At 41.9% G+C, this 72,089-nt stretch overlaps 2 protein-coding genes and 1 long non-coding RNA gene across 4 annotated transcripts; 2 read left to right on the top strand and 1 right to left on the bottom strand.

The window, feature by feature from the left end:
• Positions 1 to 9,597: 9,597 nt before the first annotated feature.
• On the top strand, positions 9,598 to 10,594 carry LOC119007689. The gene is made up of 2 exons (XR_005071194.1): positions 9,598 to 9,823; positions 10,236 to 10,594. It is a non-coding gene; the product is annotated as an uncharacterized LOC119007689 (long non-coding RNA).
• A 2,159-nt stretch (positions 10,595 to 12,753) lies between these two features.
• On the top strand, positions 12,754 to 15,639 carry lbx2 (ladybird homeobox 2). The gene is made up of 2 exons (XM_037077299.1): positions 12,754 to 13,850; positions 14,555 to 15,639. The coding sequence occupies exons 1-2, from the start codon at positions 13,526 to 13,528 to the stop codon at positions 15,016 to 15,018; spliced, it is 789 nt and encodes a 262-aa protein (XP_036933194.1). The 5' UTR covers positions 12,754 to 13,525; the 3' UTR covers positions 15,019 to 15,639.
• A 4,823-nt stretch (positions 15,640 to 20,462) lies between these two features.
• Positions 20,463 to 28,450, bottom strand: pcgf1 (polycomb group ring finger 1). 2 transcript variants are annotated; one of them, XM_037078189.1, is made up of 9 exons: positions 28,296 to 28,450; positions 26,496 to 26,601; positions 26,200 to 26,352; positions 25,862 to 25,933; positions 24,983 to 25,088; positions 24,768 to 24,810; positions 22,651 to 22,734; positions 20,912 to 20,992; positions 20,463 to 20,643 (listed from the first exon to the last, which is right to left on the bottom strand). In XM_037078189.1, exons 1-9 carry the CDS (start codon positions 28,380 to 28,382, stop codon positions 20,593 to 20,595), a joined length of 783 nt encoding a protein of 260 aa, XP_036934084.1. In that variant the 5' UTR covers positions 28,383 to 28,450; the 3' UTR covers positions 20,463 to 20,592. The 2 variants fall into 2 exon arrangements, with proteins under 2 accessions (XP_036934084.1, XP_036934083.1); XM_037078188.1 differs by having other exon boundaries at positions 22,651 to 22,737.
• Positions 28,451 to 72,089: the final 43,639 nt, after the last annotated feature.

Genomic DNA, 72,089 nt, shown 5'->3' on the forward strand with positions numbered 1-72,089 from the left:
CGCGGACTGTCCATCATCTGGAGGCAAAAATGGGACACAAATTTGACCAATGTTTTTTTCTCCTTATTGTTTTCAAAGTCACTGAGGGCAAGGTAGCTTTGAGTTTCTGCCTCTACAAATAATTCTTCGGCCATGTTCACACCCGACACTGAAACATATCTGAGGTGATCTGATCCCGACGAACTGCCCGTGATACAGCTAACTGTCACCAATATCAAGGATCCAGGACGTAAACACGCAAAATGACACTTTAGTACAAAGTGGGCCATGAGCACAATATTTTAATTAAAGATATAGAGTCCTTACACATTTTGAAGTTCCTATAAAGTGGAATGATTTGGCTCGAGCCGTCCTCCGACTCCACCCAGACGGGCAGCTCCCAGTGAACACCGTGCTGCAGGGGTGACTTAGCAAAGGGAACTGCTTTCTAGCTAACAGCAGCTACATTTAGCCTGAATGAGTAACAGTAATCTGTGAGGACTGGTCCCCAGAAACACTCCAATCTGGTGGCTTCCTTTATTCTTATTCCTCGGTGGCATCATCCTAAAAATCATGAGTGTTTGAAAGAAAGAAAGAAAGAAAGAGGTAGAACTGAAGGCAGGATCGATTTTGTTCATGTGTTTACAGGCCAGTCTAGTCCAGTGTTCATGCATGTGATGTCAGCAGCAACATGGAAAGTATAATAACATGAATAGAAAGAAACAGAGGAAATGGAGAAATGTATTAAAACGTCTCGGCTGCAGGAAATAAAATCACAGAGGAAGTGACTGGGTGTGAGTGGGAGGGAGACTACAGTTTGTGTTATATGGAGCCGAGAGGAGAGGCAACGTTTGAGTAACGGTGGAAAAATCTTAATGCAGGTCAGTTCATCACACAGCCGACAAATCCACTTAGAATCTTTAAATTGATGGTTAAAATGCCAAAAACTCAGATATCGATTAGTTCATGGTCTGCCTGTTAGTTTTCTTGATGCTGATTTGTAGAATAGAAATAAAACAGACAGAAAAGGTTTGAGACTTCGGGGGACACAGGAGTTTCTCTCCGTGGATTCATTGCTCATGGTTGCGATGGAGTGTGAGCCTATTCTTAAAATTTATGAACTTCTGCGATAAAGTAAGTTATGGACACAAATCAGGCCAAGACCTCGCTTAGTATTTTCTCTCCCCTTGATATTTATGCTTCCCCAACATGTTCTGCCTCTTGTTTTTTCTTTTTTTTCCTGTTTTCCTGTTCATTAAAATATCTCAACCTGAGAAATGAAGGAGGCCAAAATAAAGCCCAGGAGTGCTGGAGTGTTGTCCTGTAGGAGAGGAAAAGGCAAAAAAGTGCCTGATTGTTTAAAGGTCTGTTTCTATCGTCTATCTTTCTTTTAAAGTTTTTCTTGTTTTTGGTTTGTTTTAAGACGTGTAAATGAATCAAAAGATGCAAAAATCAGAATGCAGTTTGCTGAGGTGGAGTTCCCAAAAGCATCACAATTCAACCCAAGTCACCACAACAAATGTTAGCCAGGTACGTTCCTACAAGACCACAGATACTGAAAGTTAAAACTGGACTTTTGTTTCGGTTGAATGTTCTCGTCCTCTCCTGTCGCAGCACTGCGCCTCTGCTCAGGTTTACGCACAGACACCTTGGTTAGTGTTCAGTGAGCATCATTCCTGTTTTGATCACCACAGACAAGGATGGAAAAGATCCAACTTCAGGTGAAACTTACAGCTCTTCGTCACCCTGCTGGAAACTGGGATTAGCTGTTTGGCACAAATATCAACCTTAGCTGCTCACACTTTATCGTGGTGACTGGGGTATTATTACTGCTCCTGTAACCAGCCTGTGCTTGTTGGCTTCACGTGTATCATTACAGCGACGAACACGATGATCCGAGTGTTTCCCAACAGCCTCTGACATCAGCGTGACTCAAAGAGAAGCCATCATCTGGCTGATGGCTCTACCTTTGAACTTTCCACGCATTATTAGTGTTCAAATATTTTAAAAAGAAAGGAATCTCTTCTCAGCAACCTCCATTTAAATCTTCTATGAAAAACAAGTAATAGTGATTTAACAGCTGGCTAAAAACATCCAAATGTGTTCCAGTAAGTGCTGCGCTGCACCTCAGCTGTGATACACTCGCTTTAATAGCTTATATTTCACCTATGTAGACTCATTCATTATTCCATGAAGCGCATCGCTAATGGAGCAAACAGCAGCGTGTTAGCCAATAATTCTTACAGTTTGTTTTCGCCCGCTGAGGTGAGAGGCAGTTTCTGCATCACGACTTCTCATGATTAATCACATAAAAGCACAAATGATTCAAACCTCTGGCAGCCGTGTCGTCCTGTGTGACTGTCTCATCCATCAGGTTGGCCAGGTCGGCAAACCAAATACCAGAAGTTACAACCAGTCGTTTCTACACCTGCTGCTCTCTGCTGGAAGTCTGAGCTCAAATGAACAAATCTTCAGTCTTACTGCTCAACTCAGAAAATATAATCACAACATATATTTAGAGTTGAATCGTAAACGATTTGTGGTGTGCAGAAGTATCAGAAACCCCAGAGTGTGTGTGTGTGTGTGTGTGTGATTTGTGCTAACACTTAGTGGGTGGTGTTTTTTCATGGGGGTGTAACAGTCCCATTGTTTGAGACTTGCTATGTTTTTTGGTTTGGGGCTTACTTTCAAATTTCCTCTGGACTGATTGCAGGTGATTCAGATCACCTGTGTGCAGGTGGGGAAACTGACTCCTGATTGGGGAGTGGAAGCAGCTTTTGGAAGTTCCCCTCTCAACCAATCACAGTGTGAGGACGCTCTTCTGTGAAGGCTTAAAAGAGGTGGGGAGACGGCCCCCAGGGGGCCCTCACCCTCAGTCTGAACCTGTCCTGGACTCACTGAGAACCTCAGCCCCTGAGACTGCCAGCCAGAGACTCTGCTCTGTTTTCTTGGCTGCTCCACGTGGTTCTAGTGTTTGTGTCTGCGTTTGTTCTGGAACCCCTTGAAACCTGAAGCCCCTATAACTATAACTGGGGCTTGTAGGAGCACCTTTCACTCTGATTATACCCTGAAGATGCATTTGATTATTGGTTTATTGTCCAAGTAGCTGACACTGGACCTCCCCTCTAGAGTTCCATGTGTTTTGTTTCTACTGTTCTGTAGGTTGGGCTGGTCTGCAAGCATTTTACTGCCGGTGCTGACACAGTGTGTCTAAATTAACATATGTGGCAGATAAAGGGAATATTTCTATAAGACTGTATGATCATGTACAGAAAGCAGTTGGTACTTTATTCTGACTTTTATTTTTAATTCATGAAAACATGGAGAACATATAAAGGGCACCAGCTGCCTGTTGTGGGATGAGGATGAACAAAGATGAATATAGAATAATTGTAATGTGACTCATGTGCTAACTCGTTTTCTAGCATGGTGTGTGTGTGTGTGTGTGTGTGTGTGTGTGTGTGTGTGTGTGTGTGTGTGTGTGTGTGTGTGTGTGTGTGTGTGTGTGTGTGTGTGTGTGTGTGTGTGTGTGTGTGTGTGTGTGTGTGCCTACTTACTTGTTGTGTCTGACCACTTGTCTCAAGGTCAACAAACTCAACTTCAACAGTTTTGAATGTATTAGTAGTTTAACATCACCTGAGTGTGACGTGTCCATGTGCTTAAACAGTTGATAACATTGTAATGAGATTTTCTTGTGTGTAGTTATGTTATAATGTCTTATGATCTTGTTATTGCCTATATGTATATGCATAATTAATGAATGATTCATTACTTGATCAATACCTTAACACTTTAATATGTCTGTGTCATAGACAACATTTACATATAAATATTAAATGATAGACTGTCAACAGAGTTTAGAGGAAAAAAGAGTGAAAACTTTAAATAGAAGAATAAAATCTGACTTGAGAGGCAGTGAGGTCATCAGAGAGAGAGCAGTGTTATTTGTCTGTGCCTCACTTACAGCGATACGATACATGTGAAGTGAAGTCCAATTTTAAATATGTCAAAAGACGCTTTAAACAAAATCTCACTGCTGAAACACAAATGAGAACAATTCCAACACATTCATCAGTCTCTTGTTCCTGAGCTGCGCGTCGTCCCTCGACTCACTCTGCAGAAGAGAGCTTCACTTCTCCAGACAAGGAAGAACACTCGCCATCGTTCATTTAAATCTTGGAAGTTTCCCACCGCAGCCGTATCCTCTGAATATTGATAAAGCACGCACGCTTTCACCTTCGACCTCAAGTCTAAATGGAAGATAACACAATCACTGCGTCCCCCCGTGGGGATCATTCAGCAACAATCAAGGACAGAAACATGAGGCAATGACCACATCCACATCTAGAATATACCAGAGCAATGACCTCACATCCTGATTCCAGGTCAGATGTGCTTGTATGTATCTGTGTATCTGGATGATACATTTTCCTCTAAAGCTGCACTCTGCTAACAGATCCAGCGCTGCCCTCAGTCACCAGCAGGTTTCCTGATCGTTACCTCGAGTGGTGCTGATGGTGATTTCTGTCTGATAAGTATTTCTGAATCTGACCGAAAAATGAAACAGCATTTATTAAAGGAAAGTTTCACTCAAAAATGAAAATTCAGTCATTATCTACTCGTCCCCATACCAGTGGATCTGTACAGAAGTCTTCACTGCAGCTGCTACATGTGTAGTGTTGACACCTTTTCAAATCGTTGTGGGCTCTCAGGGTCTCTGGAGACTTGGACCCGGCAGGACCAGCTGTTTGGACCATTGTCCTCAGTCCTCGAATGCTACAAAGTTATTTTGCTGTAAAGATAACAGAATTATTTATTTTTTGGGGGGATGAGCTCCTCCCTTAAATGTACAGTACTTGGCATGAATGACCCAGAACACTCTCTGTAAGTGAAGAACTACCTGAACAAAAAAGACACTCGTGTAAAATGACTTCTGGTGTGTTGTTCTGCAGCCGTGTTCAGGAGGAGAGCTCGTCATCTCAAACATACTGCACATGAAAACAAACTCATATTTTATCATGACAACGAATAAATAAGCAGGCTGCTGCATCATATTTAAGTTTCTCCATCACACTTTGTTGTGTTTGGAATACTCCAAAAATTAAATTGTTTCTCTGAGTGGCATCAGAATATTAATGTCATTTTAAGTGACCCAATGAACGCGTCACATCAGACTTACTTTTTTTCTGAGTTTGTCTCTTTTGTTGAAATGTTGAACTTTCTAAAACATGTCGCCCAACAACACACAATGTAACGTCATCTCATCTCAGCACTGCATATGTACTTAAAGGTTGTCTGACCTTCCCAACACCCGGCTATTACTCTCCTGTGAGTCTCCATCACCTCTGCAGACCTCCGCCCCCCTTTTTTTCCACAGAAATTTTGTAGCATTAATCCCACAGATCAGGTGGGTTTTGTCAACGTGTTAAACTTTAATACTTTGGGTCATTTATCTTTACGGCCAAACTCGGGGTCTGTCAGCAACCAGACGAGCTATTTCCTCATTTGGTTTGGGAGCAAAGTGGCGCAGGAGAGAGCAAACGGGGGGGAGGAGGTGGTGGTGGTGGTGATGGAGTGGAGTGGATTCGGGGGGTGTAGAGGGGGTCGCTGTTCACCACTTAATGAATTCCTGATGTGAAGAAGGAGAGGAAGACTTGGCGGAGGGGTAGAGGGGTGATCTTGGAGGTCGAGGCGCCACACCATGTAAAGAAAACGACGCCCCTCCAGAGAGGTGGCTTCACTTGGTCATTTCTGTTTTTCTTGTTTGGACTAGCTCGTGAGGACGCCCGACGATGTGCCCCTCATTACGTCTGGGACGCTGCATCAGGGACCCGCCGGGCGCCCAAGTGGACAAGGATAGAATTGCAAGTGATTAATTTGTGGAAAGCTCCCCTGGAACGTGGTGTGCTCTCTCAAGCATTTGTCTTCATTTGCCAAGATATGTACAGTGACATGAGAAGAAAGGCCTTCAGAGGCCGTAGTTTTTCTCATGTTAGGAAACAACAGTTGAGGCTTTAGTGAAACATTCTTTATGTTGACTGAGCTTGTCGCTTGTACATTTGCTCGTGTTCACACGCTGCTGAAAAAAACACAATTTTCTGGGCTCATTGAGCAGCTAAAACTGTGGAACTAATGTGTCGTAACGCTGCTTCCAACATTCACTTTTGTTGTCTGCACACAAGTGAGTGAAATGTCAGTGCTGTGTTTCACTGGTGTAATTACAATATGAATACAAGTGTGTCTGTGACTCAGGAGGAATGAGACAAAGGGAGGATGAATTAGAGCCGTTTCCATTGGAGTCAACGTGACTGTATGTGGATCTGATGTTTATACTGATTTTACATCATTATGTGTAAAATCAGTAGTTTTGTTGCTTCTTTCACTCAGTCAACAAAGAAAACCATTTATCTGCAACAATACACAAATGTGTTCGTTAAAGTGCTGCAGCTAACGATTAATTGCATTATCAATTAATCTGCTGATTCTTTTTACCATGAATTGATTCATGATTTAGTCGACACTCAGTGTTATAACCGCTCATCACAGGTTCCCAGAGCCTGAAGTGACATCTTCAAATTGCTTCTTTTTTAGTCAACAGTCCAATATATGACAAAGACGCATCACATTTAATAGACTGGAAACAGAAAAATGTTTTTGACTATTAAAAACACATTTTCCTTACAACAACTCATCAGTCTATCAACTAATAATAGCAGCTCTTAATAACGTGAGTTCCATTTGTTGGAGCTGGAATGGGATGACAACATTTCTACAGATCAGTGGAATAAGATTGTTTTATTTGTTTGACTTTACCTGAACAATAAATACATTAAATACATTACAATAATAGTTTTCAGGCTTTTTTTAGGCCAATTGAACATAAAATTGAATGTTAAACCTAAAGAAGTGTAAAGTGGTGAAATGAAGAAACATTTTAAACATGTGTGGTTTACAGAAACACTGACTCTGCTGACTGGAGGCTGCAGGGAGGCTGACACAAGGGCTGCTCAGTTGGTTGTAATCTGCACGCACACAGCTGGACGCCACTGAACCTGCACTCTGGACCGTTAACACTGCTGTAATGTTAAATGCAAACATTTACAATGTAGAGGTTAGAGACCCAGAAGGTGTGTTGAGAATCAGAGTAGGAATGTAAAATACTTAACCAGCTTTTTCTTCAGTGCCAGTGATCCTGAGGTGACATCACAGCATACTCTGAGTTCTACTCATTGTGTAATGAGAACAAAACAAGCAGCAGCCAGTGAGTCTGTTACTAACAGCGTCAGTGTTTAATGATGTTTAATTGTTTAATGATGACTGTCGGTAGATCAGAGGTCAGTCTCTGCTCTGCACTCCTGCCTGTGGAGCGTTTGTGTTGTGGTTGTTACTGATCACAGAGCAGCTCAGTGGCTGACTCACCTAGAAATAGGTTGTGTGTGTGTGTGTGTGTGTGTGTGTGTGTGGTCAGTGACATGTAGTTCTCAAAAGACAGTAATTGTAATTTGAAAAAGAAATTGCAATTGACCCCAAAGATTGATTATATTATTCATAAATCTGAACTGAAGATCCAGCAGCTGTAAAAGGTTTGTGTACATTGATGAGATCTGAGTGATATCTCAGCGTTATATTCACTTGAGAAACACAGAAAATAATGATTTAATATTTCTAACTATAAGTTGCAGGAGTGCTTATAATTAATAAATAAAGATAAATGTGCAAGTAAAAACACAATTGACTCCATCATCATGTCAACCAGCATCCCTCAGCAACAACATTTCTTTTTCAATGCGCTTTAATAAAAATGAGCGAGGGTTCATTTTAGTTGCTCGTCTTGGTCAAGCTGGCTTTGTGCTCACACACTGACGTCAGCATTAGAAGTGTAATGTCTGGTATCAGATTCCAGCTGTTCCTCCAGTCACTGGGCTAATCACACAGTAATGAAGCTAATCAAGAGTCCAACAGAAGAAACATTCAGCCTCAGTGCTGTAATCCTGCTTAAAACTCCACATATCCTTCTTTCTGATCTTAAATAGGCCCTGGTGGCCCATTAGAGAGCAACGAGGACGACCACAGTGCACTCCCTGGAGAGGGAGTGTGTGTGTGTGTGTGTGTGTGTGTGTGTGTGTGTGTGTGTGTGTGTGTGTGTGTGTGTGTGTGTGTGTGTGTGTGTGTGTGTGTGTGTGTGTGTGTGTGTGTGTGTGTGTGTGTGTGTGTGTGTGTGTGTGTGTGTGTGTGTGTGTGTGTGGGTGGGTGTGGGTGTGTGTGTGTATGTGTATGTATGTGTGTGTGTGTGTGTGTATGTGTGGGTGTGTGTGTGTGTGTGGGTGTGTGTGGGTGTGGGTGTGTGTGTGTGTGTGTGTGTATGTGTATGTGTATGTGTGTGTGTGTGTGTGTGTGTGTGGGTGTGGGTGTGGGTGTGGGTGTGGGTGTGGGTGTGTGTGTGTGTCTGTGTGTGTGTGTTCCATAGTGTTCAGAGGTGTTGGTGTTTGTTTAGGAATCCCTGCAGCTCAGTACGAGTCAGCCGGAGGAGCAGTGTGTTCAATGGGGAAACAACAGTTTATTGACTTCATCCATGTGTGATGGGAACAGCTGTGTGACGCTCGCAGGCCGGGATCTCTCATATGTTGCAGTTGGGAAATAAAAATCTAACATTAACTTTGGAGAGGAGAACGACAATGCATTTTCTGAAGAGCACTTCCTGAGGGCGCTAACTAACTAACCCTCGGTCATGCTGCCAGCTAACCAACGACACACATTTACCACTACAGAGACACAAACGCTGGTTAAAGGCTCGCTAGTGAATTGTCAACTAATGATCAAACCTACAGAGTGAAATATTTTTCAGTGAAGAGAAAATGAAGACATGTCAAATACAAATGTCACAAATGTAAGGTAACTAAAAATATAATATAAAATAAAATATAAAATAATATATGTGCAAACGTGTCAGTGGAGCTGAGAAAGGCTACTGCCAATTTTAAAACTGATGATTTCTTTGAAATCTTTCTTTCTGTGGTTTGATCCAAACTGCTGCATCACCAGGTGATTCTAATCCACTGTCAGCATTTACTGTTGCATTGTGGGAGAGTTCTGTCCACCAACACTGCCTTCAGAAATCCAGAGATTTAAGTATCAAGAGAATATTTGAAGTGCTCTGCAGAAGTGTTCAGATATACAATATATAGAATGAGGGTGAGATACATGTTACACTGTCAAGTAGAGCCGAAGCGATCAATAGTAATAGTAATCAATATTCAGTCAACATATTATTTTGCAACAATTTTTAGAAACAAATCTTTGTTTAAGGTTCTCCAGCCAGAAATGTTCAAAACTCTGTTTCATCGTCTCAGCTGTGATGACTCATCGTCCTGTCGCCTGACACTCAGCTGGACATCTTTATCTTTATTCATATGTATTATTATTATTATTATTATTATTATTATTATTATTATTGATTTAATAAAACACCGTCAGCTCCAAATTTAGAGGGGAAATAGATCAATTCATCAAGAAAAACGGGAATCCCGCACATGAAGACCAAAGTGTGTCAGTTAGTGAAACAAACGCACGCGGAGGATACAGGATGTAATGGAACTCCTTGGTTGGAGACTGATGGCCAATGAGAGCTGAGGACGTCATTTTCGTCGCGTCCAAACAGAGTGAAGCTGCTGAAGATGAGCACCTGTGCGTCTCAGCTTCAAACCCGTAAGGGTGCGTTCGAGGACGGCGTGAGAAGATCGAAATCAAGACGCCAGTAAGAACTCTGACGCGTTAGTCATTTGTGATATTGGCCTGATAATAAAAGCAGAGAAGCACAAAACACTCCGGAGACGGAGGCAGGCAGGTGGGATGCGTCGGAGGACGCACACATTACGATGATTTATGTCCTGATATGACGTCAGATAAATCCTCTCTGATCCAGCCTGCGTGCTCCCATATTTATTTTTCATAGTGTTATTTTTATTTTAAAGCATTCGCCTTAACTTCCTCATGAAAATAACATTATTTAAATTGTCAATCTGAAATTCTGCACATTTTCATTAGAAGCTACTCGTTCAGTTTAACATCAGTGAAGTGAACAGAGGCGCGGAGCCTCGTCACCTGGATCAGGCCTCAGTCGGCCGCTCGGTGTGTTTTCCAGTGGAAACAGCTCCGGTTGAGAATGGAAACAAACACACCCACTGCGCCCTGGGCAGCCTTCTCCTGTATCATGTTATAGTGAGAGGCGTTTACAGCTGTTTTGTTTCATAATACAGGACGACACGCAGCGCTGAGAGCTGCCTGTTCCCGGCAGCAGCAGCAGCAGCAGCAGCGGGGACAGAGACGCAGCCTGGCGGCCTTCACAGACCAGCTGAGTGCTGATCAACACACAGATAAATCCCTTTTCTTTAGGGACACCATAAAATCACCTGAAGGAATGTGAGTGTGAGCGGCGGGTTTACAGTGACCTGACTTCTGTCTCCAGTGGAACGAGTGTTTGGGAAACATAATTATTCCTGGCCCTGTGCGTGAACTCGGAGGCTTTTAATGCATTTTTATTTATTCATTTTTTACCGTCAGAACGAACTGTGATATATTTGTTAAAATTCCTGTAATAAATCTTTGCATGAAATAATTACCAGCTGCTTCTTTCTCTCGAGGAAAATGTATTATGATTTTATTTCTGAGATAATTTATTGAAAAACTGTGAAAAAAGCTGTGAAAAAGCGCTGCGCTGCAGATTTCGATTGAATTGCTTTCAGGTATTTGTGCTTTTATTTTGTAATTAACTTCCTTCAACTAACTGCCTTCGGGGAAAAAAAAAAAGCATCAGAAGAAAAAGTCAGCTGAGGCTGAACAGGACGAGGCTGCGCGGCTCGCTGCAGTAACGCGTCACCGCGCTGTAACTAATTACATTTCAGGATCATTACTGCAGTTGTTGCACGTGTCTTCACCTGGAGCTCAATCGGAGCGATTTGAATGAATTCGGTGATTAATGACTCAGTGTGACCTTCAGCGGCCGCTCCGCTTCTCGTCTCCGCTGCTTTGATCGAGCAGTTTGTTAAAAGGTTGAGCTGGTGAAACACTCCTCATAGAGAGAGACGTGGGTAATATCCCGTTACCGTGGCTTCATGTAACGCAGAGTAACGAGGACTGAGAGGAGGCGAGAGCGAAGCGAGTCATCCAATTAAATCCCTCACGAGCTGATGATTGATGGTGTCAGCTGCTCCGCTTCTGATTAACGTTTCAGTTAAGAAAAAAAAGAAACTTTGTGAGCGTCACTTCAGACCTCACAGCCCACTGGAGCGCAGTGTCCGGAGGGCGTTGGGTTAATAACGCACAGCAGCCCGGCCCGGACGGTCCGCAGTGCCGGGACACTTTCATTGTTCTGGATGTCAGATGTGTTCTGATGAGAGTTCACAGTGAAATAAAAATCTCCTCTCACGGGCCTGCAAGGACAGAATCATCTAAATCCAGCTGAAGCATCAGAGATGATTTCTTCTGATTAAACATCGAGTCAAACGAAAATAAAATCTAACATCATGGCGGCTGTTTCTGTAAAATATGACTTTTTATTTGTGTGAATTTTTTTTTTTTTTATCATTTTAAAAATGATTTGGAAAAAAAATGAAGTTTCAAATGTGCAAAAAAAAACAAACTTATGAATTGGAGTGTAAAAGATAAAAGCTGCACTTTGATCCAAACCACGCGTGTTTCTGCAGAAACAGAATATTCCTCCGCAGACTGCTGCTCGTTATGGGGAAATATATATTCAAAGGCTGGACCTCCGAGGCGGCTAATAGAATGTCCTGCTGGTTTATAACTCTGTCCCTACACCAGCGTCACCATATGCTCCTGCTGGCACAGGACTCTCCGCAGCGGCAGGCTTCATCCAAACGGGGCCGAATAATGTGATTGTGTTTAAGAAAATACTAGAAGGTCTCCAGCGTTTGATTCGTTCAGCCTCTGGCCGGTGTCAACAGCTGGCACATTTATTATAATCCGACAGAATGTGGCCAATTTAAATCCCCGTTTACCATCAAAGGAAGATTGTGTTCCATTTCATGAAAATGTCTTTGAGCTGATTCTTATTTTCATCTATTTATATTTACATTTTCAAATCTATATTTCGTTCATGCCTGCAGGTTACATACAATCTCTAAAATGCATTACAACGAATAAAACAAAAAGCAAACGCTGAAATAAAGCTGGGAGTGTTTCCTCGGAGCAGACGTACCTGCCGCTCCTCGGCGTGCAGCTCGTCCCCGTGTCGTCTCTCTTCACATCCCGAAGCCGCATCAGGACAGCTGCCGTACTCCGTCCTCAGACTCTGAGCCGCGGCAAGGCGTTTATTTTCCACATGTTCCACGCTAGCGCATTAAATGACAATGACACAGTGCAGGTTTTACCTGCAGGGTCACACTGAAGCACGAGTGATACACCACGGGGGGAAAAGATGAGACGCACGAACAAAAAATGAAGCAGCAGCAGAAAGAATTTAAACCGTCAGATGAAACGAGTGTGTCTTCTTTTTGTGTTTTAAAAGACATACACAATATATAAGACTGTGTGGCTTCAGCCATTTTATAACTCCCAGCTGACTGAAGTGATATAAAAATAAATATGAAAGTTTGTATTTTGACTTGAGATGAGATTGTCATAAAGAAGAAACAAACATCGAAGAAAACCGAATCCATCACCTGTCCTGCTCAACAGTGGCGTTACCTGAACAGCTTCTGCTCACCTGCAGGCAAATCATTTTAATAGGCTTCAAATCATCAGCTCCGTAAATGTGCTCATTGTGGTTATTTTCAGCCAAGGTCCCGTTCAACATAGTGACTAATGCGCACATTACGCATAACGCACAATGCGTAATTACGCACGAAAAATGACAAAATGAATATCACGGCTGGAGACCATTGTTGGCTCGCTGTTCCTCCAAACTTTTCCATAATGCAAAGAAGCTGGTGACTGTTTTTTTTTTAATTTGTTTTTTTTTTTTTTTTAATGGCCACTAACTCTCCCTTTCTAGAGGAACACACCAGCAGAGGGAAACAGATGCATAAACATTTCAGGGCATCTTTCTTCCTCGGCAGCAACAGACTCCTCCTATTCCCACGTCCAATTAGTTATTATGGTCCGGCCCTTTAAGACGCAGCAGCGGGTCAGCAAGTAGTGTAGTGTTTCTCTAATTGAACTTCGCCCAATCAACAATAGCTCGTTAGCAGTCGCTTTGTGTTTCTTACTGCTTGAGACTGAGACTGCTTTTTCCCCTTGCTGGGATTCACCCCCCTCTAGTCTGTTACTGCATAAAGATCTACATGGAGCTTGGCAGAGGAACTGCGACTCTGTGAGGGGAATACAGTCCGGCTGCCTTTACAACTACGCCCGAAGCATGGTTATTTTGGAGCAAAGCTCTCCTGCGAGCTAAGTTGCTGCATTCAGCTTTGAGCGTCAAAATATAGAGGGGCTCTACGAAAACGCCGAAACGCTTGTGGACGCTTGAAAACCGCCTTTTGAATGATATAACTAACTTTTCAGGAAACAGCGTTTCTTCGGGACTGCGATGACCTCCAGTAAAGACATGAAGGCAGGTTCTGTGTTACAGTCCGGCGCTGACGAGAGGAGACGGGCTCCCCTGGACCAGCTGCCGCCGCCGGCCAACTCCAACAAGCCTTTAACGCCGTTCAGCATTGAGGATATCCTTAACAAACCCTCCGTAAAGAAGTCGGTGGCCGCTATCTGTCCGCCGAGAGTGTTGGAGAAAGTGACGGGCTCCAACTCTGCGAGGAACGGGATCACCACTCCCTCGTCGCCGCTGTGCGCGCTGGAGGAGCTGGCCAGCAAAACGTTCAAGGGTCTAGAAGTGAGCGTTATCCAGGCAGCGGAAGGTAAAGACACGCCGTGTTAATGCGAAATATTACATTCAGGACGGATTAAACTCCTTTAAGGCTGTTTCTGAAGGGGAGCAGGCTCCATAATCAGCAGCCACCGCAGAGAATCGTGCTCGCGGCGCTTGTTTTGAGTCTATATGTGGAAATTCTCGACAGATGTGAAGGAGTGCGTACATATAAGAAAACAACAGGGAAATGTCACATTTCCGCAGTTTCAGAGGCATGCATGTAATCTGTGAAGTGCTTCAACTGGCTAATAAATTGTTCTGTGTGCTGTTAAGAAGTCAATCAGCCATCATGGCCTCCTCCATGCAGCGCTGTTGGATAGAAAATGACAGATCAACTGTAATGACAGACTGAAAATGTACATTTCTGCAAAACAGTGAAAACAGAACGTGAAATATTTGGTGAAATTCTTGTTTTTAAATATTGTGAGGAATTCTGGATTTTGGGGATGAATTGTGTTTTCTTTTTCATTGGACATTATTTTTACAGCATGTTGACAGCATTTTAAAATGATCAGCTCCGCGTGTCCAGAGAGAGAGTGAGGCAGACTGAGCATGTAGTAGACCCGGACCGGCCCGGCCCGGCCCGGACCGGCCCGGACCGTCAGCTCTGCCCTCTGAGCTGCTCCAGGTTGAGAGAAAATGACCCTCACGTTGTTTCATTCCTCCTCTCTGTGTTCTTCTCTCACCTCCAAGGTCACGAGCACGTCAACGCTTTCGGACAGAGGCAGGCGTCGAAAAAGAGGAGAAAGTCGCGGACGGCCTTCACGAACCACCAGATCTACGAACTGGAGAAGAGGTTTCTGTACCAGAAGTACCTCTCACCGGCCGACCGAGACCAGATCGCGCAGCAGCTGGGGCTCTCCAACGCGCAGGTCATCACCTGGTTCCAGAACCGCAGGGCCAAACTCAAGCGGGACCTGGAGGAGATGAAAGCGGACGTGGAGTCGCTAAAGAAAATCACCCCACAGACGCTGCAGAAGCTCGTCAGCATGGAGAACATTGAGGAGCAGCAGGGCGGAGGCGGCGAGGCCAGGTCGCCCAGTATCTCCCCGACCTCCCAAGGACACCGGGCCTTCCCACAGTCCCCCTCCTCATCCAGAGACCAAACCACGGATGAATTCTCGGAGGACGACGAAGAGATCGAGGTGGACGACTGACAGTCAGGAGAGCTGAGCGGTTTTCGTAAGCGACGACGACGAAAGAATATTAAAAGGGGGCATTTTTTTCTTCTTCCCAAACTTTTGCACGGATATTGACACAAAGGAGAATATTTACATAAAAAAAAAAAAAAAAAAACATTTCAGGAAAGTTCTTCTCTCCTCCTCATTTCTTCTTTTTTTCTCCATTTTAATTTATTAATCGGACTCGTAAAAACTTCCGAGTGTGTCGTTTAAAGGCTCAGCACATCCGAGGCGGATCTGTTCGGCCCACAGGCAGACCGAACTGTTCTGGTGCCGTGAGACTCACAGTTGTGTAAGCATTTTAATTCTGTTCGTTTCCACAGGAGGGATGGAAAGAATGTTTTTTTTCATTTATCCAATTTTTTCCCGATTCTGCCAAATATTTAAGTGAAGCCCATTTTTGTTCAGCGTCTGTGCGCGTCCATCCCTCCTGAGGTCTAAATTAATTTCCCGTGTTGTCCGGACGGAGCAGAGTCTCTGCAGGCATGCAGGCCTGTCGGCGGCCGAGTTCTGTATATAAACCAAACATCATATGCGATAATTTTATTGTAACATTCTATTTAATCAGCATCTATGTAAATAAAGGTTATATGATATTTCAAAAAGCTTTCGGCGGGATTCGATGTGTCATTGTGCATAAAAATTACATTTTAATTACATTTTAGATTTACTAACGGTAAATTACAATTTGACAATATTGTGATCGCAACATAAATATGATTTAAAAGGGCAGTTCCTACCACTTTGACAAGGACACTTAAAGGAATACTTTAATGTGTAAACTGCACCTATAGGAATGCTGAAGGAGAATATGATCAGGACTAATGTGTGGATGTTTCCAGAGGCACTGAGGGAATACATAAGTATCCCCCCTGAATAATTTGCCCTGCTTGGTTAAAAAAATACAAAAAAAAAAAAATCCCCCTTTTGAATATTTGACCCCGCTTTCAGCCTTTAAGTGCCGTGACTTCAATTAGCAGCCGTCCGCAGCCTTTATTCCCATTCTTCCTCCGGCCTTTGAATGCGTCTCGTCACATGAAGGTCCCGGTCCGGCCGCGGTGTTAAAGCTGGCCTCCACCCTGCGCCATATGTTTTCTTCCTCCGTCCATGAACCGTCTTTAACACAACTGGTCGACATGATTGATTAGGTTAACCCGCCTCTGCCTTACATTAAACAGCTTCCACCGAGCCGTGGGCAATAATGGCGCGCATCTGCCACCCCGGACTCGGGTTTGTTTGGAAAGAAGAACAAGAGAAAAGTCTCCATGAATAGCGAATGTGTTCGTGTGAGGCTCCTGATGAGTACAACTCAATGGGAGGCGGTGGAAACGCGACGTGCTGCTGCTGCTGTGTGTGTGTGTGTGTGTGTGTGTGTGTGTGTGTGTGTGTGTGTGTGTGTGTGTGTGTGTGTGTGTGTGTGTGTGTGTATGTGTATGTGTGTGACAGGTCCGCAGTGTGCAGAGATTTATTCTCATTTTATTGCACAAACTTGCAAAAATGTTCCCGCATGACTGAAATATAATTCAGAGACATTTTCTTCTTCCGTCCCAGACTCAAACAAACAAACAGTGTTTATTAATCATGAATTCTTATCACGTCATTAACAGAGCAAGTTTTGCTTATTCGAGGGGGAAAAAATCAAGCAATTAATATTTTCAGCTTCCTGACATCCAGCTGGATTTTTTTTTTTTTTAATAAAACGAAAAAATCCAAACAATTCAAACACTGACTCTTTAAAATGTTAATCACAGCTTATCAAGTATTACATTAGTTGTTTGGAATAAATGCTTTCCATTGCACAAGTCGCTTTACAATATATATATACAGGGTCCATTAAAAACAAAGTGTAAACAAATGAAATCTGGATTTTAAAACAAAACGCTGAGGACAGACAGTGACACTGAAATCTTGTTAGGACGGATTTCTTGTGGCGGGCAGAAGCGCAGCAGGCCGGCGCGCACAATAGAAGTAATCGGCTGGAATCGTGGAGGTTGAAAAGTCAAGTAGGCCTTTTATCACGGAGCCAGTCAGGGGACAGACTGGGCCGACGGATTTTAAACTCATTAAACTGTAACATTATGCCGTCATTTTCCGTCGAGGTACTTGTGTTTTATTGTGTCCGTTTATTTTGAAATCAAAATTTGAGGTAGAGCCTACATAACTGTCTAGGCTATGAAACTGTGATTAATTACCATTTTATATTTCCAGCATTAAGCTGCTGTACACACAGATTCACCCCGTCTCACTCTGAACTGACTTTTGTCTTTAACGAGAGTAGAATTAAATAAGATGTCGCGTTCAGTGACACGTGAATTGTACAGTCGAGCTCAGCTCTTTGTGGCTAGATGCACATTTTTCCAGTGTAAAAAATCAGAAGAATAAGAGTCCAGAGGTGTGAGGAGCGCCAACATGTTGGCCTAAAGGTCACAGCTTTGGGGGATTACTGTTTTTCCAACATAAGAGCACCCGGAGGGACACGCTCAGCTTTATAGTGCGTGTGTGTGTGCGTGTGCGCGCGCGCGTGCTCATCATCTGATGCTGGATCTGGGTCAGTTGTCAGGGTTACTGGTAACATTTGAAACAGATCTACAACCAAAGCAGAAGCTGTTTTGAAGAAGACGACCACTTCTTTGTGGCATCTTTCATAACTCATAGGAAGATCTGGTGAATGACCTGTGCAGTTAAAGCTCCTCTGCCCTCGATGGACACGTGCTCTTCTTTCATATGAAATCCAAACTTTACCTCAAGCTTCTGAGCTTTAAGACACATAAACACCAACCACTGATATTTATCTTTCTACAGTTTTGAAATAAAAAATACCAACTCGTTGTTTTATTTAAACAATGCAAAAAACAAATATCTGTTGAACACATTTACTGATATTTTGTACTTGAAAGCAATTTCTCAAAATTCAAGATGCTGCTTGTGCAACTTAGTAAAGAGCCACTGAAATGTTGTGGCTGCTGCAGCCTGCTACAGACTGAATACACTACACGTCTTGTACATTTTATCAGCTGTGTCGGGTTATCAGAGTCTTTGCTTTCACTCTGGACAAGATCACACACATCAGAGCCTCCTGGATGCCCCTCATGTCTGAAAAGCACCAAGTGTGCCACCTAGTGCTGATCTGGGAGGACTGTCTTCAGTGCCAGCAGCTGTTTACAGACAGAGAGAGAGTCAGTAAAGTTCTGTGAACACAAAGACTCTGAATGGACACGTCTTTGCAATCTTTGTCTTCACAATGCAGCCTGCAGTATTACAACATACCTTTTCATACAGTTTTCTCTGCACACCTCTAAAATGTGCAATAAAATCTGACCAGAGTTAGTGTGTCACATAAACATTTAGAGACGAAGTGGAATGCCAGTTGGCTTCAGATGCTTCTACATCCAGTTGTGCTGCGTGATGGAGCTGCGTTCACTCTGCATTAGGACCAATACAGCTCCTGTGTAAACACTACAGCTCTCCAGAGCGCTCTGAAGTCTAGGTTAGGGCCGTCACAGTATCAGATTTTCACTACACAATTTCATGACCAAAAAAAAAAAATGTACTACAGCAATAATCTCCGTCATGAAATTTAGTGGAGCCGAAGCAGCTGTGCGCTCTACTTTCTTTTGCAAGGATCCCAACTTGATAACATGCAATGATGAATGTGTTAAAGTCCTCAAAGCTCCTGTTAGTAACATATTAATACAGACACATACCAACATGTGAAAGTGTCAGAATTTGATGGGTCGGGAATAAAAAGGAGCTTTAAATCGACTAACAAAGTGATCTGCGCTCAGGTAGCTCATCCATGATGCTTTACTGCTCCAACACACAGCCGGCAGGCCTTTATTACCTTTCGTCCACAGGAAGTCAATCTTTGAACATATGTGTTTTGTTTTTTGTTTTTCTTTTCAGTATTTCACAATACTGAATCACTGGGTTCATTTTGTGGATTTTTTTTGGCTATGCTGGTACAAAAACATCTTTTCAATATCTAAGTAAAAACAGAAGTTTGATTTGAATGAAGACAAACAGAAAACAGAAGAGAACAGAAATCGTCACACGTTTTTTCCCTCTTTGCTTTGAAATGTACCTAAACCATCATAAGTTCAGTTTTTAGAAGTTGCACAATGAATTGAGTCAAGATAAATTTACTCCACTCAGATGTAGAAGGATTAACAATGAAAACATTACAAACAACTCTGCTCCAAAGAAAGCCACGGAAAAATGGAAAAACATGGCACAGCTGGAGAGTTGCTTCCACCAGGCCGAGTCTGTGAGAGAGGACGTCAGCAGGAGATCCGGCTGGTTACCGAGGGAGCAGCCAGTTACATCGTCAAGATAGGAGGCGCAGAAAACTGCCGCTGCAAAGATTCATCAGTCGCAGCTTTATGGCAACGATCACCATCATGTACGCATGTATGTGAATGTATGTAGGAGACTGAAAAAAAGAGGAAGAGAAGTAACTTTTTGAAAATCATACTACGTTTGGTGTGGTCGGATCGTGTGTTACACTGCAGAGAGCCTGTTAGAAGCAGCATCTTTCTGTGGAGGCATTTCTTTGTTTTTGTCCCTCTGGGAACTGTTGCAGACAGATCCAAGAGGAAGACCTGCTGCAGTCTGAAGGAGAACGACAACTTGGGAGGTGATTTATTTTTCAGTTAGACACTAACTCTAAAGTCAAAGCTACGCAGGCGTGGCTTTAAAACGACAATGAGACAGAGTCCATCATTTGTGGTGGGCCTTTTAAAATGACTGTCCACTCACATTCCCAGTGAAGCTCGACACAGACTGAGCTGTTCTGTGAGGAAGATTTGGAGAACATGCAAAGTCCAGAGGCATAAAGCAGATCTCACTTCTGCCTCCAGTCAAAGAAGTACAACCATAAAACACGCACACAAAAAAATAAAATCAAGAACCATGTCAGAGATTTAGTATTGAGTTGTTGTTTAGATGGTAAATACAAAACTGACATCATGTTACAGCATTGCTTGTTTGCTTGATATGATCTTTAAGAAGTGCTGGGTGAAGCTGCCCGACATTACAGACTGCAACAAATGCAACAGTCTCCACTTGGTTGTGAAACGCAGCGGATCGAACTCATGTTGCCTAAAATACCACAGCTCCTCACATTGGCTACTTCGGTTTCTACAACTGACTGGAGGTCAGCTGTGCAAAAGAAAGTTGTTGCATTGTTAACCACACTGCAACAGAATTAAAACCAAATGGGTAGTTATTAAAAACCAAAATATAATAATTCTTTGTAATTCTAATGTAAGACAGCTATGGTATGTAAACTATTCAAAGAATTAAGGGTCCAGTTGTGAGAAATTAAATAACCTTGCAGAGAAAAACAGGTTTGTTATCATGAGACACGTCTCCTCCATCGTCACCTGGCTCACTCACTGCGTGTTTGACAAAGTAACACAAGCTAGTTTCACATTTTAAATTTATTTTCAAAAATACAAAACAAGGAAAATACGTTTATGTACACAAACACTATTAAAATAGAATATGTATAGTACAAAATATGTACAGCTGTCCTCGGGGTGAAAACGAGTCTTATCTGCTCCTCTTGTCCTTGATGGTGTAGTGAAGGACGAGCGGCTGCGCCTGCAGGACAAACCAGCAGAAACGTCATGAGGCTGGAAAACATTCAACATTATATTCATCGATCAACATCGTAAAAACAGATTCCAAAGTTAAAGTTAATTCTGTTTTAGAGATCATAATGACTCAAAGACCACATTGCTATTGAACTGCAGTATTCATTGCTCATGTTCAGTGAACTTTATCCTGATTTCCCCAATAAAAACACAACAGAATGTGTGAAGGACAGCTTGACACTTGTTGGCACTAGTTACCAGTAGTTGTAGCGTACCTTGCCAAACCAGTGCGAGAGCCATAACCGCTTCATGGTCATGTGATCAGGCAGAGACTCGTTATTGAACAACATCTGGACCTATAGGGAGACCACACAAACAGATGTGAAAGAGAGTCTAAAAGGAACAACTGTGATTATTTTCATATGTGAAACCTGTTTGCTGTTAGTGTAAGAAGCAACAATGCAGAAGAAATACCAACTGAAACCACACTTGCAAAATATTTTTTGAGTTTGTGACAGTGACAATGTCATCAAGACAACATATTTAAGTGTGGCTAAATCTGATTTACAGAAAAAGTGGTCAGAGAGACTTCAGCGGGTCTTCTATCTGCAGCTTCCTGGTTCTTTACTGCAGAGGTTTTCGTGACATTTTCAAACAAACAGACAACATATAACATTTATATCATCCGCAAAAGTGCTTCAGAAAAACTAGGACTTGGCAACAAAAATCAAATATCACAATATTTTGACCAAATGCCCCAATATCAATATCATCAATCATTAGTAATGTGTTTACTGTAATCGAGCCTTTAAAACCTGGACAAACCACTTTTAACACATCACGATATCCAGGAAGGCAACACACGCTCTCTCACTATGAAACCTACTTAATATGTTGTCCAGCACTCCTCAAAACAAGGCTAACACAATAAAGTAATATTACCCAGATCTATGTAAGCAGAGTGTACAATCAGCACTTCAACCATGCTCAATTACCAAAAAGTAAGAAGTCCTAAAAGTGTCACCCATTTTTAAAGAGGGGTTAGTGTATCTTGGTGAAAAGAAGAGTGTTTACCAATATGATTGTACCAGAAATTATCTAACCATTCAAAAACCATTTCTGACTACGCACGCCGAGAACGGCTGTGCTTACAATTCTGTTTGAATAGATCGAGAGCCATTTTGTCAGCGAGATGAGAAGTGGCATGCCAGCATGTAGAGAGGGCGTGTACACAACTACTGAACTGCTTTAAGCCAGACATGTCAGACAAAGGACTGCCATTATTGATGAACAGAGTACTTAAATTTACCTTCCAAACACCTATGAATACGCATAGTTTCTTCTCCAGCTCCTCTGTGCCAACAAGGATTATTCTAGCCTAAAGGAAAAGATCTTTTCTGCTTCTTCAATGAGCCACAATATGAATAATCGGATATCAAATCTCCAGGAACGGCTGAAGTTCATTTGGTTTGCTTTAAAACTCCAAAAGACAGAGAGCTGTGTCACTTACTGTCAGGAGAAATGAATAAGTTACTTTGAGAAAAAAAAAAAATCTTAGAAGATGATCCCAAGATAACAGATTTGTTTTGGTTTTATTATTGTTTAAGTGAGAGCACAGCCTTTCTGCTACAAGACAGTCTAAAGAGAAAAGTCAACATTTCACACATGAATGCTTTTTGCTAAATATTACCCAATAAGGCACACATACATGCTAAATAAATAACAAGGGAACCCTGTGAATGAGAAAAGTCTCTTAGTTGCAAAAATAATCACCAACCAAATGCATTATGTGATTATTCAAGTATAATTGTTGTCAATTAAGAATGTGTACGTGTTACGTTCTCTCCATCAGACAGCACAGTCTCAGGGAGACAATGGCTCATGAAGCTCCATGTGCACTTCGCATATTAGTCCTGATTTCCACAGGCCCAATGAATATTGACAAATCTTTAATGCACTGTCATGTACACATAAATGTTTTCCATTATAGACTCAGTGACCATTTCTGACTGACCTGGTGTTTTTCCACGTTTAGCCGATGACAAAGCACTTTCCGTAGGTGTCTCACCTCCGCTCGGACAGAACAACGAACAAACTTCTGCTGCGGATAGACAAAGTCAAACAGAACTTCAGATGAGCAATATGACACGTCGAGAGGGTTATTCCAATAAATCTGGACCAGATTAGACACAATCTGTGTTGGTGTTATGGCTGCAGTGCTGTGGTTCATGATGTTCAGATGTTCTGCTCGAGTATCTATCCTGTAACTGCACCAAGAATACTTTCCACTCATTTTACTTTTGGATTTGTCATTCGCTTGCAGGCATCTACTGCTGTAGAAGTATTTATTGCTCAGAGAGTAGACTAATATTGTTGGTTTATCAAAAGCTTGTCATTTATATGCTTACAGGCTGTTGTCTCAACTGCTGTTTTTCTAATTCTAGCATTCAAATACGGTTTGTACAGTACTGTAATACAGGTCACAAACTGCTACATGCCATTCTGGTGGCATGAACACAGTAAGAGTGGATGGTCAGGGTGCGGCACACTCCTGCTCTGTTAGAATTACAGTGAAGAACAACTCGGTTCTCTGCTGGACATTATATTTCCATCCCAACTGACTTATTGCCTGCTCTCAAGCCACAACACCAACTTCCTCTTTCGATGTAGAGGCAGTGAGACAGTATTTCTTTATAAGCCCTGGCAGAGAATTATTTTAACTGGAAAAGCAGAGAACAGCATGTAACAGGCTGAGTGTCTTATTCAAGTCCAGAATACTGCAAGGACACGTACAAACAGAACCGCCTGGTGGGAACAAGCTTTTTATTTTAATAAGCGTGCTCCTTGCTGCCAGCTAATGTATTTTAGTTAAACTGAGTTGAATAAACAACATTTTAATGCACATAGTGGTCAAAGAGGGCATGAAGGGATGACAAACATGCTAAACACACTGTAGTTATAAGATCACTTCTCTAAAATTCCCAACACACATCCTGTGTACATGTTCAAGTTTGAATCTTTATCTCATATCATAAGACCATATAAGAAGCTCAAAGGAACCAAGTATGTATAGAGAGCAACACAATACGCAATCATGAGTTGAGCACCACACAGTTGTCTGTTAAACAAGGGTGCCCTCTGCTGGCTGACCACGATCATTACAGTTTGTATGATGATATTGGTTGGGTAGTGTGGACATAAGGCAGTACAGTGAAAATGGACACATCAGAGGTTTTAGTTAAGTTCCCCCTGTTGATCTGTGTTCTGTCCAAGCATTATACATTCCCACATGTTGTGAAGAGGATCTAGCCACATGAGGAAAAGCCGCAGTAGTCAGTGAAAAGGAGGCGCTTTTTTTTGGATTAGTGGGTTTGAAATTGGTTTGCCGGCAGGTTTCTCACACGCGTTTAAATTGCCGGGATGTTAATGTGTATCAACAGGCATAAGGAAATACTGGTTGAACATACAGGACAGAACAATAAAGGGGTCATTGTCATGATCAGCTCGTCTCTGATCTTTAAATGGATTTTGAGGTATGCAGAACAGCACTTAACCCCCTCAGTTCTTTTATATAACAATTGGGTTAGTTTGCAACAAATGAAAGAGTTAGTAGAGTTTAGATGATTGGACCGCAGCATTTTAGCTGTCTGGTGCCTTTCATCAACGTTAATTTAAAGGCTACAAGGCATTTGTCAGACAAATACACTGTTGTGTGATGGAGTTAGGGTCACCACAAAGTTAAGATCTCAGCCATTTAGCCCCAAAAGTTGTTGCTGAATCGCTTTTTCAAACCACCATAACATCTCCAATTATAACAAAATTAGCAGTTTGGTTGAGAAATACCGAATGATTATATGCCTCACTGGTGTCCCACTTATCCACACTGTCTCTCTCTGAGTTGGAGGCAGAGATTAATTCGGCTGTTGCTGCCATGTATTTGCTTAGCAGTTAAGGGCAGAAAATTACTTGTTAAGGCTTCAAAAATGTGCCCCTGAATACATGTTTTTCATAGCTATGCAAACCTGTGAGACAAGTTGCTCTGAAAGCATCCATAACACGCCCAACAAACACACAGGCTTTAAACAAAATGGTTGACACGTTGAGGATTATTCATCCTTATATGAGACTTACCTGGAGAGTAAGTTTCGTCTTGTCTTTACCAACAAGTGATGAACTTGAAAGACAAAAGAAAAACAGACAGTAAAACTTAATGTTGGAGTTCAACTTGAAAGTCTGACACATTTTTTTTATTTGTATTCTATTGGTCTTAGGTAATATGGATTGGATGTCATAAGGGATACACACAAAGGCACTGTTAGATGCATCCATCTGTAATAAAAGCTCACCTTAGCCTTTCTAAACACAGTGAAACCTGCTCATCATATCTGTAGAAGTGGGCTTTTGAATGGTCAAAGCTTGTGTAAGGTAAACCTGTAGCGTCGGGTACAGCATCTAGTGAGAAGGAAGAAAATGGTTGAAAATCAAAATTCACATTATTCGATGAGGTTAACTGGCAGGTTGCCAGGTTACACAGTCAGCAGAAACTGTAAATTTAATTGTCCTCAGGTCGTTCAGACAGTGTCAGCTGTATATAGTATACATGACCACAATAATCTGGTAACTGGGAATACTCACTCCATAATAATAATAATAATAATAATAATAATAATAATAATAATAATAATAATAATAATAATAATAATAATAATAATAATAATACTCTGATTTGACCTGTTCACGTGGACTGAAGTAATGCAATCATGGAAAAAATGGATTTATGTGATTCAGTCAATTAGTTGGATTTTTAGGACACAAGCTGAAACTGTTTTTTTAAACATCCTGTCATCATGTCGCCTCCACCGGTCAGGGCGGTCCTTGTGTGGGATTGTGTTTGTACAACATGCAGAAAAATGCTTTCGGTCTTCATGTGATGCATATGAGCAGAAAACACATCTGCAACCGCTCGCGTTCTACAACATCTGGTTTATTTTACATTTTTACAAATGTGCAAATCTAAAAGGATGAAAGAAAAGGGATTAACGGTATACATCCGCAGAGTAAAGCTGAATTTTTCATAATCCAAGAGCAGCTTTTATCCGATAATGTATATCACATTGTGCTGTTTATGTAACCTTTTGAATAAGCTTGTAACTCCATAAATCAGATAATGATCTGTTCATTAAAAATACATCTCATTATACACTGACATTAAATTGAAGACTTACCATCTCCAGCTGGTTGGATGACTCTCTCTAACCCACGTGACTGATAAAATTCCTTTATTCTTTTGTCTTCACCTGTATGAACATGAACATTTGATAAGCTTGACAGATGTAGTTACAATAAAGATGTTTAAATATGCTAAAACAGCTGGTATTGTTAACAACTAACCAGCTGTCTACAGCTGTAAAGTGCAATTTCATTCTGGTAAGACATATTCTATTACGGTATTATTTTGGATTGAGGTGTCAAAATCTAAATTCTGACTGTCATGAGGAGTTTCAGAGGCAGCTGTTTGTATTGTGCTCTCTGAATCTTTGCTACAGAGTGTGATCTTACGTACTTTCTTGTAGTCCAGGCACCAGTTTGTAGACGATGTCCTGCATCACTCGATCTAGTTTGAGGTTGAGTAAAGGCTGTGTTTCATGGATTTTGATGTTGCACATTGGACAATACTTGCTCGTTTGCAGGTATTTCACAATACAACTTTTACAGACTGTAGAGCAGAAAACAAGAAATGCATTTTATTTTCATTCTGATGACTTACTCCAGTTAAACATTAGCAAATTGTAAAGATGTTCATAAGTTAATAGCAGGAGATAAAAAAGAATCATTGTGTCCAGCTGTGTTTAAACTCACAGGTGTGCAAACACTCTGTAATTGTTGTGGCATCTATGAAGTAACCAGCACAAAGGTAGCAGACAATGTGTTCGTTCAGGTCCTTGATCTTCAATTTGACCTCCTCCTTAAAAGGGACAAACAAAAAGGTGTTTTAAAAAATGTTCAAAGTTTCGTTTCAAAGTGTATTCATCCCCCAAACACAGTGAGCACATGAGTTTTCAGCACTAAGAGTTTGAACATAAAATCAAAAATATCCATCCTTCCACTTCCCTGTCGGGATCCTTATTTGTAGATTGTCTTGGTGTGAGTTCTGGAGTTTGGAGGTACAGAGACGGCTGTTTTCAGCTCTCGGTGCTTCAAATGCAAAAAAAGAAACAGCAATGTCTCCTTCAAGAAATCACGACCTGGTTAACTTAACATGATCCACAGACCTTGCAGTGAGCTGCTTCAAGTAGGAACTATTTTGTTTCTACCAACACACACCAGATCACTGTGCATCTACGCAAGGACGAGCGGCTTGTGGGAAATTATAGTTCATGAGGAAACCCTGTATGTGACACTGCTGAACAGGTCTGTGGGTTAACTTGAGTAACCAGGTCATGATTTCTGGACAGAGACTGTTTTTAGGGGGTATTTTGAGAAGACAAGCCAATTCTTTCCAATACATTTGAGAGAAGGTGGAATTTGTGTCGGATATCTCCAAAGATGGTCAACTCAGCCCAAAATCATCCAAAGTAGGACGACAAATATGATACCGAGTATTAGAAATCAGAGGGACAGATGGCCGATATTAGGAAACACTTCTCATTTGCAGTGAAAATTAAAATCTTTTCTGCAACTTTATATATTCTCTCCAGTACATTTATTTAAAAAAAAAACAAAAAAAAAAAACAGTACAACTTTCTCATTTGGATACTTGTCGCTTTGCAGTCGGCTTTTAATGGAGACGTGTTACAAAAAGCTAATTTGTTAATGAGCCACTTTTAACAGCAACCTGACTGACTGAAAACTATCAGCTGGTAGTCGGTCTGATGAACAAACAGAGTCCACATGTGTGAACTCATCAGCTACACTTCTTCCCAACAAGTACACAACTAGTCCCATCACTCTCTGCCAATGCTTTGCTCCAGGGCTGCTGCCTCCCAGCAGGCCAGCTGACCCGGACCTTTGACCTCCGTGTGTATCCAAGGAAGTCGAAGCCTTATAAAAGAAGAGCTTTCCAACCAACAGAACCATCAGCTCAGGACGGTAACAGAGCCGGATGTGTGTGGACTTCCGGTCCGGTTCAAGTGTCTTTATCAGACTGACAAATCGAAACAAACAAGTGTAAGTGCATCAATGAGGTGAGCCCCAGTTCAACAGAACCGACCCACCGAGGGACGGGACACGCGGAGAGAGAAGAGGGACGGGACCCGGGGAGAGAGAAGAGGGACGGGACCCGGGGAGAGAGAAGAGGGACGGGACCCGCGTGGAGCCGCGGCCGTCACTACACTCACGCATCGCTTCAACTACAATTGAACTCCGGGCAGAACTGATGAACACGGCTGTAAACGTGGCCCCAGCGGGTCTGGGTTTGGGTTTGGGTTAGTTTCCGCACGCTGCTCCGCAGAACAACACGGCAGGACTCGATCGTCCGCGCATGCTCAGACGCAGCTTCCCTCGCAGCTCCAGCGTTGCTCTCGCTCGTCTCTCCATCAGCGCCGCCGAGACGACAACGATCTCCCGGCAACGCGTGTGTTTTACCGACCTCTGCCGAGCTCTGACCTCCCGGACGGTTTCGGCCCAGCGCAAGCGAGCTCTAACAACACGGCCACTCACCTCGTTCCTCAGCGGGTCCAGTTTGTAGACGGACTGTAGCTGATTTCGTAGCCGCATCGCTATGGCCATCGGACCTTGCTCCGCCATCTTTGGGAATTATGCTTACTTCCGGGTAAACCGGAAGTGTGACTTTCTGCGCGTTGACGGAGGCGACTGCCAAATATAAAGGAGACAAATAAATAATATAATATAATATAATATAATATAATATAATATAATATAATATAATATAATATAATATAATTATGCAGACAAATCACAAACCACCGCTCCAACAGTAACAGAACAAAAGAAACATGTTCATTCTGATTCTCTGGCTGTGTGCAGTCCTACACATTTACTTGGCTTTATTTTCTAAAAACAAACAGAAAGTGCTGCTCGATGTACATTAAAAAGACAAAACGTGACTTAGGTGTCTCCTAGATTAGGACCTAGCAGAAGTTGCTCATCCAAATGAGGAGCGTTTCCACAGAAAATACATAACAGTGCCATAAATGTGCAAGCTGTACCTGTGTAAATAGACTTTATGTTCAGCTAAAGAGACACATGTAGTATTGGTCAGACAGATTCTACAAAATGAAATACTAACATCAGGGCCGTGGAACACCAGGTCAGCTGTCCCTGGTCCTGGTAGGGCCCATATAGAAATAACGTGCTGGATGAGCCTTTCATCATCTTGCCCTTGATGCTCAGCGTCCAATGTTTCACTTCAAGCATGGGTACTTATTATTAGTACGTGTTGAACACAATGACACAAAGTCTGTATTTTAATCTATGAACCTTTGCCTTCTTGGAAGTATGGCCTATCTAAATGATTTACAGAACTTGTAAATGTAAATAAGATTAATAATAATATTTTCATACTAATGTGTTCAAGCTGCTTGAGAGTGGAGGAGACTTGCATCAATGAAACAAAAGAAAAATAAAGCGAAGAGCACAGACAAGAATGCCAAACTGCATTCAGTAGGTTTTAAAGAAAAATAAAATATAATAAATAAATAAATAATAATAAATATAATAAATCCAATGGCCTGAGATCTTCTCTCTCTCTGTCTCTCTCTCTCTCTGTATATGTGTGTGTGTGTGTGTGTGTGTGTGTGTGTGTGTGTGTATATATATATATATATATATATATATATATATATATATATATATATATAAATACATACATACATACATACATACATACATACATACATACATACATACATACACACACACACACACACACACACACACACACACACACACACACACACACACACACACACACTGCCTGGCCCCAAAAAAAGTCGCCACCTGGATTTAACCAAGCAAATAGATAAGAGCCTCTTATTGGATAATTACTGCATGGGCGATTATGTATCAGCTGGCAAGAGGTTATTTAAACCCAACTTCATCTCCCAGGAAGAGATGTGGTTAGAAAAAAATCCTGATTAATCGTAATTGGCGATCACTTAAACATTTGGTGGAATCAAATGGTAGAAAAACAACAGTAGAACTCAGAGCTATGTTTAATATTGAAAGCAAGAGAATCTCCACATGCACAATGTGAAGGAACTCTAGGGATTGGGACTGAACAGCTGTGTAGCCTTAAGAAAACCACTAATCAGTGAGGCTGCAACAAAGGCTTCAATTTGCTCGGGAGCATGAAGATTAGACTCTGGAGCAAAGGAATGTGGTCTGATGAGTCCAGATTTACCCAGTTCCAGAGTGATGCTGCATCGGGTAATAAGAGAGGCAGATGACGTGACTTACCCATCATGCCTAGCATCTACTGTACCAGCCTGTGGGGGCAGTGCTATGATCTGGGGTGGCTGAAGTTGGTCAGGTCTAACTTCAGCAACATTATGTGCCCAAAGAATCAGTCAGCTGACTACCTGAATATACTGAATGACCAGGTGTTTCCACCAATGGATTTCTTCTTCCCTGATGGCACGGCATATTCCAAGATGACAATGCCAGGATTCATCGGGCTCAAATTGTGACAGAGTGGTTCAGGGAGCATGAAACATCATGTTCACACATGAACTGGCCACCATAGAGTCCAGACCTGCACCCCACTGAAGATCTCTGGGATGTGCTGGAGAAGGCTTTGTGCAGTGGTCCGACTCTCCCATCATCAATACAGGATCTTGGTAAAAAATGAATGCAACAGTAGACCGAAATAAATCTTGTGACATTGCAGAAGCTTATCGAAACAATGCCACAGAGAATGCATGTCATAATCAAAGCTAAAGGCAGTCCAATGAAATATCAGTGTGTGTGTGACCTTTTTGTATATGTATATGTATATGTACAGGAGCCCGCCCCTCAGAGCTTTAAACACATGGAGTTGGATCTTCAGCTTAGCTCTAGTTTTCTCCCTTTTTCATTTTTTGTCTTTATTTTGTCTAGCCATATAAAAACAAGTATTTCCTCTGAGAATCAGAGCAGCTTTAGGAAACAGTCTAGTCTCTCTGTGCAGCCACTTGTTGGTCTCCTCTCTTGGCAATAGAGGGCACCGCAGGCACACACTTCAGAGGGTTGTCTGCAACCGTTGGCATCTGCTGATATTTATTTAGTGGCGTGTTAAGCAGTGTCATTCAGTCATTCATGCACTCAGGGATTTAATGTAGCTGTTGAAAAGAAGATCCCATTGAAATGTATGAATTCACTGTAGCCTAACAACCTCATGCTCAGGGGGCACACATTTGAGTTGTCTTTAGACAGTGTGTGCACAGAAAGTGTCCATGTCTTAAACCAGAGACACCTTGGCATTTTATTTCTATTTTTCATGTTTAATGTTTACTTAATTACTCATGCAAACCCACTTATGACAGGATTGTGTAGGCTGTACAGCTGATTACATTTTTCTATTGATATATTAGAAGCCTGCTGTATGTATTTGACACTGGATTAAAATAATGTTGGCAACAATGTTATACTACTGCTGCTATTCAAACCCCATGCATTACATGGGGGAAGAGTGCTAACGGTACCATACGTAAAGATTAAAAGTGTGCTAGACGACAATCTGCAGCAGCACATGGAACAAGGTGGTTCTTGTAACCTGAATCTTCTGACATCTTGAGATCTACAGTGCACAGAGGGTGGGCAGCTCTCATACGCCTTTCATCTCATTAACATGTATTCAGCAATTTAGGATCAAAAGATAAAAAAGTCCTGAAACAATTATTTTCATAGAAATCTTGCTAAACAGCCACAAAATAAAACTCAACACAATAAATGTTCAGAATATATTAAAGCAAAGGTGCAAAGACACGTGTGTTTTTTGACTTGTGTGGATTTACACAATCCACAATTAGGATTTAGATTAGCAAAATTAGGCTGAAATGTATTTGTTTCTTTAGCGAAACGAAAGAGCTAAGCTAACATTAATTGGTTTTACATTGCTGATCTTGGCTGCGGTAACCCTTTCACTGAAGAGCAGCACTTGTGACTGAAGTGTTTGAACCCCCCGGACCGTTTGGGGGTTGAATGAGTACCTCTCTTCGCTCCCTGAACAACAAGCATCGAGGGGCTCTTGAGAAAAGAACTGAACCACTGGCACGGTGGGCACGGTAGAGGACTGTGGTTGTCCTGGGCAGCTCCCTGACCTATGTTAATATATGTGTGAATATGAGTGTTGAAATGACGGAGTGTGGGCTCAGCAAACATTTCCCCAGATAAGCATGTGGCTTATGTATTTGGAGCAATATGATTTAAATCAACAGTTTGCATTGCATTGTGCTGTATTTCTGGTATTTTTTTAGGCGTTTGCAGCAGTGACATGTCTTATGCTTTTAAACATGTCATACATCTGAGGTTTTTACTCAGACGTGGGCTGGAACCAGTTGGTTTTCCCAAGAATGACTTACAATTATTTAATTATGGGAAGAAATACAAAATTGTAGCTTTGTGGAAAAACTCGTTTTCAAATAGGGAGAAAATGTATTCTGGGTTGTGGCTGAGCTGCATCTGAATTAGTGCCATCTACCCTGTTTCAACAGGCCGTCGTATTGGTATTACATGTGGAGGTCTCCTTGATCCCTCCCAGAGGGCTTCCAACCTGTGGACCACCCAAAAGCTGCTCGTCCTTCATTCATCCTTTTGTAATCTCCCAGTGTAACAGAGTGACTGGCTATTTGCCTTATTCCTATAACTTATGTGTGTCTGTAGCAGCAGAATGACTATTGGCAACCAATGCATTGATAAATTTGGCATGAATGCTTTATTTATAGGTGCCTATCATTAATAATTAAAACTCTCACTGATGCATGATTTATGCATCGATAGATATTGCTTAAAAAGTAAGAACAACTTTGACAACAACCAGATGACCTTGGCTTGACAAGCATCATTAATTCTTGAAACAATTCCCTTTCCCTTTCATCCTTTAGTACGAGAAAGCTTGTAACACCTTGTTGAGATCTACAGATGAAAAGACAAGCACTTGCCAGTGAGGTCCAAATCACATTCAGTAAATGTAAATTAGAAGAATAAAAAAGAAAAGAAAAGGCACAAGCAATATATTTTCATTCTTGGCAGCCGTTTTGAGTTTGAAGAGCTGTTGTGATCAGTCTCGCTTCAGCGAGCCTTCATAGTCGGGCCTTGTGTCCCCTGCTGTCTGCCATTTCCTCTTGCCATGTAACGTCTTATCAGCTGGGCCTGTGAGGTCACTGCTTATCTGATTGACAGGGCTTTGACTCTACGCAATATCCAAATAACCTGAGGGCCTGGAGGCGCAGGAGGATCATAGCGTGGCAAAATCCACCAGTCGGGACAGCGTGCAAGAGCGTGAGTGAAGAGGCAAAAGAGCCGATGAGAAGGGAGAAGATCAAGACCAAACCAAGCCTTTCATTTGTTGTCATTTCTTCATGTCAAAATCAGAGACAATAGAACCCCTATTTTCTGGGAGTGTCTGCAAATCTGCCAGTTATTTCCCATCCTTCATTTTTATTGGAAATGATTAGTTTGTCTGACGGATCAAACACCTGCCAGAACTACAAAGACAGTACTATTATGAAGAATTTGAGGATTAATTTTCATCGAGTCAGAATGACAGAAATAAAAAAAGAGGAATGGATTACAAACTTCTTCTCTGTGTCTGTCCTTCAGCTGGATGTTAATTATCACTCTACATAATAAATCATGCATGAGGAAACTCCCTTAACCATGGCAATCTGAATCAACTGAAAACTCACTGAGCTGATAGAGACCCCGTTTACCTCTGTCCTGAACATCATGTGCCAAAAACAACCTCACAACCACCCAGCTACTAGAATCTACGTTCTGCCATGCCAACATGGAGGCCCCCATGCCTCCTCTCTCTCTCCAGCTCTCAGAGCAATCAGAGCATGCAGGGGTGGACTACAGCTTTTGTTTCTTTTGCTGCAGCAATTGGCCGCCAAGTGGCAAGCTAATGACGAGAGCCCTCTTGGAATGACTCCAGAGCAGTACAGCTTGCACCGCATGATGGGCAAGGGCATAATGAATGATGTAGGGCAAGCCCTTAGGCCTCCCCCTGGCACAAAACCCAAACTTCCCAATATCACAATCTGAACCACTTCAAATGCTTGATAAAATACACGCACAGGAATTTGTCTCAGAGAGAAAATTATGCTAGGAATTGCAGACAGAGTCACAGAATATGCTCTAATAGTAGACTAGAGCCACATGCACAAACATACAGGAAAATATGGAATGGAGGAGATGACTCAAAAGAAAAGATGAACTGGGTCAGAGAAATAAAACCATCTTTCACTTGGATCTGTTGTCACTAGCAATATTCACCCATAACTAAAAAGTGTAGTTGAAAACAATTTTTAGACATAAAAATACACATGTAACAATCAATTAGCAGAAGGAAACGTCACACCAAAATGCAACCAAGGTTTTTTTTTTGTGAATCTATATGAGTCAAACCTTCATGTAAAAGCATAATTACGTTGAAAGAGGCACTTTTAAGATTGACCGTATCTTTGTTTTCGGCTCAAACTCATTTCAATGGGAGTGCTACAGGCACTTTTACAATAGCATCAAAATTTGTATTTTTAATCAATCAATCAATCAATCAATCAATCAATCAATCTTTATTTATAAGGCACTTTTCATACAGAAAGAGTATCTCAGAATGCCTCACAGAAATGAACAAACAGCAGAAAAAGAGAAACAGCAAGATAAAGTCAAGAGAAGAAAATTAAAAGAACCCAACCCTCCTCCCACCCCCTCAGACATGCACAGAGACATACACACTCATACACACACTCACACATATGCACGCAGACACACACACTCATACACACCCATACAGTAGCTGTCACTAAAGAGACATGGCCGGGCAGCGAGACCTGTTGCATGGAGGAAGCTACCTTTGGGGAGCCAACCACAGTGGGAGAGATCCTGATCCAAGGCTGCAGGGAGCACCGCCACAGGGACCACCCCACCCCGGGCAGACAGGAGGCCCCACACCAAGGTGCAGAGCCCTCTGTTCACCCGGGCCGGAGCCGTCCATGGGACAGCTTGTTTAGGCATGTTTGGCACCTCAGTAGGGTAGGGTTCGGTAAAGATCAAGTTTTGGCTTAAAAAAACTGGCTTTTTTGCCACAAAGTTCATCCATCCATCCATCTTCTTCCGCTTATCCAATACCGGGTCGCGGGGGCAGCTGTCTGAGCAGGGACACCCAGACTTCCCTCACCCCAGACACTTCCTCCAGCTCTTCTGGGAGGATCCCAAGGCGTTCCCAGGCCAGCTGGGCGACATAGTCGCTCCAGCGTGTCCTGGGTCTCCTCCCAGCGGGACATGCCAGGAACACCTCCTGAGGAAGGCGTCCTGGGGGCATCCGAAACAGATGCCCGAGCCACCTCAACTGGCTCCTCTCGATGTGGAGGAGCAGCGGCTCTACTCCGAGCTCCTCCCGGGTGACAGAGCTCCTCACCTTATCTCTAAGGGAGCGCCCTGCCACCCTGCGGAGGAAACTCATTTCAGCCGCTTGTATCCGGGATCTTATTCTTTCGGTCATGACCCAAAGTTCATGACCATAGGTGAGGGTAGGAACGTAAATTGACCGGTAAATCAAGAGCTTCGCCTTTCGACTCAGCTCTCTCTTCACCATGACAGACCGGTATAACGACCGCATTACTGCGGCCGCCGCACCGATCCGCCTGTCAATCCCACGCTCCAGCCTTCCCTCACTCGTGAACAAGACCCCAAGATACTTAAACTCCTCCACTTGAGGCTGGAGCTCTCCCCCAACCCGGAGGGGACAAGCCACCTTTTTCCGGTCGAGAACCATGGCCTCGGATTTGGAGGTGCTGATTGTCATCCCAGCCGCTTCACACTCGGCTGCAAACCGCCCCAGGACATGCTGGAGGTCCCAGCTCGAAGGAGCCAACAAGACCACATCATCTGCGAAAAGCAGATATGAATTCCTGTGGCTCCCAAACCAGATCCCCTCCGGCCCGTGGCTGCGCCTAGAAATTCTGTCCATGAAAATAATGAACAGAACCGGTGACAAAGGGCAGCCCTGCCGGAGCCCAACATGCACCGGGAACAGGTCTGACTTACTGCCAGCAATGCGAACCAAGCTCCTGCTCCGCTCGTACAGGGACCGTACGGCCCTTAACAGAGGGCCTCCGACCCCGTACTCCCGGAGCACCTCCCACAGAATGCCACGAGGGACACGGTCGAATGCCTTCTCCAAATCCACAAAACACATGTGGACTGGTTGGGCAAACTCCCATGAACCCTCGAGCACCCTGCGGAGGGTATGGAGCTGGTCCAGTGTTCCGCGGCCCGGACGAAAACCCCATTGTTCCTCCTGGATCCGAGGTTCGACTATCAGCCGAAATCTCCTCTCCAGTGCCCTGGAATAGACTTTCCCAGGGAGGCTGAGGAGTGTGATCCCCGATAGTTGGAGCACACCCTCCGGTCCCCCTTTTTAAATAGGGGGACCACCACCCCGGTCTGCCAGTCCAAAGGCACTGTCCCCGACTGCCATGCAATGTTGCAAAGACGTGTCAACCAAGACAGCCCTACAACATCCAGAGACTTGAGGTACTCAGGGCGGATCTCATCCACCCCCGGTGCTTTGCTACCGAGGAGCTTCCCGACTACCTCGGTGACTTCGGCTTGGGTGATGAATGAGTCAACCTCCGAGTCCCCAGCCTCTGCTTCCTCTATGGAAGACATGTCAGTGGGATTGAGGAGATCCTCGAAGTATTCCTTCCACCGCCCGACAATATCCCCAGTCGAGGTCAACAGCTCCCCACCTCCACTGTAAACAGTGTTGGCGGAGAACTGCTTCCCCCTCCTGAGGCGCCGGATGGTTTGCCAGAATTTCCTCGAGGCTGACCGATAGTCCTCCTCCATGGCCTCTCCGAACTTTTCCCAGACCCGAGTTTTTGCTTCCGCGACTGCCCGTGCTGCCGCTCGCCTGGCCTGCCGGTACCCGTCAGCTGCTTCAGGAGTCCCCCGGGCCAACCAGGCTCAGTAGGACTTCTTCTTCAGCTTGACAGCATCCCTTACTTCCGGAGTCCACCACCGGGTTTGGGGATTGCCGCCACGACAGGCATCGGAGACCCTACGGCCACAGCTCCGAACAGCCGCGTCAACAATAGAGGTGGAGAACATGGTGGGAGTTAAAGACCCCTTTGACAGAGGGTTCTGCCAGACGTTCCCAGCAGACCCTCACAATACGTTTGGGCTTGCCAGGTCTGTCCAGCTTCCTCCCCTGCCAACGGATCCGACTCACCACCAGGTGGTGATCAGTTGACAGCTCAGCCCCTTTCTTCACCCGAGTGTCCAAGACATACGGCCGGAGGCCAGATGACACGACCACAAAGTCGATCACTGACCTTCGGCCTAGGGTGTCCTGGTGCCATGTGCACATATGGACACCCTTATGCTTGAACATGGTGTTTGTTATGGACAAACTGTGACTAGCACAGAAGTCCAGTAACAAAACACCACTCGGGTTCAGATCGGGGAGGCCGTTCCTCCCAATCACACCCCTCCAGGTAACACTGTCGTTGCCCACGGGAGCGTTGAAGTCCCCCAGAAGAATGACGGAGTCCCTGGTTGGAGCACTCTCCAGTACCCCTCCCAGGGACTCCAAGAAGGCTGGGTACTCTGCACTGCTGTTCGGCCCATAAGCCGAAACAACAGTGAGAGACCTATCCCCGACCCGAAGGCGCAGGGAAATGACCCTCTCGTTCACTGGGGTAAACCCCAACACATGGCGGCTGAGCCGAGGAGCTATAAGCAAGCCCACACCAGCTCGCCGCCTCTCGACTATCTCTAGTCGGTACCGCTCAACCTCTCGCACCAGCTCAGGCTCTTTCCCCCCCAGTGAGGTGACATTCCATGTCCCCATGGCTAGAGTCACCATCCGGGGAGTGGGTCGCCGGGGCCCCCACCCACGACCGCCACCCAAATCACACCGCACCCGCCCCTTCTGAACCCTCCTGCGAGTGGTGAGCCCACAGGAGGGCGGGCCCACGTCGCTCCTTCGGGCTGCGCCCGGCCGGGTCCCGTGGGCAAAGACCCGGCCAGCAGGCGCTCGCCTGCGAGCCCCAACCCCAGACCTGGCTCCAGGGTGGGGCCCCGGTAACGCCAATCCGGGCGACGTACGCATCCTCAATCTTAGCTCTGTCATCAGGGGCTTTTGAACCGATCTTAGTCTGACCTGTCACCTAGGACCTGTTTGCCTTGGGAGACCCTACCAGGGGCATTAAGCCCCGGACAACATAGCTCCACAAAGTCTGGTTGCTTAAATTACCCAGTTTTATCAGTTGAAGTGGTCTCGAACAGTGGCCTTTGCCTGGTAGCCGTGTTGTCCAGATGTCACACCACCACCATCTCCTCCTACCAATAAGAAAGTTGGCTCATATGAAGATACCCTGTGTGCACATCACACAGGGTGCTGACATGTTGACTCCGTGTCACAGTGTCCTTAGGGAAGATACTGAATCCCAAATTGCTCCTGGGGGCTCTTCGGTGTGTGAGCACACTTGTGAATGGTCGTTGCTCCTGCTGAGCGGGTGGCACGCAAGGTAGCATCTGCCACATAACAAATATGTCTGTGAACAGGTAAGTGCTGATTTGTCTTGTTTCTTATTAATTATTATTGTTTGAGTTGTCAGTATGACTAAGGAAAGCACTAGCACTACATTTTGAATGTACATGTAGTTTGCAGAAACGTACAATGTTGACATTCTATTCTGGAAGCTGGGCTCGAAAAACTCTGCCACAGTCCAAATTGAGCAAAGAACGTCAAGACAAAACAAACTTCATGATGTCAGCAGAGAGGACAACAGATACAGCAATGCTGAAATGTATTACAACAAAATAAGGCGTTATGAGAGATACCAGCATACACCAACAGACGCCTAGTTTCTGGAGCACTCAGCTGTCCAGCAACATCCCGCATGATGTGACAAAGCAGCATGAAACATGTTCATATCCCTCATCATCAGTACAAAAATGTCCTGGTTTCATTGAAGTCGATTGAATTGTGTGTGTTTATCATTGTGTGTACTATCTGACTGCTGTTAAGGTCTGTGAAACTTTAGAGATACTGTACATTTGATCATTATCAAGACAGCCGTGGCTGTTGCACGCCTTTTTTGCACTAAAGTAAACATGCAAATAATGAAACAGGTCATGCACATGGAGATCTAGCATTTGCTTAGATTTTGCTCTTTTTTTCCAACAAAACCTTGTGCAAACCAAATGCATTTCACTTTTCACGTTTACATTTTCCTGCCTGTGGGAGTCAGGGTGCCTTGAAAACTATAGTCCTCAGTTTAGATAAGCTAGAGACCAAATAATGAAAGACACGGTTGAAAGATGCTGAGATAAGACAAGTTTGCCAACAAGAACAAGTAGGCCTGCCAGTGTCGGAGGCAAAAGAAAGCTCCGTATTAAATCTTATTAATGTGGCACGTGAGCGTTTCACTACTCACGTGTGTGTGCAGCTTCTGTGGAGAGTGTATCAGTGTGTGGCCTGTGCACACAGATGACACACAAACAATGCAGCGATCCTTGATAACTTTCAAGCCTTTGACCCTTTAATGGTAAAATAACAAAGAAACCTTTTTTACACTATTTGATGTAAAATAATAATATATACAAAATAAAAATAAAAATAATAAATGTATACACACACACACGCACACACACACAGTTACACAACAGACAGATAGGATTATTTGTTGCATGTACCCATTCTCTACCCACTTACAACAAGAAGCAAATCATATTATTTATGTGTCAGGTCAGTAACCAGTGATAGATGATGTCAATTTCAATAAACCATCTAATTCTGGTTCTCATACTATAACTGTTCATCTTTCTCGTGACATGACTACAACATTTTTAGAGTTTTCTGAGTCCATTCATGCGAGATTCCTAGTTCATCTTGCCCACACTCATCTCTCTTTGAAATTTAAGACCCACAAAGAGGAGAGACACACTTGCTGCTCTTGTCATCCACTGTATTTGCTCTGTGCAGCTCACTTATCATGCAGCCATCTTATCTTCATGGGCATTTAAGAGAATAAGGGTGAAGGGATAACAAACTCAGCTGAGAGGAAGCCTCGCCTTAAATCCCGAAGGAGGATGCAGGCTAGGCGAGTGCCACTGTTACAGGCTGTCTACGCCATGGTCTTACCGATATGTCGGGTTTTGGTCAGTATTGAACTAAATCTGACATTTACAGTAATTTCCAGATATAGGATACAATATAGGATAACCGTAACCCCTCTGGACAACAAGATAACGAGCCTTGAATTGCCTTAAATGTTGAGTCATATTTTATTTGCTGTTTCAAAATATAATTTGTTTTTTTAATTACTTTTTTTTTGTATTTCTAATTTCAAGGCACAATCATATGCCAAAGTTTGCTGTATCACTTTAAAGTACCCTGTTGTGTTTTTGACCACCAGAGGTGCTATGGAGCAATGTTTTCACAAGTGGGTTTTGGTTTGTATCACATGCATGAAAGCTGGGCATGCAAAAAGCTGGGCATAGGAAGACTTGGTCAAAGAGGGTTAGGAAATTAAAAAGGTTTCAGAATATTAAATAAAAAGGACACCTCAATTACTAATCGCTGAATCCAGTTCATTGGTCGGGGTATTTAACAGATGCTGTGTCCCAAAATATTCAAAATCATGTTATATTTTGATTAAAGTCAGGGGGGAAATTACTGAAAATTGAAATGAACTGGGCAAAATATTGGGTCAATTAGTAAAATGTCTTTTGCAAGTTATTAGCAAGAAAGAATGTCTTTGGCATTTGCCTTTATTAGATAAGAGACAAGACACAAAGGTGGAGTAATTCTCTAGTGGCCTCTAGTGAGTGGCTGTAGTAATAAAGGAGCAAAGGTGAAAGTCTGGGGAAGAAGGATAAAGAGCAACAAGTCAGCATAGGGAGGAGTTCAAGGACGGAGGATGGGATCAAACACACCCAGGACTTTCACTCAGGAGGCCGCTGTTCATGTCCAGTGTCAAACCATAGTCAACTTACTTACGTAGTCAAGCTACGTCACGTAAATAGCATAGGTACAGTTATGTCTCTAACGTATGTTCATAGCATAAGTGACATTTATTTTAACCCAAATCACAATGTTTTCCTAAACCTAACAGATTAGTTTTAATGCCGAAACTTAACAAAACTGTGACTGTGGAACTTAACAAAGTTCGAGTAGTCCTGTAGCTGGTATGCTGCACCAGCCATGTTTTTCTGGGAATGGTGATACGTGTTTTTCTTGGGGTCACTGGCTACTGATTATTTAGTCATTTAAGTACAGTATGTGTTAGCGACAGAAGTAACCAGCTCGTCTTGAAAAAATGCCACCAGGAAATCTCCAAATTTGGAACACTGACATGGAAAAAAGGACACTGCCTTCTGGCTGCAACCAAATCCTCAAGACTAAGGGAAAACATCTGATAAAGAATCTTTATGCCCCCTTAAGCACACAATCAGATATGTATTTACTTATTGCTATAAGTTTTTGATGTCATTAAGAGCACCTCACTGTTGCAATATACAAAGTTGGTGGCACAAATATCGGTATTGGTCCTCTGCAACCAACTGTAACTCGGTCGACTTCCTGCAGTAGGGTGGCCCTGTTACATCAGCTTGCAACATCCAGATAAATGCACATCAAAGCATCACGGTGCTCCAGGATGCCTCTGAGAATGCCGTGAGCTTATGTGTGTGTGTGTGTGTGTGTGTGTGTGTGTGTGTGTGTGTGTGTGTGTATTTGTGTGAGATAATGGAAATCCTTTGATGAACAAGAGTGATTTGGTACAAGCTTTCTGGTGCATTATTTCCCTTCTGGCCTCATGTAAAGAACTTTGATGAGAACCCAATAGAGGAGACCCTTATTGCCTGCACTTACTGTGACAATAACGGAATTGTTTTGGAGTCTTCACCCCCGTCTCATCTTCTTCTCTTCCATCCTCACATGCAGGCAGTCTTTCATCTATCTTTTCTATCTTCTTCCGTAGCATGCGACTGCTGAGCTTGCCAACCCATGCCGCTACCTCTCGGAGGAAGCAGGGCTATCAGTATGAGTCGTCTTGATGATGCTCACTCTCACTGCCATGACACACGGAATGGAAGCTGATGAGTGTTTATACAACATAGTCATAACACAAAGAATACACGCTTCATCGTTACTTATGAGCGAATAGGAAGCACTTACTATACATTTAGATGACGTTAAGCAACATTGAAAATTTGAAACCCCCATAAAACAACATAAATTCAAATTAAGCAGACAAACGGGCATGGGACACTTGTAAGCCTGTCTACAATTTTATTCAAAACCCTGACCCTAAGTGCAAAAGATTTCATTTGTAGAATTTTTTTGTAATCGTCAACTTACATTGTTCCCAAATGTGCCAAACAATGTCAAAATCTCGAGAAATCCACAAGTTTACTCAGGGTAACGGTATATTTGATCGCTTATTGCTACTACTGGGAAAGGGAAACTAGACTGAACTAAAACTATACCTTGTCTGTGAACTTTTGTACCAAGTTCCATCAGATAGATTTCCATCAGCAGTGTATGTTCACTGGGTTAGATTACTTTACCTTAACCCCTTAAAATAACGTAGGCAAACAACGACAAAAAGGAGGTGGTCTGTGTCTGTAGCCAGTTTGAGACTGGGCAGTATGCCGCCAATGTGCCCATCCTTTTGGCGGCTCAGTCCACAGTTTTAGACAGAGGCCGGCAAATTGGGGGTCTGTTTTGGGTTAGGGCTTGGTCCGCCGATTTTCCGCCTCGGAGGGTACACTTATTTCTGCCTCGTCTGCCATCTAACTCTGAGGCGTCAATGTGCTGGAGGTGTCGATGACCTGCACTGTTGTGTGACCCACATTTGGGGAGTTTCAAAACCAGGAAAGAGCTGATCACATCAGTCAGTCCATCACTTCATCCGCAGACATCAAGATGAGCGACTGGACAGCTGCAGAGATCCAGGAGATGCAGCGTCTCCTCGGTCTCTGTAGCTGTTTGGTTGTGTTAGGGTGTTGATGTAGCGGCAAGCTAAGAATGGTCGCTACTTTCAAATTAAAAGCCCCCCACTAAGAACCCAGTTCTAAACTCCAATGGGGTGCAATGTAAAGCTCTTATTTTGAAGACAAATTCATTGTCACTGTTCACAGCCCAACTTGGACCTACCGCCTACCTCAGAGGCAGCTTTTGGAAAAGGAGGAATATTACACCTCCCGTTTTAGAAAGACAGGCCGGCACATTGCCGCCCTAACCTTGCAGCAAATGTGCCGCCTTTTCTATCTAAAAGGGGCTTGTGTTGAAATTTAGGAGTCATGAAATCATGAAATGTCATAACGTACCCTTCCTCTCCAGTTCCAGTTAGCAGTCAACATTACAGAACACATGCAAACAACTGACAAAGTAGGTGATCTCCATGGATCACTGCTGCAGTCAAAGAGAAATCTACCTTTAATCCCAAAAGTTAAAAAGTTATCTCAGAGCCCTCCCCCCACTGGTAAACGGCTCCAGATCAGACCAGAAACTGATCTGACTCTGGGTATCAATTCCTCCTGAAGGTTTAGCTCTGCACTCAGCTCTTGAGCAGCTGCTTGGCTGGCTATGCCCTTCACTCTGCTCGGACTAAACACAAGGTAGAGCTTGGGCAGGCGGTGCTAGTATTTGGTCATAGACCAAAGCACTGCACTTATTGTTATGTGATGGTTGCACAAGATAAAAAGTAAAGTGATCACCAAAGATCAAAAAGATTTTTTCCCAAAGAGCCAAATATGTCAGTCTGATTGTGACATTACAGAGGAGATCAACAATATCAGTATAAGATTAGTCCTTTTTGGACAATTAATGTTTGACTTTTTTTTATTATTGGCAATCCATCAAAAAGTTCTGAAGATATTTCAGTCTGCACTAAAGTGGTTCATCAAGCCATCAAGTGATGGACAGACTAATCAGACAGACTTTTAACTTGTGAAAAGGAGATACATTGTCAATGAACAATATCAATAAGCAGTTGCTATATTTTCATGGCTTGTTGGTGAGTTTAAGACCTGCTGCAAATGCAATATTGAAGATATGTGCTTTTTTCAATAATTGCATGGTTTTGAATGACCTTTGTACCATTTAATACCAACTAACGTGTAATGCCACCTTAGTTCTTGTCCACCTCATCGTGCACAAACCAGAGCTATGTCACTAATTCCTCCTAAAATTAAGAAATTGTTAAAGGCCATACATCATTTTTTTGGCCTTGCCTAAGAAAGCGGTCACGTCGAGTAATTACAGGGAATCAAGGACTAAGTGGTGTAAGATCAAAGCAAGGCATTCTTCTGTAATCCTGGGGTGTTGCAAATCTTTGTAATCTGGTGGCTGGGTTCCACCACTGTTTGACATCTATTTACTGTATAAAAAGGAACGGTACCATCAGTTATGGGTCTGCTAGTGCTATTGTTTACTTTTGCCAAGCCCTGAGTGCTGGTCCGCTTTGTGAAATATAGATCTCCCCTCTCCCCTGTTTGCTTTCTGCACTCGAAGGTGTGCTCTCTTGCTTGCCCTTGGCTTTGGGTTGGGGGTTGTCTGGCTGCTTCCTGGTCTGTGATGTAGGCTGAGAGATTGAGGGGGATAGAATTTTGGCGGCTCTCAGGTTTTGTGTGTTTGTTTAGTGTTGAGATGTGGAAACTGACATGTTCCTGTCTATCAAGTGGCTGTAGTGGCTGCATGCCTGCCTACACGATTTCCATTGTTGCGATGCATATTCACTAAAATACTCAGATTGAGAAACATTTTCTTTGCTTTCTCTTTTTTCTACATTCTAATTTTCAATGCACTGAATGCTGGAATCAGGGAATGTCTTTCCTAGACAAATTGAAGCATCGTTTTTTTCAGGAAATGCACAACAACATAGGTTTATATTCCTGTGACGAAGGTCACTTGTTCCCCTGAGGCAAAGAGAGGGGTGTGTTGCACTCAGTGGTTGCATTTGAAAAACATGATGTGCACATCACATTGTGACACATTAACTAAATTTCAGTATCACTATATCACTGGTAAGGCGTTTAGGTTCCATTGGAGTAATTTTTTTGCATTACATGAAAATATCAAGCAAAATGTTAAACTGTAATATGTTACAGTATTGTCCTTAAAGTCTGACAGTGAAACTGGCAAACCTGGTGATTCCCTGTGCTCTGAGGGACAGACAAACGTTTCAGAAACAGTACATAGTTATTATCAATCGCGAGAGAAATAAAGGCATCCAATAGCTTAGACGCCAAAAACAGAACTCTAACACACAAGCTTGTCCACAGAAGCAGTCACATAGGTTGAAAATTAAAGTAGCTTATTACAACCCATGTTTACATTTGTTGTTTCTATCTCTAATGGCCATCATAATTGTTAAAATAACAAAAGATAAGAAGGAGTCTAAAGCGTGAAAAGTTTGTATAGAGAGGAGGTCATGGATGGTCACGAATAGTGATATACCTATGTTGTTTTGGAGTCACTGACAACTGAAAAAAGAATATAAAAATCAGATCACAGCAGTGACATGATAGTCTACCCAACAGATCTACAGCAGACAACTGTCATTATTAAAGAACGAGTAGACATGGAGGTTCGTTTCGTTTCGTTGTCTTTCCACTCATCCGTGAGATGCTGCCGCTTTTTTCCCTCTAAGGGGCTGCGGGGCTTACTGGGGCCAAATCCAGTTCACACAATGGGCATAGGCCAGGGTACACCCTGGATGAGTTGCCAGCTCATCGCAGGACCCTTACTGCAGCTGCCACACAAGGTGCCATTTGCACATCAGAAGCAACTTTGGGGTTCAGTGTCTTGCTCATGGATACTTTGACATGTAGCTCAGTTCTGCCCAGGGGAGCCGGGATTTGAACGAGTGACCTTCTGACCTTCTGACCACCAGTCCACCAGCTCTACCCACTGAGCTACAGCCGCCCTTAGAAATGGAGATAGTTCAGCTAAAAGGTGATTAACAGTGCAGCTATTGCAAAAGTTAGGTGATTAAAAAAGTGCTAAAAAAAGAGTAAAGAGTAAAAACAGTGCAAGCCTGTGCAGGAGAGTCACAAGTCACTTCAGCCTTTATTTCCATGTCTTGGTGACTGTTTCTCTTTGAGCGCTGTGTTGTTCCCATCTCTCCTCTGCCGCTATGAGCACAAATTCCATAAAAATGATCTTTAAAGAACGTATTTGGCTGAATTGCAACCATATAATCACAACATCCTGCGTGCGGATCTGGCCTCTGATCCTTGTTGCATGTCATCTGTGTCTCTTTAAATGATCAAACAAACTCCTACTTTTATTTGATATAAAACTGTGCTTGCCACAGAAAGACACAGACATCAAAAGATGCCAGATTTGAACCCAGCCTCTGACCTGGAGTCAGACTGAGTGTACCTAAAGTCTGGTCGTGTTCCTCCTCTGTAAGGCTTGGCCACAGCTGGTAACGGTGGATGTTTGGCGAGGACAATCAGTCCAGTGCACACATCTCCCAGCTAATGGAGAATGTGTAAGCGAGAGCCTTTAATTTTCTGATAGGTGGGTGGATCAAAGATATGATATGATTAAAGGAGAACTAAAGAATGCTGTTGCATGTGAAAGAAGTGGACAAGGGATTCTTTCAGAAGCTTCCTTTTCTTCTTTTGTTGTATCTGCTCACCCTCTTTGAGGACCAGGTCATATTGAAACAACAGCATTATATGAGCTTTTCTCAGCAAATGCAGTCATGCATTGGGATTCATTCATTTGTAATAAACTGAATACTCTTCTGCCGTTAGCAGAGCTGAGAATATATCACAAGCTATTTTTTTTTTCTATGCACATCTCCGAACACGTCAAAGATGAATTTCCACTTCTTTTTGCAAGGGACAATAAAGTTTTTCTGATTCTGATTCTGATAAGTCTGTTGTTCTCAGTGGATTTACACATCCTACTTAACTGCATTTAAACTACCAGCCACTATAATGTTATTTAATGGCCACTGATTGCTTCCTGTGCTGTCAGTTGTCTGCAGTGGTCTTAATGAATTAAAGTAAGCTTGTTAGCTGAGGGGTTGTGATGCTGCGTTAGCTGCAGATATACTCAAAATGCAATGATGTGGAAATTCCTTTACACCTTTAAGCTTGTGTTTAGACTGAAAAACTTCGTTGGTGATTTTCAGAGTACAGAGTACACATACAATTATAATATTGTTACAGGCTGAGCCTGATGTGTATGACTGGTTGTGTATGTATAGCTGTGACATAGGGGGAATGTTGTTAGTGCAGCAGGCGTATGTGTGACGTCAGTGTGGAGCGACCGAGTTATGAAGTGGAGTGCGTGTAAGTTGTGTTGTGATGAGCTGCAGCCACAGTGAAGAGAGGCCTTATTGTGCCGTGTAATGAGACCCTGCAGAGCTGAAAATAAAGAGCCGTTCTCTCGTTCATATGAAGTCACAGGTTTTGTTTTGTGTTTTGCTGCATCAAACCAGAGACCCCTTACTATGGTTTGGGGTCTGCAAGCTGGCTAGTTAACAATATTAATACAACAATGTTCAATATCTAGTGTTAGTTAATTAGTACTTACTGCTCTTCACCTCCCAAATGGCAGCATTATTTACCCATCCAGATCATAAATACATAGAACTGTCCGTTCTTGTAAGCTTTCATCCTGGCAGCAGTATCAGGTGAGGGATCTTAATCTGCCCCTTAGAAAGTGAGCAAGAACTCTCATGATGCCATAAAATGCTCACCTAAATGACGCTCATGCTATTAAGTTACTTGTCTTGTAGGAAGAGTTTCTTGGTGGTTCTATTTTGATGACATCACAGATGTAAGTCATAGTTCCTTGGTTTCTGCCTTGTGATTAAGCATCTCTGATTTTTTAGCTTGGGGAAGAGGAAGAGTTGGTCACATTCCAAATTACGGGTCTTTACAGACAGTGAGACCGATTCTCATCCTTTATCAATTACATGTGAATACAGCTGCATTCCTGTTTAATCTAAGATCCCTAATCAGCTTTCCTGTTGCAAAAACTTTGATAAAACTTTGAGTCAGTCTGCCGAAAATTGAGTAATTTCCTTGACTTGGAGTTGAATCATCTGTAGGTGGTCTAATCATCTTCCAGCTCCTCACCCAGAATCATCCTCGCTGGCATTTTTTCCCCATGGTGACTTCATTTGAGGCTGTGACACACATACACACACATCCAAATCCCACATATGTGGTGCTGCTGACCCAAGAAGACAAATCAGAAAAGCCTTGGGGGCTCGGCCTACCCAACCAAAGCGATGAGGTCATCTGACAGAACCTCATTTTCCCTCAAATTGCACCTCTGATCAGCGCGGTGTTTCCTGCAACAATTACACTGACCCCAAGTCCTCATTAGCAAATAGTGTGGAGGAGGAAAATTAAACACAAAGACCAGTTGGTTTGTGAGCAGGATGTTTAGTTCAGAGATGGCTGCTGTCTTCTATCCCTCTTCGTCGTCCTGCATCATGTCTTGAGGCTTCCTCTGAGCGTCAACCTCTGATTAGTTGGTCTTGGGTTCTGCATTGTGTGACGGAAGTGTTGGAAGTAATATGGGAGCCATGGAACCACGTCACTCACAAGAAGCCAATTTGAGCTTTTGACAAATAGATAGACAGATAGAGGAACATCCACCATTAGGAAACGATTTGCAGACATGAAAGTAAAGCTATTAAAAGTAGCACACTTAGGTTGTTAGCTAGTCGAATCACCCACAGCATATTTCTTTCTTTCAAAATTAGGGACTTGTTGAAATGTTAAATTACATTGCAAGGAATCCACAACTCTGAAAATACACTACAAACATGTCACATCTGATTAGGAGAGCCATATTTCTCTTTGACAAGGTGCACACACTCACACACAAACACACACAGGCACTCTTTTAAAAGACAGCATGCACCTGGCATCTTAGAGGTCAGACACAGGACAACCAGGTTTAAGTTATTCCAGTTTATCTTGCTAGAATTTTAAATGTTTCCAATACTTTGGTTTATAACCTCATGTGAAACTAATAACATTCATGGATCCTCTGCTATGCTTTGTGTTTTCCAATAATAAGCAAATGTTAGCATGCTTTGTGAACGACCCCCCCCCCCCAAAAAAAGTTTTTTTGTTTTTTTTCTTATCTTGTGTTTATTAATTGTTTTCTTTATAGGCTGGTGCCTTTATTTTGAAGGGTTCAGTGCTGTAGTAGTGGCCAGAAGAGGAGTATCAAAGAGTACGAGTATCTCTTAGATTTAGTGTCAAATGAGTGTAATGTTTTATCATAAATCGTTAAATATATCTGCAAGTGGGAGAAAATAAATCACAGTCATCTTAAAATAATGACGATCATTCTGTTTTTGTTATGCTTAAATTAAATAACCCTTAACGAGTAAGTGTCACCATGCCCACTTCTACTTTACAGAAATATATGATTTTAGAGCTGAGTGCGAGATGATTTGTTAAGATGGCCGGTTTGGTGATGCAGGAACTTGATTCATCCCCAGAACATGGGGGCCCCTCCAAGTTAGAGCTGGAAACTGTTATAATTCATTCACGCTGCTCCAGGCCAAACAGCTCCCACTTGAGTCAGTATGATCTATGAGTGTCCGTGAGCCCCAGACATGTAAATGTACACCCAACTAATTGGTGTTGCAAATTTCAGGGGTTTTAAATCAGCGGTTATATCACCTGTTGTTTCAAACAAGGTGGGGGGAGAGAAGAGAAACACCTTCTGAGATTAGGATTTGTTTCAATTCAGTTTTATATCTATTTGATTGAGCCTGGCTTGATCTTTGCTCTGTGTTTTTCCTGGTATTTCTAGTGTTAGCTCAGTTAGAGATACATTTTTAAGTCATTATTCTCTCGAAATATGAGGTCTTAAAAAAGGTTCTTGGGGAGTAGCCAGAAGGTAAGACAATGCTTATTTAAACTCTATAGTAGGGTGTAAATAAGGTCACCACACAGCGTAACAACCAGAGACAGGTGAATATTTATATTAGTTGCATACAGTACGTTTCTACAGTATGAAGCTAAAAAGCCAATCTGGCAGAGGTTGTTTCACAGTAGAAGGGCAGAATAACTGCTCACACAGTAGCAGGGGTCACACCGCCGGCTTGGTACAAACATGTCAGCACAAATTCTGTAATGCAAGTCATGAGAGAGTCAGTTGGAATAAGAGACTTTTGCCATATGCAATCGTTACAAAACATGAAATGACACAAACGTTCTCCAGGCATTTCATGCTTTTGCAATATTTGGTCAACAGTCAAAGGTAACATGGAACAAGAAATTGAGAAAGATGGTGTACAATATGAAAACTCCCTTGCAGGAATCAAACTCAGGTCTATTATGCACATGCCTTTTTGGGCAACTTTTATTACAAACCAAACTCCAAAATATTGGAAAACCTCGGATGGAAGGAAACTTTAAATTTCTTTATGTTCATTTTCATTTTATGTTGTGACAACACTGTGCTTATCTGGTTAGGTTTAGGCACAAAAAAATGCTTGGTAGGGTTAGGGAAAGATCAGGTTTTGTTGCCATAAATATGGCTGGATATTTGTCTGCCATCTCAGGATAAAACACCTGGTCTTCAGTCTGGCCATAAAAATCTGGAGTCTCTAACTTGGCAGCCATCTCGCTCTGCTGGCATGGCATCACCATCCCATCGCCCTCCGGAAATGAAAGTCAGCACAGACACATGCAATCTAAACATAATATGATATGTATTGCAGAAATGTTTGTCTGCCATGTACAAACATATGAACTAAGTGAATAAGTAATTTGTAAACATTGTAGCGGGCTATTGTTGGACTGAATGAAGTGCCATATTTGGAGGATGGCAAATGCTTCACTTACAACATCTGCGGTTCCAGTTATATCAGTCCACCATCCAGCACAGATAAAACAGTTTTGACAGTCAAAATATTTTGTCCTTCTCATTATGGCCTCATTGTTCGTCTCTTACAGCGTCATTGTATCAAGACTGTCCTCTGACAGAGTTTGACCCAAAAATGTAAAACCTGTCAAACAAAGCGTGCTTTCATTTATCTTTACTGTGTAAACTTCACACCGTACCTCAACCGTTATATCAAAAATGGGTGGGGATAGATTAAAGGTCTGACATCTGCTAAAGAAAATATTAACATACTTCTGAGGTGATCTCGCTCTGGCCGCCATGCTCATCAGAGAAAAAAAGAAACTCTCAGTGTTTGTTTGGATGACGTTGAGTCTCATGCCCTCGCGGTGCTTTCAGATGTCCAAAGTTTCTGTTAGCATGTGGAAACAGCTAATGTGGCCCATACCTGAACTGTACCTGAGTGACAAAACATGTTGGAGGGGCTGCCCAGATCAATAGATTAAGGAAGTCAGACACAGCATTGTGCTTGAGATTTCATCAACTCCTTAGTTACATCAAGCGATTTCAGACCATTTGACTTGGAGCTCTTCTTTCAAACTCAGCAGCTCAGTTGATGAACTCTCACCTTGTTTACACTTTACTTGAAAAACTGAGTTGCACGTATGCTGATAAATAGCCTCACATGATGTCACTTAGCGGCACCCAAGTAGCATTATGGGTAATATGGTAGGTATGGTATGGTAGGCACTATGTTTGAAAAAGCTGTCCATTCGTCTTGTATTGCACTTCTACGATACATTGGATACCTTTTTACAGATGGATGAATAATCCTAGAATAGGATTAGCTCAAGATACTGCACCCCAAAATTGCTCTTGATGCCTCTGCTATCAGTAAGGGCCCTGCAATGAGCTGGCGACTCATTCTGGCCTTCAGAGAGATAACTGGGATAGGCTCCAGAAACATGTTGAAAAAGCGGTAACATCCCCGCGAAAAGCAAAAGAAAATGATGAGATGAGAAATTGGAGAGCTGCTCCAGTAAAGTGCCTCATTAATCATGAAAACTCATGATTACTCATGAACTCATTCCACACTTCATTCAATGCAAAACATTCACACATTACACACATCCACACCCACACCTATACAGACATTTATCTCTTAGGCTACATGAATTCCACTCATCCCTGTAAGCATTCATAAACATGAAAATAATAGAAGATAATGTAAAATACTGGGAATAATGACTGTAAAAGTACCATATGTTTGTCTGTCTGCCCACACCGTGAATGTTAGAGGAAACTGGAAACTGGAAAAAAGATGCGGCTGATTTGCCTTGGCTGGCTTGACCACAGTACAGAAGTAGACCTGGTGGTGATTTCCCCGCTGTTTCTGAAAACATGTACCACGGTCTATGCTACCAACACAGCTCCAGTGTGGAACATGCACACCGCCCTCTAACGTATTAGATGTGTAGCACGGTCGGTCAGACTGGGGGCCGAAGAAGAAGAGAGGCTGCTGATGTCACTCTCCTGCGCCACTTGGGATTGTGATTTCAAGTTGAATTTTGGACTATTTTTTTGGGGGGCGGGCATGAAAATGAATAAGCAATTTCCTCTTGTTGTGTGACAAAATGAGCAATCTTGAAGAAGAAAATGAAAATGCAATTTGGATGATTTATTACTAATTTTATTTATGAGTAAAAAATGCAGCTATATTCTAAAAATGAAAAAGCATTTCTGTGAATCCATTTTAATTTTAATTATAGTACAGATTCGCTTCATGTTCCAGTTCTTTTGCAATGCAATGCAGTCTACCGTGACAGCCGCTACGTTGGGGTATCTCCAAATAGGTCACTTTAGAGATAGTGTTCAGTTTTTGACCAACATAAGACAAAACATATCTGTCCAAAAGTCAAGTCCCACCCTAATATTTAAGCAGTATTTCATGCAGAAACACAACTATGAATGAGAATTATCATCTCGCAGCTATTTCATGCCACTTACAGGGGATTAAAAGATAGACAACGTATTTATAGTTTCTTATGTCTGAGGCCTTGAACTCTTCTGTTAGTCACTGTTTTTCTAAGCACTTCTCCTTGGTGAAATAAACCTGGCTGCAACAAAACATATGCCCACAAATGTCTGACAGCTCTCAGCAAGTTTTATGTTCCTGCAGTACTTTATGACAGTACAAATTGTCTCTGAGACAAACAATACAAATGTCCAAATGAGTTGTCATAGTAAAATGCATATGCCATGTTTCAGTCAATCATCTTGTCCAACGTGTAACTTTAGTCCTACGTGGCAAGCTGACACCACTTTTCTGTTCTTTCAAATTGTTTTCATCCTTTCTGCACAACTGACACATCAGTTGACTGGTACGCCGATCAGGTGCCTCGCACATGCTCGTGCTTGCTCCCTGACACATGTTGAAGCCGACTTGCCAGTGAAGACAGTGGTGCTGTCACTGCAGACACCTGAATAAAAAATGTTGCAAATAGTTTGCAAGCAGATATGTGCTGGCTCGTTTGGCAGTCACAGGGCTTTTGTGGTTCAACACAAGGCAACTGAATGTGTGGAGGCAGAGGGAAGGAAGATGCTTCCATACAAAGGTAAGAGAAATGTGTGCATGATGCGTGCACAAACTGTATACTCAAGCAAATATGTGAGTAACTGCATGTGTGAGGGTAAGATTTCCTTAGATTTCCAGTGCATGTGGGTTCCTGTGTGTTATCATTGTTCAAGCTAACCTCTAACTTATCTTTCAACTAACCACTAACACCCAGTGCTGGCTACTCAACAGAAAAATGTGGAAAATCACTCATTACATTTCATTAATTGAAAGTAATTAGGCTATTTCACGTTACTGATACCTCAACAGTAAAAATACTTGTTCTGACACAGCCCAGTTCTATAAGCAGTGCCTTACAACAACATATGTAGAAAACAGGCAATATAACTGAACACACCCTGCAACTCTGAACTAAACCCAGCTGATTCCTAAATATAGTTACCAGTGGTGAACGACATCCTTAACTCCCATTTCAACAGCAAGTAATGTGCATTACTGTGACAGACAGGTTCAGTGTAATTACTGAATTTCAAATGTTATTCTAAGGCTCCTTATTTCTGAAAATACTACTTACTCAAATACTAATGCCACTGTCCTTATTTTGAAAAAAATAAAATTGTTTCCATGGTTCCTTGTAAACACTGGCTGTACTCAGGAAACAGATTGAAGCACAACTACATACTGCAGCCTCTACAACAACTGGAACCTTTTTATCCTTTTTGTGTGTGTATGTATAAAATTGGTTCTTCTCACTACTTTCATTTTACTCACCTGATCGGGTGATTTACTTGCTAGTACGATTGTTAGCTGAAATGAGTCTCCGGTACATATAATGGACTTAACGAGTGTAGGTATCATCTGGGTTAAAATGTGTTGATTTCATACTCGTGAAGACAGAGAGTCTTCATTGGGTAGCTGACTTTAAGTTTATTCAATGAAGTTTCTTAAAAAAAAACTTGTTCAGTGTATAGCTTTCCAATAAAGTAATACAATACAATAAAATACATACAGCAACTTGAGATCACCACGTAAAGGTTTAAGGCCTAAATCAACAACTACCATAGTTGTAGTGATATCAAGAGCCCTGTCCAGTCATATTATGGGTACGGATAATAAAAAAGTATTTTATCAAACCACGTAGCCTATAATCCACTAACAAGATGCATGCACAACTAGCATAATAGCATGTTAGCTAGCCAGATACACCATCAAGATTTTCACTTACAAAAATGTGTCAATAGAACTGCGTTATGTTCCTTAATCAGTAAGCTGATATGTTTATGTTAACTTACATTTAGGGAAGTTATTATTAGTGGTGTACAGCTTTGTTTGTCAAAGGCTACAAATGAAACATTTGTCCTTACATTGTCACTGTAAACTGGAATTGTCATGTAATTAAACACAACAAGAATAAGAAACAACTGTTTCCCAGCCCTGTTGTGACTACAGCCGCCCTGTTGTTCTCTACGCGGATGAGAACAAGTCTGTTTGTTTTATGGGAATCACACTTTTGAAACCTGGCAAAGCCAAACGAGGGTAATGGTCTGACATCTCCATCGCTGTTCTGGAGAACAAAGACTCTCGGGAAGATGATCTCCACTGCCACCCAAGGACTGCAACGCATTACTCAATCTTTCTGAGCATCAAAGCTGCAATGTGCAATGTGCCGTCTGACCTGCGAGGTCGCTGGACTCCATGACATCAGGCCCAGTATCACGTCATGGTCAGCCTCTGCCCCTCAGTGCTAATTAACACCAGACAGAGGGATCATGGACACAGTTCCGGGAATTACTATTCATCACTGAGCAGCTTAGTTTATTTGCAGATGTAGAAGAGAGAATAATAACAGATTGTGCAGATTAGAGGAAAGAAAAACCAAAGGATGTCTGACTTAACAAATAAAAAGGTGGGTAAACTTAGTGTTTGCTCCATCCCAAAGTTCCTGTCTCCTCAGCTGATTACACTGCAGTACTGCACTCCAGGCTCCTCTCTCATGTGACCCAGCGGCCCGTGAAGTGCCATCAACCTTTATGAGATGGACAGGCCTGGAACAGAGACCTAAAAGCTTGTACATGACAGAGACTGTGTTTGCTTTGCTGCCTTTAAATGGACTCTGCACAGAGCTCTAAGAAGAAATGAAGGGAGAGAAATGGAGAAAAACAGATGCAGTGGATTCGTGGAAGACCTTTCTCTAAACAGTGAGCAACAAGTCCTCCCTGTGCTTTTAAACATGAATTAATGTAGATTCCAGGCGTATTTTAAGTCTGTCTGTGACGCCTCGACTCACCGGCCCGGTGGAATTTCGTAGGGGTGCGAGAATCTTGCTGTAATGGGCATTCCAGCGCAGCAACATTACCACTATTTCCCAACCATCAATCATGGTCAGTCAATGTGCTTCAGGAGGAAGAGTAAAAGGAGGCTGCTAGAGTGTGTGTGTGTGTGTGTGAGTGTGTGTGTGTGTGTCTACTTACTGTAGCTTGTACTTAACAAGTACCACAGTTTATCTAATGTAAAGTAAGTTTTCCACTATAGCTATCTTTATAGACCTTTAAATATGTACCATCTATCAGTCCCCGTGCTATCTTAGGCAGGCTGGGAGGTGGAGTCATGGAGGATGAATACATATTTTCACACCAGCTAACCAGTCTAATAGGACATACAGTGCATCCTTACACCCTCAGGAGTTATCTTAAGCTGTATATTATGTATAACTCAATGAGGAGGAGCATAACGCTGCCGTGGTTTGCAGTTTAACTCCTTCCCAGTTTTCAAAATGCATGCAACCACAGCATCCAGACAAAGTGCATGTGAAATTAAGTTTAGAGTTCTGAAATCTGCCACGTTAAACTTTTCTGAGGATTGCTCTTGTCCGCGTCACGATGCCAATGGCCACTGCTGCTGAGAGTTTGCAGAGATCAGCGGTCTTCGTCTGTGGTGGTATGAGTGCGAGGGAGTGTGCTTTTCACAAATAGACATGATGTTATGTTGATGTGATGTATGTGACTTGAGTTAAATATGTTATGTAATTAATGTGAAGTGAAGTGGTCACGGTTTGGTTGGGTTTGGGGCCCAAAACATGCGTTGCATGACATGGTCATATGGCATGGCCTTACGCAGTGTGACGTTTCATTGGGCACACAGCACAGACACGGGACAGTAACGACAGTCTCCTGGATGAATTTGCCACCCACTGATCCTGATTTCCTTCCTACATGGACTGTCTTGGTCTTCATACTACTTCACCTGACATCCTCCTTTACTAACATCATAACGGCTACTAGAGAGACCTTATCTAGAGAGACCTTAGATACTAGAGCTACGAGAGGATGTGTAAAACAGCAGTCATTTGAAACCCTTGTAAAAAAAAAAAAAGTAAAAATATCAACCAGTCATTTTTCTGGTAAAGACAGGCTGCGCTCTTTGGCTAACTGACTCATCCTGTGCTATGAAGGTGACTTTACCATGTGTGTCAAGCTGAAACAAGCTGCGGAATCTATTGGAATTCTTGTAGTTTCTGCTGGAAACAGGTAAAGGACAATAAAAAGACATTTTATTTTATACAGAGCTTCCTTTGTGCTTTTAAAACTGGAAGCACCTGGTTAATTCCACTCGTACGCTCATATGTACACGGCCTACTGCATAACTGCTCTTTATGCAACACTATGAATTTTTCCAATGCTTACTAAAGTATGTAGCCACGCAGTGTTTATATCATCTGTCCTGCTCATCATCAACACTCCTTCACAGCACAATTTTGTGTCTGTAAATTACTTGTACATTGAAGATTCTATGTGCTCTTGCATGGGAACATAGTGTGTATTCAAAGTCTGTTAATTGTTCATTGTTTTTTTAATTTTTGCTTCAAATGAGAGTTTGGGTTTGGCTTGTTGACTTGATAAAACAGAAACAGAGCTGTAGCTCTGTGTTTTTGCAGCTTAGAAAGACTTGATCCTCTGTAAGACTGTTTGAGGGCAGCTGCAGAGAAGAAGCATTGAGGTGCAGCTCCTGACTAACTGACAGTGACATTACACATGTTCACCTTTTGACACGGCTGACGGCCGGCTCACATGCTCAACTCGCACTCACATCATGTTTGACCCGAATGGAGGAGGGAGGTGCACGATGTTGTGAAGCAAAACAAAAGGGCGTTCACGGCCGAGTTCCACACAGTCTAATCAGGACCTTCCCTGCTTCAAGACACGGTGTGTCCATGAAGAGATAAGGTCACCAAATTAACTAAAGCTGGAATCAAGAATCTGAAGCCTTCTCTAATCCGTGACCAACAAGATTAGAGGGTTTCCACTCAACATACAGTATGGGTCGCTGGATTCACTCGGGACCTGAGCTGAAACCACAAACTAGTTTTGGGCAGAGATATTTGTATTCATAAGTATGTTTAACTGGTGCGGATAATGAATGTTCAATAATATAGCATAACAGTTGTACTATATAAATATGAAATGTTTTTTAAACTATAAAAATAAAAAAAAAAGTTGTCATGAAAAATGAAGTATTGTTTCTAAAAAAAAATCTTCAATTGATATAACAAAGTCCATATGTTGGTGAAGTACATGAGATGCTGCTGAAATTTCAGCCTGTCAGAAAAAAAAACAACAAAAAAAACAAACAACCATGTAGGTCAATTGTGGAAGCAGCTTATTTATGACCAATCTTTACATGTTGTGGTAGGTGCTGTCCTCTAGTGGCTGTAGTAATTATTACAGCAGCAAAGGAGGAAGTCAGGTGGAGAAGTATGAGGAGTGATTAAGTTCACGTAGGGAAAAAGAAAGAAAGGGTGAACTGCTACAAACATAATGTAACTTCAAGTACACCTGTCCCTGGTGCACAAACACGTGACTTTTTTATGCCAGTGTTTACATGGACATCTTAAGTGCAAATTGTGTTGTTTTTTTGTTTTTTGTTTTTTTGTCTTTGATTGATTTCATTGGTTGAAAAGTTGGATTTAATTTTGGGTTGATTTTTATTTAACTGAAATGAATGTTTTTTATGGAAATCTGAATTCACTTTTCTTCATACAGCAAAAAGCACCAAGGGAGAAGTATTTGTGTCCAGTAAAAGCTGTGAAATATTTAAAATGAGTCGGTGTCTTTTCCCAAAGCAAAGGCAACATCGCTTCTGAAAAGGTTGCATACATGAGGTAGCGAGGAGAATGCCACACAAGCTAAAAAGACGAAGTGGGGCGTGGAGAGAATACGCTTTCTCCCTCCCTTGCGTTGCTCAGTGATCCAGTACAGCGAACACAAAAGCTACTGTTTGCCAGTGTGCCAAGGAATCCAACCAGTTACCTCAATGACAGGAGAGCCTGAAAAGTGCCTCCAATAGAAAACACAGGCTTTGAAACAACGCAAACGATCAAAACTGAAGAAGACACGTCTCAATGGAAAGTGATATAGTTTCATTACTACGCTAAAAACAGTTAAGTATCTGATTTTACTGAATGAAAACAAAAGAGTAAACATTTGTAAAACTTGTCAAAAGTCATGTTATTTGTATGCAGGTTGATGTGACTGGGCCGTAGCCACAGTGTGAGCAGTTGAGCTGAAATGAATCATTTTTGTAATTGACAGAAGAGTCAGTTTGGAAGCACTGACAAAATATGCAAAGAATTGTTTTTAAATTTGTTGCTAACACCAGCTACTGTGTAAATCTAGAATAAACACAGTACCATATTTCATATTTCTTTTTGAAATGTAATACATTTTGTATTGATTTGAATAAATACAATATTGTGCAGACAAAATAAATGAAAGAAGAAGAATGTATTGTAAAAAGGTCCATTGTCAAACTTCAGCGGTGTCATTACTATTTCCTGCTTATGTGTGGAGTGAGGATGACAAGATGTTGAGAAGGAATTATTGTCTTTGACGTCTCTCAAGACAGTGTCATACTTAGGATGTTTAAGACTCCCACTGAGACACAAATTCTTAAAAGTTCTCCCACCTAAACAGAATTTTGTCAGATGAGCAGTTGCAGTCAATCCAGCCCAGATTTCTTCCCTTGGGTCTGTACGCTTGTTAAGAACAACCCGCATCTACAGTACGATTACTCCTCAGTGCTTTATGCTGCCTTTAGGAGAGCATAATTGTTGCGGTCTGGGTGTTTTCATCACCCAGTGTTTATCCTGGGAACACATCCCTGCTCGACAAACTCCACACAGGAATATGGGATGACATCTATCTTCATCTGAGGAAGATCTCTCTGCAGCTTTGTGCATTTAACAGTGCTTACCACTTGAACTGAACAAAAGCAAAAAGAAGCACAAACAGGAATTGAACCATAAGCCAGATCAGACCTGAGGATGTGGTTTACAAGTACCATCGCATTCACAGTGTTCTTTCCTTTCAACACAGTTTTGTGTTACAGCATTCACCTTGTCAAAGTGTAATGGTGTCACACCGCGGTGAGGGATGTCCTGTCTTGGGTTTTTGTCTTGTGAATTTCATGTTTTATTTTGAAAAGTAACTCTCCTCTCGTTTCAGGTCACTTGCCCTTCCTCTTGTGCCCCCGGTCTGACGTCATCCCTGATCCTTGATTGTTTTTACCTGTGTTCCCCTCCCCAATGTGTATAAAGTCTTTGTCTTCCCCTGTCTGCGTCGCCGAAGTATTTCGTCGTTAGTCGTATACGGAAGCCTTGTCCACAGTCTTGCTTTGAAAACCCAAGTTGAGTATTGCCAAGTTTTATTTTCTGAATTTGTTCTCTTTGGATGATTGATTTTTGTTTCTAACGTTTCTGGTTAGAGTTTTGATTTTCAGTTTAGAAGTTTTGATAGCCATTTATTTTCCTCTGTGTGGAGTGCCTTTTGTTGTACCTTTTTTACATTACTCAGTGTAGATAATTTTCATAGCCTGTGTGCTGACCTCTTCGGAGAGATTTTGTTTTCCTTTTAAGTTTTATAGTCAAGTATTTAAGATCAGTGTAGATTCCTCCTTCGGGAGCGTTTTCCGGTCTGTATGTTCTGTGTCTTGTTTGTCTTGTCTGTTGTTCATAGTATTTCATAGCGATTGAGTTATCAATTCATTCTGAAGAGTTGCAATTCAGCAAAATAAAACCTGTCATTACATCTGCTTTTCTGCATCTGAGTCCTCTCTCCTTGTCTGAGTCTGACAAATGGGTGAGATTAACGGTTGACTTCCAATACAGTGCACGTATTTCAACAAGGAAAAAATGAGATGAAGTTATTAATTCCTGATTCTGAGACATTGATATCAATGTTGACAACGGTACATTATTTCAGAAAACAGTTAACTGTATGCCTCGAGTTACAAACACCTTCAGTGATAGGATCTAATATAATTTAGAGATATATATGATGGAATTCAAGTGATGAATTTTCATTTTCCTCTACAAAAAATAGATATGTGGCATTTTAAAAATGGACTTGAGTTTATTCTATTTTTCACCTGTAGCAGCTGTCTCTCCTGTGAGTTATTTAGACATGAATTCCATACTGCGCCACATCGACAGAGTCATACCTGTCGTACTTCCAGAGCCATTTCCCTCCCTCATGAAGCCTAATATGCTCATTCACATTCTCAGGATGAGACCACACAGCTCCTTTATACAACAGATTGTTTCAACCACCTGATTGGCCACTGATGCGTCCAGCTATGTCAGTTATTCCACAACGCACCAGGGAGATGTTATGAAAAATGTAAATGCTCCCGATACTAACTCACAATAAGCAGGGAACTCGTAGACAATCCATCCTGCTTTCTCCACTGTATCAGTCTCATATTTGTAAGTTATTAACAAAAGAAATGGCACGAAGCCACGTCACCGCTGTAAGCAACATCATGTTAAAGAATCCTCTCCAGGATTTTATTGCTATAATAAAGAATGTGCGCTCAGACTTCACTGGGACTGCCTGCAGATTTCAGCACTCTGCTCAAATGAACATTGTCCCCTGGACTATTTCGTCATCCTGTACACATGTTGTCACTGCACAGTGGGTTTTTCACATTTATTTATTTATTTCGTTTTTTTCATTCAATGCAGTTTGAGCAGTTGCGAGAACGTACTCTTCTCTGAGTCCTAAACATCAGTTAATTATATGGTGGAACTCAGTGTGATGATTATGTCATTCAGATGGGCCCAGATCTAATAGCACAGACTCAGACCATGACTTTTTCATAAACCAATCAAGTAACAGATGACTTAACACCAGCCAGTATGCCATTAATTTTGCATCACGACATCCTGCTTATCAAAATATTTGACTCTGCCTTTCATCAAAATACCTTGGAAGCCTTAGAATCAAAAACATCAAAAACAAAAACATTATGGGTGCATCGGTTTTACCTGAAGGCCTACGATTCCTCAGAATATATGTGTAAAATATTCCAACGTCACAGATTAGTGGGGTTTTTTTGTTAAACAAAGGCGAGTTTGATTCCGAGCAGAGCTCAGTACTCCACCTCTCAAGCATTACATAAAGCATGAGCCTCAACTTGGCACGGCCTGCCAGTAACAATGCTCTATGAGAACATGACTGAGCAATGCTAAACCCATGACCCCACTTGTACCCCTCATCATGCTGCCACCCCCCTTAATACCTCAATCTCTCCATTTCCATATTTCTTCTCTTTCCCGTCCTGTTTCTTTTCACTGTAGCAATTATTTTGATGTAAAGTTGTTTATAACTATTTAAGTTTCATTATTTTGGAGGAATTCTCTTAAGATATTCATTAATGTCAAACAGTGTCAAGTTCTTTGACCTGAAAACGGAATGACAAAATGAAGATATTCAATTACAAGTTCAAGTCCTGTGTGCTATAAGTTAAAGGCTTCATGTGAGCAGTATTTCTAGAAGGTGATTTTAAGACAATGTCATTTTAAACAATATGATTTTTAATAAACTGAAACTTTGCGTATTTATTGTTTATAGTTTTCAAATAAAGGTAGTGATAGTAAGTGAAGTACAATTACCCCCGAATTGTTTTGGGCTTCACAATTAAAACCAGTATTATCCGTCAGTACAGCGTGGATGGGAAACTTTAGCTGTAGAAATATCAGTGCTACTGGAGCTAGCTATTTTAGCTGAAGTAGTAATAAACTATATTAAAACAAAACAAACATGCTTTTTGATTCAACATCTGAAAGATCACCAAATCATTGGTTTTATGCCCACACAACTGTCATGAACATTTTGGAAGTCCTCCTTAAAAAGAGGTAGTTTACAGCAACAGCTTGACTTTATCATAGTGGCTAACCCTAACCCTAACCCGACGGTTAGTTCAAATAGCATTCACTAAAAAATAAGTTAAACAAAACCTACCACTCTTCAGGGTTCCATTAACAACAAAAGACAGGAATTCAGGTCATTACAAAGTTTTTTTCTCAAAGCTGCCCTCAGTAAACCCTCTTCAGACAAATCAAAAAAGGATCTCTGCTAGAGAAAATAAACCCACAAGGTTCTGTGCTTTGTGTCGTAATGATAGTAGCACTTGTTTAAGTAGCGTCAGAGTTGTAACAGTAGATCAACTGATGGCAGGGTGTTGGAAGTCATTGTCGTCGTAGTAATTGTACTTCCTACTTCCTGTTGTTTCAGCTTCCTCTTTCCTGCCTGCTCTGACTTACAGTCCAGCCAGTGCACGTTGTACCATAAAACAATGTGTGATACTAGCTTCAAATGTTTTTCATGCTTTTTATTTTGTGTCTCAGTCTCCCTCTTACATTCTCTCACATCTTCCTTTATTGAATCCCACATCAAAAGGCGGCTCTGCTTGATAAAGGCAAATCAAATCATATCAAAATATCTCTGCTGTCACCGGCTCTGTTGTGGTTTCCAGTGATGACGCTCTTCTCCCAGTCTTTGCATATTGTTAGTGGAGTGTAGCCAAGTGAGGTAGCTATGATAGGGTAGCTATTGATATTACTTAATATTGTTTTCAGTCACCCAGGCACTTTCAACTGCCACTCAGAACATGTCCAATACTGGGAACAGCACAGAGATGCTGTTTCAAAGATTAAGAGACACGACTATGAGGACAGAAAAGACTGAGAATAAAGGCTATTACATGGACACTGCAAGAACTACGGTTGTGTGCTTGGACAATTTTATGTTTAATCCTGCATGATTCCAATAAAGTTATTTGATAAAAGTGATGGTATATAACTAGTTCTTAATGACTTTCCTTGTTATATAAAGGTTAAGTGGCTAACATAAAACAATGTGGAGCAAGGTGAAAACAGATCCTTTTTCATTCAAAGTCATGATCGTACCCATCTATGGTCTGTAGTGAATGAAATGATAATAGACACCATTTAACACAGTGATTACATCCTGAGCTGGGAGTTGAGACTGGAACACCAGAACAGCTCAAAAGAGAAACATATCTCAGATTTGACACCTTTGGCCACAGATAGAGTAAGCTCCACCAGATCAACCGGAGGAGCAGTATGGATCGCTTCATTTAAGGACACATCACAAGTGGTTGTTGTTGTCCTGGGCATGTGTATGCAAACTTATTTTATTAACACTGTGGGGACATAAACCTGATCGTGCATTGTGGGGACTCCATTTTAGGACCCAAGCAAAGCTAGAAAGCTCATAGTAAAGCCTGCAGGCTTGATCAGTCGTTGCATTGATTATTTATGTGTTCACAACAGATAAACAACAGTAGCATGATTGCTTTGAAAACGCTTTGTTTGGACTGGCTGAACTTTCACAGAATCAATGTATGTCATTGCAGTGTCCTGTTAAGTGATCACTGGGTGGGGCATTTTATGCTCTACTCGCCTTAGACTACATTTACATTTACATTTAGGGCATTTAGCAGACTACAGACCATGTCCCAACATACGATCACACAAGTTTGTGACATCATCATGAAATATGATCTCCGGGATTTGTGTAGAAGGACTCTACTTTTAATTTTGTTTTGAGGATGTCAGCTTGACTAACTTTTGTGCCTGTCACGTCCAGGACTGTTACACCAAAATTGAGGGTTTGCATCCAGTTTGTGGTTAGGTTCAGATAAAATAATAACAAAACCCTTTGTGCAAGGTGAGCAAAAGTCTATGAAACAGCCACAAAGTTTATTGTATTGGATTCCCTTTGGTTTGGGAAAGATTGTGATTTTTGTCAAAGTTTAATAAAAATGTGTGAAATACTAAGGAAATGTATTCTTCTGCTAACAAGGACACAAATTTTCATGAATGTTGATCACTGTTCACCTGTGTCACAAAAATAAAAGACAACTTGTGCCCATTTTTATGTATCTCAAAGCCTGCGTTGAACGAACCACCCGCCCACCATCCCTCACAGTGACAGAACGATCATTGTCTCTCCACCTCTGCAGCAGCCCAGGATTCTTTTGGGACTGAATAAATGCAGGTGAGTTTTGACAGGAATGTGAAATATTCCTGTATTGTATAAACATTACATCACCCTCCCTATAAGCTGTAACTGGCAATTGTCCATGTTATCAGATGAATGCTTCGTCTCTGGGGTCTCAGTGTTCCCCTCTGTGGCCCTTTAACTGAAACAAGGGACATGCTCCAACTTAACTGCTCTCAAATGGATTTCCTCATAATCAAAGTGGTGCAAAATGCATAATAATTTTCAGTTGTTGTTAATAGTAAATGTTATTACTGGACCGGCTGCTCTACTTAAGCTCCTGTTGTGTATTATTGTTTGCCTCAGAGTTGCAACTAATAACAGGACAAAAAATGTTTGTTTGTTTTTTTTAATTCAGTTATATTGGAGACATTTAAGTTGATAGATACGGGTGTAGCAGTCCGATTGCTTGAGACTTACTATGTTTTTTTGTTTGGGGCTTATTTTCAAATTCCTTCTGGACTGATCTTAAAAGAGGTGGGGAGATGGCCCCCAGGGGGCCTTCACCCTCATTTTGGATCTGTCCTGGACTCACTTGCTGTGTCTCAATTCAGGGTCTGCGTCCTTCGGCGGAGCATTTGAAGGCCACTTATAGCACTCTGCCTCGCGAAGGCTGTCCCAGTTCAAAGGTTCTTCCATGCAGCCCACACATGCACCCTTATTTTCCCTCTTTTTGGAGGACATAGCCTCACATATCCCAAGATTTTTTGCATGCCCAAAAGAGAAAAAGAGCAAATGGCGACATCGCTTGGCATAGATTGTCGCTTTCGTCGGCGTGGGCGGCAGAAATTGCAACGTAACGGTAAAACATCTGGTGACGTATCTGGTGTTCCTCGTCGTTCTAGTGCAGGGGGACTCAAATAGAAATCATAAAGGGCCACAAAGAGGTCCATGTGTTGAGGTCGGTCAGGCCACATGCAATAATACTGTAACATTCAAAACAAAATGTCCTTTTCATTCAAAACAACAAAAATACAAACTAAAATAAAATGTCATTTCCATTTTGACACAAATTAAAATACATGTTTGAAGATTTCCTCTTTTTGTTTGCCTTCAAACATTGTGTCCATCACTTCAGTCATGCACTCTTTAATTATTTCTGCATCTGAGAATGGCTTCTTGTGCTTACCCAAAATTCACACCACTCTAAGTGAGCACTGTGTTACTCTGTTAAAATATGACCATTTCAGTGCATTAATTGTTGTTGTTCTTACCTCTGAATTTTGAGGAAACGTCTCTTCAAAGTTCCCATGCTTCGTCTCATATCGTTTCAAGTTGGAAATCTTCATCACAGCTATAGTCTCCTGGCATACTAAGCACATGGGTCTTGTGCTGGTTGGAGGGAGAATAAATGCAAATTTTTGAGTCCATTCTTCTTGAATTGCTGATTTTCACTGTCCACTTTTCTTTTAGCAGTGAACTTGGAACACACTATTTTCATGCAATCTATAGCTCCTACAGCCAGCAAAATGTTAGTATGCGAACTGCTCCAAAAATGAAAGTGAAAGTTAAAAATTGCCCTTGCAGCAGTGAGTGACCCAACTGTCTGTGTATCGTTGGCATGGAAACAAGTACCGGTGTACATGTGCCGACCCAACCAAAACACAGTGAAGGAATAACAGTTCAGGGGCCACACATAGGGAGCCGGCTGGCCGGATGCGGCCCAGGGCCGCCTACTGAGGGCCACGGTTCTAGTGTTTGTGTCTGTGTTTATTCTGGAACCCCTTGAAACCTGAAGCCCCTATACACCATCAGTTTGACATTTTATTTAACTTTGCCTTTGTTGTCCTGGGAGACTTTGTGCCTGATTGAAGATAAAATAGGATATTGACAGCGAAGTCTAAGGGAACCAGTCTAAACACAGGCGTCATTATCCTATTGTCATTTCATGGGTTAATCAACATTTACTACTTAATGACACGTTGATGCAAACATATTTTTCTGTTGCACATTTGAAAATTGTGGACAAGTGAAAAGTTGCAGAATCTCAGAAATTCAGGATTGGTTGAATTTGTGTTCATTTTTTTCATCATAAAAATCTAATTCTCAGAGGGATTGATAGATAAAGCCGAAAATGTTTTTCTCAAATTTTCCACCAGCAACCAGTGAAAACTTTTATGCACGTCAATGTCCTGTTACGGTTTACTTTCATCTGTTGGTAGTCAGCTTGGAGTCTCTGGTTATTTGCAGCTGGCAACTTTCTGAACACTCCTTGCAGCCCTTGAACGCCCCTTCTGCTGTCAGTGAATTAAATGCAGCTTCATTGCCAGTAGATACTCAGCAGCACAACTCTGCTGGAGCTGATGACAGACAAATATTAATATCATCTACAGGATGAGCTCTGTTCAAGACCAAGACATTTTCTTTTATTACCTCTTGGCACTTTTAAAGCATTCCACTTGTTTTGTCCCTCCTCCCATCAGCCATAAAAATCTGATAAAATAACCAGACTTCAACACTTTGGAAGCATGTAAGGAGCCCTTCTTTTTTTTTTCTTTTTGAGTATATGCCACCGTTGTTAAATGTGTGAGTGCTCCTCAATGTTAACCAGACATTTATTAGTTTAAGAATATCTGTGGGAAAGTGGACACACTGCATTCAAAACAAAGAGTCACATCTCTGTCAAGGCATTTCTATAATATTTCCTCTCGCCAGATATAAAGAGTTGACACAGATGCACATTTGCTACGTTTTTCTGACACTGTCAAGTGATGCTTTTAAAACACTGTTATGGTTATAGTTATATTTATGCTTAAGAATCTGTGAGAAAATATTTCAGCATGCATTCTCAGGATAGGAGGATGACACAGGATGTTGCTTTGCTTGAAATGTTGGATGTCTTTTGCTGCAGATATTTAGTGCACTGTAACTTCAGGAGGTGTGGTGTTACAGCTTGGCAAGAAGGCTGCTAAGCCAGATACCACTGATCGAGGTGGTATTTCAAAGTTTGTAAGCGTGAAACCACTGGAGGTTTTTAACAAGACTTAAACATGTCATCCAGCCATGTTTGTGGTTCTACTCAGTCAGGTTTAGGAAAACATAGTGGTTTGGGTTCAAATCAATGTGTTGCTCCTGTAGCTTACTAACATTTGATAAGTTCCTAACACTGCGGTTGCACTTGACATAACTTCATTCAACTCTCTGTTGACTTCTGGTTTCCCGCTGGATGCAAACAGCCATTTCCTGAATGAAAGTCCTGTGCTTGTTTAACCTGACCAACCATCTCAGACCTCCTCCCAATACAGACTGTTCACTCTTTACTTTTTTACTTTTACTCTTTACTACTTCTCCTCAGTTCTTCTTACATCCATGTGGGTCGTAATAAACCTCTTTCATATTCTGTCATTTTTCTGATGAGGGTAGGCTCATACACTGGATACCAGTCTACAAGATGACTCTCTTTCATCAGTCATTCGCCACAATTTGCAGCCCACTCTCATACTTTACTTTCTTGCCTGTGTCTTGCAAATGGTAGTTTATGGGGAGAGAGATGGATACAGACTGCACCAGTTTTCACCTTAACTGACTCGCTCATGAAGGTTCTCACTCAGCCTGGTCATAGTGAATCTAAATCTACAGCACTTAGACTTAATTGACTCCCTTCTGGACACAGAAATGTATCCTACCTATAACAGTATCCTTGTCATTGCTTTCTTTTCTCAACTATTATTTTCTGGACTCGTCTGGTCTCCCATTATTGACAGTGGGTCCACAGGAGTGCTGTGATCTGATCAGAGGATAATCTGTGGGATCATACATCACGTCTGTATGACAGGTCTCAGGTTTGAGCTCCAACTTCTTGCACGACTGTGAACTCTGTGCAAACAAAAACCCCATGACGGGCAATCCGTCACTATCTGTGCTCCTTATACATGACAAAGCAACAAATTGCCTTTGAATTGCTTGTTGCGGGTGAAATCCCAGCTTCAGGGGAGAGTTTTTCTCCTCCTCTCTCAAAGCAATGAATCATAAAAATGTGACAAATATGGTTTGACATTGCTTTTGGGGCTGATTAATGAGTGTAGCTATAGTCACTGTGGAAAGTCCCACACAGACAGGTCTGAAGATTTCTGTTTAGCGCTGGAGCAGAGAAGAAAAGCCTCTTCATGTGTGTCCTGGCATTGAGCACAGGTTGGCTGGGTGACATGCAGTCATGCTGCTCCCCTCATGTGAACCTTTACATTCACTTTACAACTTGCTGCTTTCTTGTAGACTTACTGATATAGAAGTCATGTAGTAGTTTGTATGTTTGCAGATATATACATGTGTATATGTGGTCACTTTATACAGTATACATTGTTTCAGCTACCCAACAATATAGAAAATGTATAGTTACCTTGATGACACTAATATCTTGCTTACATGTCATAAGTAATTATTTTCCAGTAAATTATATACATGATAACACTGACTGGGATTATTTTCCTTTCAGAGTGGCTGCAGTTCAATCATACATTAGCAACCCTAACTAGCTGTCCTGCTTTCAAAAAAGGGGAAAATGCAAAAATAATGTGCACGAGCACCTTTTCAGTCAGGAGATACTGGGGATGTGTCCCCACCACTTTCAAATGGACCATTTTGTCCCCAGCAGATACTGTATATTCTCAAAGTTTAAAGAGGGGTGTTGTATTTGTCTTCTTCTACAGACAAAAACACAAAAATGCTGGATATAATTTAAAACAGTATGAAGACCTTACCTACTACTGAATCCATCATAGATAAACAAAAGATCCTTTGTTTACTCCAAGAGGCTAAGTAATGTAAGCTAACTCACATGCACACAGTTGTTAGCAAAGAGACAGTATTAATGAGTATAAATGACCAGTATCCAATTGCAGTATCCTCAAAATGTAATACCTGAAGGCATAATGATAATGAATACATTTTGGCTTTAGCTTTTAGGTCAAACTGCATTGTTCCACTGATGCACTTTTTATTAGGACTGCCAGACCATCATCAGAAAAGTAGGCTGCAGTAGTGTGCTGGATTTTTGATGACAACGAAAGAGGAAAAGAGGAGGAGGCATTAGAAACTTCTTCGCTCAGCAGCACTGTACTGTAAATATGACTATTATTAGGCTCTGTATCATTAAAATTTGGCAAATATGACGCAGTGATCTAGCTAGTTTATAGGACAACCAGTGGATCACATTGTAATTTTACAGTATATGCTGATAACATGAAATAACAGTTAAAGTAAAATATAACATATAAAGTGACATCTCCTGCATCTATGGTGCGCTGCCGCGAAAAAACAAACAAACAAACAAAAAAACAACATAATTTTTGAAGGTTTAATATCACAGGGAAAAGTCGAATTTAAGTTGCACACAGTGAAAGCACTACACCCTAAGTTATCTTGAAATCGATTATTATTGTCTTTACTGTTATTTGTATAATTTTTACAAGTCACCGTTTTAAGTTGAGTGACTGAAATCCTTGTTATCCTATTAAAAGACTGCAAGAGGTGACTCATGGAAGCCTGACGTGTTGCAGATAACAACATTATAGTTTGGCAGCCTAACTTAGGCTATAACAAAAACAAGTACCAAATGAATATCCTTTAGATCCTTTGTTAACTGTCTGAGTTTACTGTTGACCCCATGCCATGAGCGAATTACTGTGCTTGTTGGATTAACGCTACATTCATTAGACCCCAGTTGCTAGCTTGCATAAACAGTTGCTGGCAGCTAGCTAGGTAAACCTGACAGAGGCGTCTGAAGCCCCTCAGACCTGCTGTCCACACTCCGAGGCAAAGCACTTTACGTAAACCACCAGGGGGAAGTTAGTTTCAGGTTGGTTATTTTGCGGATCTTCACTCGGGTCCAGCCGCGACTTTACTGAGGTTCACCCAGTGTTAGCAGCAGGCGGATGGACGAATGAAACACAGTTCTTTCTATTTTATCTTACTGCTTCCTCTATTTTATATGAATATTAATATGCAGAAATTATTTTTTTTGTCAATACCTTCCATGTCATGTGACCCACTGGCTCCAAACCAGTAGTATTTAAACAACAGTATTTAAAATAAATTAGATTCAACAGTTGCTAGGTTACCGATAAAAAAAAAAAATCCAGGGGAAACACTGATAATGTATTACTGGAGCTGTAGCTGGAGCGGTCACTGGACGTCAGAGTGATGGAGCCTTCTGGGAATGGTGAAGCTAAAGGTCCCTGCATTGTTTCTGAGCTTCACCACACAGAGTTGACCTGTTTTAATGCTACGTTGATATTTTGCAGTTGAAGTGTTGCAGCAGTAAAATATGAAATCATAATCTTCAGCTATAAAAAGTTGCTGGTATTTCTGGTGTTGGCGCCGTGTGATAGTAACCATGACTTCACACAGAGCTGTTTGGAAACAGCCTCTTCTTTTTCACTAAACTCTCACCAGTTTATTTTATTTGTCACCTGTGGCAACATGTTCGTCTGTGTTTTATTTAGACGTGCATTCCAACTGGACTTCATTTAGAGAAAGGTTTATCATACCTGTCATTCTTTCAGAGCCATTTTCCTCCCTTATGAAGCCTAATATGCTCCGTCAGACCACACAGCTTATAATACAACATCCAACTGCAGTGATTGGTCAATGATGCGTTCCAGCCATGTCTGCAATTCTCACATTACGCGGGATTGCTATGCTTTATCGAAAATGTAACTGGTTGCCGTGGTAACTTATAGCAACAAAAAAAAGTCAGAAGAGCATGTACTGCTGTGAAAAACCATGGCTGCATTATTGTTGTAACCATAATCATGGTAAGTAACACTTTCTTGGGGATTTAAAATGTGTGGTTTAAAGATCAGCTGTGTATTTAGTACTGTAAAAAGCAAGTATAAGTTCCACTTTCATTTATGTTCAGCTGAAGAGTAACAATGAAGTCAAATAACAGCAATATGCCGGCATTGCCCTTCTTAAATTGGACAAATGAATTTCAACAATGATATTGTTCAGTGTAAAACCCTGAATTATCATCTGATTTTGTGACACCACAAGATATTATTACTCAAAACATTGTTATCCAGTGAAAACTATGTACCTCCAATTTTGGTGATTTTTTATTTATTTATTTTTTATTGTCAGACCAGATTTAGGCTCCGAAAATCCTTTTTAAACCAATTGGAAGTGTTTTCTTACTTACCGTTTATGAAGGGCTAACCTCAACCACTCTGACAGCAGGTGAGCTACTGCAGAGCCAGTTGGTAAATCAAAGCCAGTCGTGAGAAGAGGAAAAAGCATATGTTCTATGTATTTCCTTTTTCTACATACAGAAAATGATCCTACCTATAACATTGGCTTAAAAAATAAAACAAAAAAAAATACATTTTCTATTTACTTTGAAGGAAATAAGCTCTCCAGTTCTGACGCTATAGTGGCTCGTGGAGCTGCAAGTGTTGTTTTCAAACATATAGTCACTTCCCTCACTGCTCATCACACCTACCATGCTCGTAGCTGTTCCTTAAAGGATGCTAATTGGTCCAACTACTGCATCATCAGCCACAAGCACAAAG

This window comes from Acanthopagrus latus, chromosome 18, assembly GCF_904848185.1.
Source record: "Acanthopagrus latus isolate v.2019 chromosome 18, fAcaLat1.1, whole genome shotgun sequence".
Classification (NCBI taxonomy): domain Eukaryota; kingdom Metazoa; phylum Chordata; class Actinopteri; order Spariformes; family Sparidae; genus Acanthopagrus; species Acanthopagrus latus.

Excerpts from the sequence above, each read along its gene's own strand:
- pcgf1 (XM_037078188.1), bottom strand. The coding sequence starts at position 28,382 with ATGGCGGAGCAAGGTCCGATGGCCATAGCGATGCGGCTACGAAATCAG. Across the intron at positions 26,353-26,495 it reads TACAGAGTGTTTGCACACCT|TCTGTAAAAGTTGTATTGTG; the intron begins GTGAGTTTAAAC and ends TCTGCTCTACAG. Across the intron at positions 20,644-20,911 it reads TCTCGCACTGGTTTGGCAAG|GCGCAGCCGCTCGTCCTTCA; the intron begins GTACGCTACAAC and ends TTTGTCCTGCAG.
- lbx2 (XM_037077299.1), top strand. The coding sequence starts at position 13,526 with ATGACCTCCAGTAAAGACATGAAGGCAGGTTCTGTGTTACAGTCCGGC. Across the intron at positions 13,851-14,554 it reads CGTTATCCAGGCAGCGGAAG|GTCACGAGCACGTCAACGCT; the intron begins GTAAAGACACGC and ends CTCACCTCCAAG.